Source organism: Hyla sarda, chromosome 5, assembly GCF_029499605.1.
Source record: "Hyla sarda isolate aHylSar1 chromosome 5, aHylSar1.hap1, whole genome shotgun sequence".
NCBI classification, from domain to species: domain Eukaryota; kingdom Metazoa; phylum Chordata; class Amphibia; order Anura; family Hylidae; genus Hyla; species Hyla sarda.
Window position 1 is genome coordinate 65,030,086 of NC_079193.1, and position 72,089 is coordinate 65,102,174.

Genomic DNA, 72,089 nt, shown 5'->3' on the forward strand with positions numbered 1-72,089 from the left:
ATAATTGCAAATCTTTACCCCTTTCAGCACTGTAGATGTGGTGGTCTCACTGACCATGGCATCTACAGTGTTAACTCTCAGGATCGGAGCTCGGCTTTGCTCCTGACAGTTGCAGTGGGTGCTCTCCTGTTTATGACTGCTGCCTCCTGCTGTGATCATGTGGACTCAGCTTCTGAGCCCTCAAATGCTCTGTGATGGGTATACAAAGTGTTCTGTACCTTTCCAACATGTTTATAGCGGGAAGGGGTTCAGCTGGCCATACACATTACATACAGTATGTGTCAGCCAAACCTGCCATTTTTAGTTGAACCTGCTGACAATTTGACGTGTATGTGTATCTTCCAACTCTCCCGTAAAGGAAGATGTTTAATCCTTCCAGTACTTATCAGTTGCTGTATGCTCCACAAGAAGTTGTGTAGTTCTTTCCAGTCTGACCCCAGTGCTCTCTGCTGCCACCTCTGTCTGTGTCAGGAACTGTTCAGAGTAGAAGAGGTTTGCTATGGGCATATGTTTCTGCTCAAGATAGTTCTAGAGAGCACTGTAGTCATAATGGACTGTACTACACAACTTCCTGTGGCGCATACAGCAGCTGATAAGTAGTAAAACAAATACAATTTTTTTTATAGACGTTACTTACAAAGCTGTCTAATGTTCTGTCACTAGCTGACTTGAAATATTTGTTTTCCACCAGAGTACCCCTTTAATGAAAAACCAGATATGTCATTTAACAAGTAAAATTGTAGAATGGAAATGTTTCAGTTCTACACTTCTAAAATTGTGATGTTTTTAACACCTTTCAGGATTCCAAATGAATAATGTCAAAACCCATGTCAGATAAATAAAATAATGTACGTATGTGTTTTTGTGCAAAACGGTTTTGTGATCACAGAATGAATGATGATTTTTCATTATTTTTGATGATCTCTCAGCCATGAGCTCCTGATTAGGGAGATTGTTAGTGTACCCTCTGGAATGAAATGCGTTGAGCCACAGTCCAGATAGACAAGCCTTGTTTTTGTGATAAATGATAAGCTTGCCAGCACGCTGCAGGCTTTCTGAATTTACAGTACAAGATTACTACAATGTTCTAGTGTTTGAATTAGATTATGCTTTTTTTTTCGAAGTAGGCATTAATGCCCTCTGTTCCTTTACACAGCTGCCTATACATGGTCGTAATGCCCAAAATAAACAATGTATTGATCCTCCTGGATGGCCTGTCTGGCTGATCGCATTATAATCTACGGAGGCATACTCTGGAATTTGAGGAGTGGATCAACAACATTCACATTATATCAGATAATAGACATTCGAGTTTCTTAGATTTGTTTTCTCTTAAGTTGGAAAAATACACAGACTTTACATTGGCTTACTTGAAATGAATAGAAACAAGCCAAAACATGTACAATACAAAAATATTCTTCTAAAATAGAGAAATGAGACTTTTGTTCTTTTTTATTTTTGATGTTAACAATTGTTATTGGACAGTGGAAGGATTAAAGGGGTACTTCAAGGAACTAAACCCATAGCCCATCCTTTCTCTTTGATCAAACTATTTAAATGTCTAAATATCATTCATTAGCTATATAGAGAAGGTGCCCCTCTTTCATTCAACATTATTTTTATTAAAGTTAAACATATATTGCCACTCCATATCTATGTAACAGGTTTTCAATTTTACATAACAATAAAGACAAATCAAAAAGAAGAAAAACAAAGGTAGAGAATTAATTGCAGATGTCAAGTTTAGATGTTGAGACAATCTTCAAATTGAAGCTCCAGTCAATAGGGTTAGTCCATCCGTGATGTTGTCAATTGGTGGACTGGTGGATATGTTGGATACATGTTTGAAATGGGAGGTGCAGTCCAAAGTTATCTCTATCAAACAAACATGTTACTCCTTGACTTGAAGGTAATAAGTGAAAAGTAGTCGTATTTCTTATTGTATAATAATAATAAAATAGTCATGTACATACCTCTTTTTTCCATTTCAGATCTCTAAATTTATAATTATTCGCGGGATCTTCCTTGCCTGTCTCCCCACTTGCATCGCTCCATTGACAGTAGACAATGTGTAATGTAAAGTAGATTGCCCCTCTTTCAGTTGTCACTTATATGCAGAAAGTGAGGAAAAGACATCATCAAGTCATCCATTTTGTCTCTGTCCAAGTCCCTCTCTGAAAGCAGCCCCCACCCTCCTGAGAGACAGAGACTACTGGTTTCTGTCCTGCACTGATGATTTATGATCACTTTAGTCCTGAGAGCTTTAATGTGTTGTGTGCAGTGTCAGCCAATCACACACTGAATCTCTCTGCTCACAGAGCAGATGGGTGGGGGCTCCTTTCAGAGAGGACACTGTTAGGAGCAGCAATGATGGTCGGTAGATTTTGTTGACAGTGGGAGGGATGATGGCAAAAAATATCATGCAGCCAGAGAAGATCAAAGGGGCCACAGAAAGATCTTTTACAGGTACAGTAGAATCTACCAATAGCGGACACTCACGGGGAATAAAAAAGTGTCCACTATTGAAAGATGTCCCCTATTATTAAAAAAGGCTCAAAAAACTTTCAAAATGACCAAATACTAAAATTACTTTAAAAAACACGATAAAAAGCAATATTACAGTAGAATCATCCCTTATCACCCCCTTGCGCCATTTCATCCCCCTTTATACCCTGTGCCACTTTATTCCCTCTATGCCTTGTGCCAAATCATACCCCCTTACCCCCTCTGCAACAACATTTACCCTTGATACCATCTGTGCCGGGGGGGGGGATGATTTGGCACAGGGGAATAAAGGGGGATAAAATGTCACAGGTGGGATGAAATGGCACAGGGGTGGTAAAGAGGGGGTGATTAGTTTGCATGACGTTTCTGTGACCTCTAGTTGCTATTTTCAAGCTCCTATGCATATCCTTCCCTGGGGTATCTCTTTAAAAGGGGTTTTTAGGCAGGAAGTATTTATTATTTTTTTTTTATATGTGGCTTGGACTGATGGACTGCAGTAAAAAAAAACTTACCAGGATTTGTATGTACAGTATAAAACTGTCTGCAGCTAGATCTTCATAGAAAGATCAGGCACATTTATCCATTCACCCAAAGGGAGCAGAGCGGTGACATCAAAGGTGGCTGAGCTGTCAATCATGTAGGAGAGGAGTGATTACAGACTAGAGCCCACATGACTACTTCAGGATTCTGGACGCCCTGAGGACTACCACTGACTACCATGCAGAATGAGACATTGTCAAGCTGCTTTTTTTCCCACTTTTTAGAGGACGATCAGGAGGACATCACAACCTGAAAAGATTTCCAGATCTTTTTAGTCGTAGGGAAAAAATCTGTTGCATGGTAATTTCTGTCACAGGGTTAATCTGTCACATGGTAAAATCTGTCGCGGGGTTAATACTGTTGCACATTAAAATCTGGCGTATGCATAAATCTGTTGCAATGAAAATTCTGTCGCAGTGTGACTGATTTTTAAAATAAAAACCGGGAAAAGAAAAAAAATTATAATTTGTGAAAAGAGAGGGGGAGCGGGAGGGGGAGGGAGAGGGGGAGCGGGAGAGGGGGAGGGGGAGAGGGAGAGGGAGAGAGAGATTTTTAATAAAAAAGTCTCTCTCTCTCTCTATATATATATATATATATATATATATATATATATATACGTGATGTTCACCACTCCTGGTGTGACAGAGCTTTCAAGGGCTACTAAGCACTCCGCAGGCATTCTGGGTAGGGAAAAAGGTGATTTGCATATTCCCCTATATATATTAAAAAAAAATTCTTATGATTCACAATTATTACTGAAACAATAGGGAAAAAAATGTGTTGGAAAAATTTGAAAATAAAGCTAAAGCGTTGTTTAAAAGATAAATGCCAAAAAGATAAATAAAATAAAAAATCTGAATGGCTTATAAAAGATGAGGCAGGCAAAGGAGCAAACAGCCAGAGAATTTACTCCACTTTCTGAAACTTTATACATGCTTTAAAGTGTAGGGTTTTCCTCCCAGAAAATTCACATGATTTTCGGAGTAGTTTTCAGAAAAGACGAGTGATTTTGGATGAAATGTAGGGAGCACGCCCCTGTTCAAGAAAACAAGCCCATTTTGTAGGGTTTTCTTTTCACTCAGAGTGATTCAAATGTTGTCGTTTTTTTTTTTCTGTCGCACATTCTGTCGCACGTTCCTTGCAAAAGAATTTAGGCGCAAAACCAGACAAAAAGAGTTGGAATCCTGTTAGTAAATGAGGGCCAATATGTTGCCAACAGTAATATAGGGTACAATCTGGTAACAGGTTCCCTTTAACCCTTTCTTTTCAAGGACTAATAACAATAACATAACAAATTATGACTTGAAATGCTTGCCACAATTAGACAATAAGGACTGGAGTTTACACTTTGGCATTATAAAACCCAGAATCCTAACTTTCAAAGCATACCATCAAATCTGTAGGGGCTCAGCACTTATTTGAAGTCTGCAAGCAAGATGGAACATTGTCATTTCTGGTTCTTTGTGTGTGCAAGAAAGGATAGGGAGGGGGAGAATAAGCAAGTGACATCAAGGAGAAAGATCACAGTCTGTTCCTGTCACCTCTCCCCCTGTACAGCCTCCAGTGATGCCATGGGGTATATGTGAACTTTTCTTTATGCTATAATCCCCTTATAACTAAGGGAGGTTACGTGCTCTCTGATTGTTCCAATTTATTTATCTTCTTCTACTAAAGGAGTGAAAAGATGATCAGGACAGGATGTGACTCCGATGTTTATCACCAATATCTGATCGCTGATACTTTGTTCTATCCAGTTCTGGAGATTATGTGATGATGTGTATATGCAGCATGAGTGACATATACATACATACATATATATATATATATATATATATATATATATATATATATATATATATATATATATATTATACACATACAGTACAGTATATATGCTGGGTATCATTTTTGCAATGTGCAAAGTTTTGTCTTAGAAAATTTATGGAAATAAGGGTACAGTGTTTTATTATTATTATTATTATTATTATTATCCTCTTAAGGACCAAGGACGTATGAGTACGTCCTTGGTCCCACTCCCGTGATATAACGCGGGGTCCCACGGTGACCCTGCATCATATCACGGCGGGCCCGGCGTCATAGTGAAGCTGGGACCCGCCGCTAATTGCGCGTGGCACTGATCGCGGTGCCGCGCGCTATTAACCCTTTAGCCGCGCGCTCAAAGCTGAGCCACGCGGCTGAAAGTGAAAGTAAAAAGTGCCGGTTAGCTCAGTGGGCTGTTTGGGATAGCCGCGGCATTCCGAACAGCTTGCAGGACAGCCGGAGGGTCCCTATCTGCCTCCTCGCTGTCCGATCGCCGAATGGCTGCTCAATGCCTGAGATCCAGGCATGAGCAGTCAAGCGGCAGAATCATTGATCACTGGTTTCCCATGAGAAACTAGTGATCAATGTAAAAGATCAGTGTGTGTAGTGTTATAGGTCCCTATGGGAGCTATAACACTGCAAATAAAAGTGAAAAAAAAAGTGAATAAAGATCATTTAACCCCTTCCCTATTAAAAGTTTGAATCACCCCCCTTTTCCCATAAAAAAAAAACCACAGTGTAAATAAACATAAAAATAAACATATATGGTATCGCAGCATGCGGAAATGTCCAAATTATAAAAATATATCGTTAATTAAACCTCACGGTCAATGGCGTACGCGCAAAAAAATTCCAAAGTCCAAAATAGTGCATTTTTGGTCACTTTTTATATCATGAAAAAATGAATATCAATATGATCAATAAGTCCTATCAATGCAAACATGATACAGTTAAAAACTTCAGATCATGGCGCAAAAAATTAGCCCTCATACCGCCCCATACGCAGAAAAATAAAAAAGTTATAGGGGTCAGAAGATGACAATTTTAAACATATTAATTTTCCTGCATAAAGTTATGATTTTTTTCTAGAAGTACGACAAAATCAAACCTATATAAGTAGGGTTTTATTTTAATCGTATGGACATACAGAATAAAGATAAGGTGTCATTTTTACCGAAAAATGTACTACGTAGAAACGGAAGCACCCAAATTTACAAAACGGCGTTTTTTTTTTTCAATTTTGTCTCACAATGATTTTTTTTCCGTTTCATTGTAGATTTTTGGGTAAAATGACTGACGTCATTACAAAGTAGAATTGGTGGAGCAAAAAATAAGCCATCATATGGATTTTTAGTTGCAAAATTGAAAGAGTTATGATTTTTTAAAGGCAAGGAGCAAAAAAAAAAAAATGCAAAAACGGAAAACCCCCCGATCCTTAAGGGGTTGATATTATTATTATTACTATAGTTATAGTTATTAATAGGTGGCCAAGCAACTAAGTTACACTGGAAACCTATTGTTTTTGCTCAGATTATTATTAACCCCTTAAGGACCGAGGGTTTTTCCGTTTTTGCATTTTCGTTTTTTCCTCCTTGCCTTTAAAAAATCATAACTCTTTCAATTTTGCACCTAAAAATCCATATAATGGCTTATTTTTTTTTACCACCAATTCTAATTTGTAATGACGTCAGTCATTTTGCCCAAAAATCTACAGTGAAACGGGAAAAAAAATCATTGTGAGACAAAATTTAAAAAAAAATGCTGTTTTGTAAATTTTGGGGGCTTCCGTTTCTACGTAGTAAATTTTTTGGTAAAAATTACACCTTATCTTTATTCTGTAGGTCCATACGATTAAAATGATAACCTACTTATATAGGTTTGATTTTGTCGTACTTCTGGAAAAAATCATAACTACATGCAGGAAAAATAATATGTTTAAAATTGTCATCTTCTGACCCCTATAACTTTTTTTATTTTTACGCGTATTGGGCGTTATGAGGGCTCATTTTTTGCACCGTGATCTGAAGTTTTTAACGGTACCATTTTTGCATTGATAGGACTTATTGATATAAAAAGTGACCAATGAAATGCACTATTTTGGACTTTGGAATTTTTTTGCGCATACGCCATTGACCGTGTGGTTTAATTAACGATATATATTTTAATAATCCGGACATTTCCGCATTATTATGTTTTCTCATAAACAAAAAAAAAACACAGTGTAAATAAAAATAAAAGTAAAGGGGGGTGATTCAAACTTTTATCAGGCACTGAGCAGTCATTCGGCAATCGAACAGCGAGGAGGCAGGTAGGGATCCTCCAGCTGTCCTGTAAGCTGTTCGGGATGCCGCGGCGATCCCGAACAGCTCCCTGAGCTAACCGGCATGCTTTCACTTTCACTTTAGATGCGGCATTCAACTTTGAATGCTGCGTCTAAAGGGTTAATAGCCCGCGGTACCGTGATCAATGCCCCGCGCCCCGCGTTATAGATCGGGAGTGGACTCATGACGTACCGATACGTCATGTGTCCTTAAGGAGTTAATATTATTATTATTCCATCCCAAATTTCAGATGCTTATATCTGCTGCACTGTAACTCCAAAACACATGTGCATAGCGGTAGACCCATGAGCTGTGCATAATCTTATGTAATATAAAGGTCATAGGTCACATGGTAGGGCCACCATCTTGGTTTTTGTGGCAATATTGCACAATATTAAAAAATCTTTTTCTCTGGAACCACTAAAGCTACAGATATATAAATGGCTGTATGTGGTGCCACTGTTGTGCAGAGTCTGATTTGTTAAAGGACAACTGTAGTGGAGCACTTTTATATATGCCCGTGCCTCAAAATTTAAACAAAATAAACTCATACATACCTTCCTACGAGCCCCCGTTGGTCCGGCACAGGCCTCACGGTCCGGCATTGCTGACCTCATTCCACTTCCTGGGGACGGGGACGCCACAGAGCCATCGGCATGTCACTGGTCGCAGCGATGTCCCGCCCCGGCCGGTGATAGGCTGAGCCCAGTTAGGCCAGCCAGAGCTCCTTACATGACAGTGGGCTCAGCCTATCACCGGCCGGGGCGGGACATCGCCGTGGCCGGTGATATGCCGATGGCTCTGTGGCGTCCCCGTCCCCAGGAAGTGGAATGAGGTCAGCAATGCTGGACCGTGAGGCCTGTGGCGGACAAACGGGGGCTCGTAGGAAGGTATGTATGAGTTTATTTCATTTATTTTTGAGGCCCAGGAACGGGCATATATAAAAGTGTTCCACTACAGTTGTCCTTTAATTATAAGACTTTTGGTCACATGGCGTGGCCGCCATATTGAATTGAACAATATTCTACAAACATCTTCTCTGAAATTGTTTGTTAGAATAACGTATTATTTGGCAGACATGTTCACGGTTACCTCCTTACCAAGTTTGTTAAAGCTGGTTCATTTGCATAGTCAATATGGCCACCGCTTGCCAATAACTTTTAGACAGCATTAATATTAATGCACAATTTTGTTTAAATGTGTGCAATATGTACACTGTTAACAAAAAGCAGCCATTTTGTTTTAGTTGACAATATTCAGTGCTATATGCAAAGCCATGTCTTTCTGAATCCAATAAAGATACAGATTTACAAGTAGCCGTATATGGTTACACTGTGACTTGGACTCCTACATGTTTGTTTGATGTCATTCAACCATATGGTTCAGCGGCCATATTGAATAATGTAAATATCGACAATTATTCCTATTATTTCTATGGGGCTTTTTGTAATATGCCTGTAATTGCTTCAATGTTACTTAAAAATTCATGAAATTTTACCCAAAGGTAGAGCCCAGTACCATGCACAATTTGTTGTAGTATAAAGGTCATAGGTCACATGGTAAGGCAGCCATATTGGTTTCTGTGGCACAATTTTGCACAATATTGAAACCTCTGCATTTCCGCAGTCACTAAATACAGATTTAAAAATTGTTATATTTGGTCACACTGTGATCACAATTAGGGCTTGTTAATTACAAGTCTGTTGATCACATGATTTAGCCGCCATGTTGAATTGTGCAATATTCTACAAACATCTTCTCTAAAACCGTTTGTTAGAATAATGTATAATTTGGTACACACGTTCATGGTTACCTCCTGTACCAAGATTGTTAAAGCTTGTTCATTTGCATAATCAATATGGCCACCACTTGACAATAACATTTAGATAGCATTAATAATGATAAGCTATTTTGTTAAGTGATAAGTGAAAAATGTAGACTGGTAATCTAAAAAGTTAGATTTCTTTGCACAATATTAGAGTACTCATTTTCTGTACCACAGTTGATCAACAGATTTGGCGGCCATATTGGATTGTGCAATATTCTGCAAACATAGTTTTCTCTAAAATTGCAGGTCAGAACAATATGAAAATTAGCACACATGTTCGTGATCACATTCTGTACCACTATTAATCCCCAGATTTGGCGGCCATACTGGGTTGCGCAATAGTCTGCAAACAAAGTTTACTCTAAAATTACTGTACACAAACCATGTGAAGAACAGCGTGACACTGCCGTGCCCTGCACACATGGCATGCTGGAGGGGCACTAAGACTTGGCCGTGTAGTGGAGGCTGAGGAAATGGGGGAGGATGAGGAGGCGGAGTTGTACACTGTCGCAGGAGAGCATGGAGGCGGAAGCGGCGTGACCTGTCCAAGTTGCTGTTGTGGCTGTGCAGGAACCACATTCACCCAGTGGGCAGTAAAGGACATGTATTGTCCCTGACCGTAGTTACAGCTCGCACTTTGGTACACACCGACAAGCTCAAGGACTGGCCCACCTTCTGTCCCACAGAATTGTGCAGGGCTGGTACTGCCTTCTTCGCAAAGAAATGATGGCTTGGAACTCTCCACCTCAGCTCGGCAAAAGCCATCCATTCTCTGAAAGGTGGAGAGTCCACCACTTGAAAAGCGAGGGACTGCCGCACCAGCAACTTGGACAGGAGGACATTCAGCTTCTGTGCCGTTGGATGAGTGGGCGCATACTGTTTTCTCTTGGACATGGCTTTGCTGATGGATTGCTGGTCGGAATGACTGACTTGAAGTAGGAGGAGCAGGAGCATCTGAAGTGACAAAACATGGGTATGACACACAGCTCCCTTTGGCTGAGGTGGTGGAGCGTTGGCTAGCTGAAACAGGGAGCGGCGTGCCACTGGGTGATGCAGCAGGCTGGACCACCACATCAGAGCCACGGTTCTCCCAGGCTGCTTTATGGTTATGCTGCATATGTTGACGCAGGGGCGTGGTGCCAACATTGGGACCCTGGCCACACTTCACCTTCTGCCGAAACATCTTGCATGTGGCCAGTTTAACATCCTCCGGATGCTTGATGAAAAACTGCCACACCGCAGAGTAGCTGATTTTCCCACCAACAGTCCGCACTGATTGACAACTACTGCCGTGGACTCCAGGAACCCCTGTTCCACTACCTCCCGGGAAGGTAGGCAGCATCGAAGCAGGTGGTGTATCCTGACAAGTTTGTCTCCTGACATTCCACCTCTGCCACCATGCTGACTGCCAACCATGCTACCATTTTGCTGGCTCAGCTGCTGCCTCATGGGCAACCTGCAACCCTCTTCTTTTGATGATGATGAAGCCCTTTCTCCAACTGGCTCCCAAGTACGATCGGCTTCATCATCATCATCATCATCATCGAATTGTATCTGCATGTCACTGATATCCTCCTCAGGTTCCTCAAAAGTGTCTGCTTGCAACACCACCTCTCATGCCACTCTCCTCATCACTACTTGCCCACCTAGCGGAGAAAGCAGCGGATGTCTCCTCCACTTCTTGGCTGGCCAGTAGCTGCTGACTGTCCTCTAGTAGATTGTCCTCACTAAATAGTGGAGCTGGACCTACAGCATAAGATACTTCTTTGGGGGAGGGAACAGCGTAGGACAACGGTAATGAAAGGACAGGGACTGCTCCCGGGCCATGCCAACTGAGAAAAAAAGGAGACGATGTAGTTCAGCTCACCACTCAGGACATCAATGGGCAGGACTGTGGCTATCATGCAGCATTGCAGGCGGGCTTGGAGCACAGACAGTGTGAGCAGTATCCCGAGTGATATAAAGCACACAAAGGAACCATACCATACCCATGTGATGTTGGCAGGATAGGGATATTTAGTGGATGTGTATATATACATGTCTCTTATGGCAGTTTTAGCCAATGTGGTGGTGTTATGGACTACATGTTTTTTTTACATGTCTTTGTTTTACGATCTATACTGATGTTGATATATATGCATTTAGATTTCTTTTCTTTACTTATACCTGTATGCTATCAGCTACTTGAGTGACGATGTACCCATTTAATTGAATGATCCTGAATATTAGCAATTGTTATGCCATTGACTACCCAGTGGGTGGCTATTGACTACCTAAGTCCTGGATGTTCACCAACTTGCAGGATATCATGACACACCTGCTATCATTTAATGCTCCTGCAATCGGCTCAATTGGAACTGACATCACACACCAACCCCACTGTGAGTTACTCCCATGCACTCAGGTATGCATGCATAAAAACCTTCATTCTTTTATCAATATTTGCCATGACTAAGAACTCGTAGCAAGTTTGAAACGCGCCAGTGTTTGTTTTTAATGTACCTATAGGTTTTTGTGTCTTTTCTTTGTGTCCATGTTTTTACACATGTGAAGTAAAAGTTATGTTTTAACCTATTTTTGTGAGCTGGACCCCCGACTTCCTTTTTGTGCTCCATGCCAACTGAGGGTTGTGTCTGAGGAACCCAGCGACTGTTGACTGGGGGTGACCGTGTTAACCAACTGATGACGGCAGTTGGGTTGCTGGTCGAGACATGACAGCTAGCTGATACCAAGATCTCAGGCCTCTCGCTGTGACTCCTGCTGCCACTTGACCCTAGTCTGCTGTGACTTCTGCCTGATGAATTTTGGCCTCTGACATGTCATGGCACTTTTCTGTCTTACATACTTAGTGCATATATGAGGGGAGTACAATACGCTCCACTACGCTTAAAACAGTATTTGTGTCCAACACCAGCAGGTGTGTACTTTTCACAGTATCTGGGCCCTTAAGACTTTAACAGGAACAAAACAGTACAGCACTTGTATGTATGTATGTGGTATGCACTTATGAGAGGAGTATAATGCACTTCAGTACACTTAAAACAGTATTTGTCTACAACACCAGCAGGTGTGTACTTTTGGCTGGCCTTTCACAGTATCTAGGCCCTTAAGACGTTAACAGGAACCAAATAGTACAGTACTTATATGTACATTTGTGGTATGCACTTATGAGGGGAGAACAATGCGCTCCAGTGCGCTAAAAAAAGTATTTTTCTACAACACCAGCAGGTGTGTACTTTTGCCTGACCTTTCACAGTATCTAGGCACTTAAGACTTTAACAGAAACAAAATGGTACACCACTTAGATGTAAGCACATGTTGCACTTAATAGAGGACAATATGCTTTTAGTGCTCTGCTCACCCTAACTTGCAGGCTACTATTAACTGTTCAGTTGTTGTACACACCAGTGCTGCAGCACACAGTTGCTGTGTACTACACCCAAAATCGTACTTTCTCTCTCAATCTCACTCCTTTCCCTATCAGTGCTTCTTGGCTGGATTTGTGCTTGAGGTGAATCACTGCTGTAAAAAAGCTGTTCTGTGCAGCACACTGCTCTCTATCCCTCTCTGCAATAGAAGGCTGTATTGACTGGGAGGTGAATCACTGCTGTAAAAATGCTTTTCTGTGCAACACACACTGCTGTCTGTGTCTCTCTCCCTCTCTTTGCAATAAAAGGCTGAAGTGACTGGCCGCAAGATGGCTGCCGGTTATATAGGGCTGTGTGACATCACAGGGGTGGCTGGCTGCTAATAGGCTGCATGCTGCATGTGATTAAAGGTCATCCGAGCTACCCGCCTTCCCAGGATTCCTTGTCCCATGTCCTCACATGTGTATCTGCTATTTTATGCCCTGGAGCCTGGACTGCACTAAATGGAGTTTAATGAAGCGATGCGTGAATCGGGCGATATTCGCATTCGTTCCGAATTTAATTTTTCCTTAAATTCGTAATGAATTCGGATTTGTCAGATTCGATACACTCATGCCTATTATTTTCAGACCATCTATTTTGTAGTCAGTAATTTTTCCTACAGAATTCTAGGAAACCTTAATAGAAATGTAGATTTCTTATGCAGATTAGTTTCCATGCCCAGTTTGTAGGGTTTATTTTATTTTGGTTAGTTTTGTGGATTTTTTCGGCACATTAGGTCACAGACATGTTGCAAACAGTATGCCTCATAAAAACCCAAGAATTTGGAAGAACATGAGGACTATTGCCTTGAAAGGGTTAATCGGAAATTCATGCATTATTTTGGGTACATACAATGCGTGTTCTTTTACTTCAGCTTTATAAGTTCAGCCTGTGTTTTTCTACATGTTTAGGTAACTCTGTACCTTATATATTAGAACTTATAAATCTAAATGAACCAAGAGACATGAAAAAGCTTGTTACAGTGAAAAAAGTATCCTTTTAACAAATTCTACTACATGACAACTTCCTACCCCCAACACAAACACCAGACTTTGTGACAGGTGCCTTTAGGCAATGCCTTAAAAATAGCCTTAGGGTCCATTCTGGACTGTGGTAATTAAATTGACAGCCACCAAAGAGCAGTATTAGGAATGCTAATGACATAGAAATGTTATTGTACTTCTATTATGTTGTCATCATATTGAGGGCCCAGACTGGAAATTCCAAGGAAACATACGGCCAGTAGAAAACACAGTTTTTCTAAAGGAAAACTATAATGTCCCTGTTTATATCTTCATAAAAAATTGTTCAGTAACTGTAAAAACAGAACAAAAAAATTCAGTATACTGGAGCGTGTAGATAGGACTTACACTTTGTTGATGAAGAAATATAACTTTATATATCCTGGTGTAGTATCTGTATAAATAGTGGTGAAACACTGGTACAGCAACGATGTAAAATGCAGTCCTGTTACATAGAAACATGTGTCGGCAGATAAGGACCATTTGGCCCATCTAGTCTGCCCAATAATCTGAATCCTATCAATAGTCCCTGGCCCAATCTTTTATGAACGATAGCCTTATGCATATCCCATGTAGGGGAGTAGCTAGAAACCACAGGGCCCCGATGCAAAAAAAATTCCTGGGCCCCCTTACTCCCTGACGACCCACTTCCCTAATCCCTGACTATCCCCTTACTCCCCGCACAATGAGATCAGTGACTACAGCACTGATAGGATACAGTCAGGAGGATACACAGTGCTATAAGTCACTTACGGACAGGTCAGGGCTGGGACAAAAAAAATATACCCAGACATTTTAGAATAAGCAGCTAATTTTCATAATGGAGGTCCGACTGATGGGACCCCCACCAATCACCTTGGTTCAAGTGGCTCTCCAGATGTTACAAAGCTACAACTCCCATCATGTCTAGAGAGCCTCAGGCATTATGAATATTGCTGTTTTATAACAGCTGGAGAGCCATAGATTGGGTCAGACAGAACACACAATGATATCAGTGACCCGAGTGACGTCTTCTCTGTTGTCTTTTCTTTTCTTCTCCATCTGGTGCAGACACCAGGACGTCTTCCAGCTCTGCAGAATATGATGCCAGAACATCATTGGTTCCTTAATTTGTCAGCAGATCCTCATTCTCTGTATCAAGACAATAATCATTGTAATACTGTACCCCCTGAATATAATACTGCCAACCACTGTCCCCTCTAAATATATTATTGCTACACACTGTACCCCCGAATATAATACTGCCACACACTGTACCCCTTGAATATAATACTGACATACACTGTTCCCCCTGGATATAATAATGCCAACCACTATACCCCTGAATATAATACTGCCACACACTGTACCCCTTGAATACAATACTGCCAACCACTGTACCATCTAAATATATTATTGCCACACACCGTACCCCCTGAATATAATACTGCCACACACAGTACCCCCTGAATATGATCCTGCCACACACAGTACCCCCTGAATATAATACTGGCAACAACTGTACCCCTGAATATAATACTACCACCCACTGTACCCCCTGAATATAATCCTGCCACACACACAGTACCCCTGAATATTATACTGCAACACACTTTACCCCCTGGATATAATAATGGCAACAACTGTACCCGTGAATATAATACTGCCACACACTTTACCTCCTGGATGTAATACTACCACACACTGTACCCTCTGACTATAATACTGCCACACACTGTACCATCTGAATATAATACTGCCACCCACTCTACCCCTTGAATATAATACTGCCACCCACTGTACCCCCTGAATATAATACTGCCACACAATGTACCCCCTGAATATAATGCTGCCAACCACTGTACCCCTGAATATAATACTGCCAACCACTGTACCTTCTGAATATAATACTGTCACACACTGTACCCTCTAAATATATAATACTGCCACACACTGTGCCCCCTTGAATATTATATTGCCACACACTGTACCCTCTGAATATATTACCGCCACACACTGAACCCTCTGAATATATTGCTCCCACACACTGTGCCTTCTGAATATAATACTGCCACACACTGCACCACCCCTTGAATATAATACTGCCATACCCTCACCCCCACCCATCCTTGGTCTCCTCGTCCCTGCACTCCATATCCTCCTCACCCCACCCTCAGTCTCCTCATTATCCTGTTACCCCCCCCCCCCGGGACTCCATCCTCGGTCTCCCACATCATTCCATCCTTCCCCCCGCACCCCATCCTCGTTCTGCTCATCATTGCAATTCTTCTCCCCGGACCCCGTTCCTCATTATTGCAATCATCCCCCTCTCCCGGACCCCATGCTCATTATTGCAATCACCCCCCGGACCTCATGCTCATTATTGGAATCACCCCCCTCCCCCCGGACCCCATGCTCATTATTGGAATCACCCCCCTCCCCCCGGACCCCATGCTCATTATTGGAATCACCCCTCCTCCCCTTGGACCCCATGCTCATTATTGGAATCCCCCCCCCCTTAGACACAATGCTCATTATTGGAATCACCCCTCCTCCCCTTGGACCCCATGCTCATTATTGGAATCACCCCCCCTCCCCCCGGACCCGTTGCTCATTATTGGAATCACCCCCGGACCCCATGCTCATTATTGGAATCAACCCCCGGACCCCATGCTCATTATTGGAATCACCCCCCCTCCCCTTGGACCCGATGCTCATTATTGGAATCACTTCCCTCCCCCCGGACCCCATGCTCATTATTGGAATCAAGACCCCTCCCCCCGGACCCCATGCTCATTATTGCAATTACCCCCCCTTTTACCCCATGCTCATTATTGGAATCACCCACCTCCCCTTGGACCCAATGCTCATTATTGGAATCACTGCCCCTCCCCTTGGACCCCATGCTCATTATTGGAATCACCCCCCCTCCCCTTGGACCCCATGCTAATTATTGGAATCACCCCTCCTCCCCCCAGACCCCATGCTCATTATTGGAATCACCCCTCCTCCCCATGGACCCAATGCTCATTATTGGAATCACCCCCCCTCTCCCCTTGGACCCCATGCTCATTATTGGAATCACCCCTCCTCCCCTTGGACCCCATGTTCATTATTGGAATCACCCCCTCCCCTTGGACCCCATGCTCATTATTGCAATCACAACAACCCCCCCCCCCCTCGGACCCCGTCCTCATTCCACTTTCATCACACCACTCATGCACCCGATCCCTGGTCTCCTCACCTTCTCGAAGATCTGCGGTGATCAGCGGTGCTGTGCTGTGAGGCCGGGGAGGCTGCAGATACTGTTCCACTGCCGGGCATAGCTATCGGGAGAGTCAGAGGCCGGTGACACATCAAGGGCTTGAAGTGACGTGCGTGCCTATGCAGGGCACGTCTACTCCCATCAGCCCCTGGCCTGTTCGTATACCGCTTGCCGTTTTATGGGTAATTAAAGAAAAAAGTACTGGCAGCGGTGGGCCCAGGCCGGTGGGCTGCGCCCAGGGCCCGACCGCTACTAAATATAAGTATTGTATAGTGCAATGACACGTTGGGCTGCGCCCACAGCCCTGCCGCTGCAGCATGTAAGTATAGTATAGGGCCCCCCAGGCTGTGGGGCCTGGTCGCGATTGCGACCTTTGCGACTTCTATAGCTAATCCACTGATCCCACGCATGTTTAAACTCCTTCACTGTATTAGCAGCGACCACTTCTGCAGGAAGGCTATTCCATGCATCCACTACTCTCTCAGTAAAGTAATACTTCCTGATATTACTTTTAATCCTCTGTTGTAGATATACTGTGAAGAAACTGGGGGGCAGGATTTAGCATATGTAAACGTGTGCAAAACAATGTTCCCTAAATAAGTTTGCCTACTTAAAGTGCTGATGTGCCGTATACTAATCTTGTATAGGGGATTTCACCCAGAGGTAATTTGTTAAAGTAGAAAAAGTCAATCTAAAAAGGCAATTATATTTTCCATAAAATATTAATACGAAAAAGACGGCATCCAATAAATAAATGTGCACTGTAACAAGAATTCCTGTCCTATTATTGTTAGATCCATGCTATTCACTGATGGTAGTAGATCTATTACCAACAGTGAATAGTATGGATCTAACAATAATAGGGTAGGAATTGTCATACCGGTACAGTTAGCAGGATACCAAACTATACCAGGCTGCACGTTCTTACTCACGTACCCATATAATCGCTTGTGTTTTTTCCGTTTTTAACTGTAAAAACAGGATGACTCAAAAAGGATGGTGCAATATGATATCCTTGATATTCATAACCAAGAGAACATAAAACAAGTCTATTAACATGAGAAGACACATGATCTATACAAGTTTTTTCCACACACTACAAATGTTCAAAGTGATTTCCATTGATGACACGGCAGATGTCTAGTTCAGTTCTGTCTGGACATGTGCCAGGATATCCTCGAATATGGACTCCACTCTTTCAGTGATGTTGTTCCACAGAAAGAAGTTGCAGGGTGTTAGATCTGGCGATGAAGGAGGCAAACGCAACATTGGTGAATTGTTTCCAGCAGGGCTAATCCAACATTCTGGTAGTTTCTTTCAGGTATCTGTGGACATCCAAATGGAAATGAAGGTGTACCACCCTGCTGATCAGACAGGATCATAGACTTTACACAGCAAAAAACAACACATTTACTTTGGGTCGACCATGTACTCACTAAGGGCACATGGTTTTCTAAGCTTTCTAACATTGTGGCAATTGACCTTCCCACTGAAGTGAATGGTCACCTCAGCAATGACCATCATTCTGCCAGCAAATTGTAGTTTTTACCAATTTTGTTTTGATGGTACTTTTTAATCACTTTTTATAAAAAATTTTTATCATATATGAAGTGACCAAAAATACACAATTTTGGACTTTGGTATTTTTTTTACGTGTACGCCATCGACTGTGTGGTTTAGCTAACTTTATATTTTAATATGAATTCAGGTAGAAGAAACAGACATGGTCGCACATCTACAAACTTGTATAATGATCTGATTGCTTCTCAGCATAATATCAAAAACTAACAGGTTATAAGTATACATTTTTGATCAAAAAGTACAAGCCCACTCGCCACGTCAGGGCCACCTATTTAGAGTGGGTCCCTAACGTCCCTAGCATAAAATGGCGAAGCACTGGGTGGCGACCACCACCGCCGCGACACCAGTGCCCACGGGGGGAACGATCCACTGGCAAAGCGGCCCCAATGCCACTCAGACCAGTCTATGGGTCGCACCTCCCCACAGACACGGCACGCAGCAACGGACGCCACACAGCACCACACCAGTGTGAAGAAGTTGTAACAGCACACTTACCAAGCTCTCCCAGTCAGACTGGGAGGCTGCTAGGAAAGAAATGGCCCTTGTGTAGCTAACTACTACTTATATAGGGTTGGGCTGAGGGGGTGGGGAAGAGTGCAGACACAGGCACAGGCGTCTGTTGCTGCCGTGGTGTCGTGTCTGTGGGGAGGTGCGACCCATAGACTGGTTTGAGTGGCATTGGGGCCGCTCTGCCAGTGGGTCGTTCCCCCCCCCCGTGGGCACTGGTGTCGCGGCGGTGGTGGTCGCCGCCCAGTGCTACGCCATTTCATGCTAGGGACATTAGGGACCCACTGTAAATAAGTGGCCTTGATGTGCCGAGTGGGCTTGTACTTTTTGATCAAAAATGTATACGTACAACCTGTTAGTTTTTGATATTATGCTGAGAAGCAATCAGATCATTATACAAGATTGTAGATGTGCGACCATGTCTGTTTCTTCTACCTGAATTTACATTATATTTTAATAGTTCGGACATTTCTCCATGCGGCGGTACCACATATAATTATTTTTATTTCATTATTTCATTATTTTATTTTAAAACTTTCATTAACAAGGGGTTAATTAACTTTTATTAACTTTTTTTAACACTTTTTTTTTGTCCCCATAGGAGGCTATAACATGCAATCATTTGATTGCATATACTGTACAATGCTATGCCATAGTGTTATCGGTGCTCTGCTGCTCCAGCCTACATAGCATCGGACAGTGAGGAGGCAGGTAAGGGCCCTCAAGCTGTCTTCTCAGCTGATCAGGACATTGGAGTTTCATCGCGATTGTCCCGATCAGTTCTGTTGAGCTGTCGTGACACTTATACTTTCGGTTTAGGCGGCGCAATCAACTTTGATCATGGCGTCTAAAGAGTTAATGGCAGGCATTGGCATGATCGGTGGTGCCCGGCATTAACCCTGGGTCCTGACGGCTGATAGCAGTAAGGACCCACAGGGTTTGAAGTGTGCTCAGCTCGTGACCACGCTTCAAACCTCCCTGACGGGAATAGGGCATAAGGTATGCCCTTGGCCTTAGGTAGCAGGACGTACCTGTACCCCCTTCGTCCCCAACAAATTAAGGTTCCATTGCAGGCTTTTGCCTATCACTAAATGTAGACAGTATAGGGCAGATTTATCAAAACATGTGTAGAGGAAGAGTAGTGCAGTTGCCCATAGCAACCAATCAAATTGCTTCTTTCACTTCTCAGATGCCTTTTCAAAAATTAAAGAAGAAATCTTAATGGTTGCACTTTTCCTCTGCACAGGTTTTGACAAATTTTCCCCAATAGGCCTTTTGAATGCTCAAGGAAATGGTCATAATAGGACAAACCAGGAGTAGACTTTGCTATTATGGTGGGGAAGTTCGATGCTGGTGACAATAATAAAAGTGTACTAGAAATTGTTATTTAAATGATACTTAATCTCCAGATTGGATTTAAGGTAGAGCTTTACTTTAAGACATCTAAAGTGTGGTTTAAGCAGAACTGATCAATTATACAGTGTCATTAATTCTTATTCTTTAAATCAATAAAAGCATCACAAGCTAAAATACAATGTTGTATATTGCCTCTGAAATATGTGCTTAATAACAGGTTATAATAAAGTTTCCAAGCACAGTGGCTGCAGCTATAATCAAATGCCTTCACGTAGTAACAGAGCAATATGAAAATTCTCATAATTATCAGAAACCTCACTAATTTAACACCACATGGGGGGGCTTTCAATCCCTTTAGTTAATGGTGAGGGAATTAAACCTTTTATCAAATGGAAAATTGTGGAAAACTTAAAATACATTGATTCAAGTGTTGAAAGTTGATTTATGTGTAACGTCAAGGCTGAATTAAGTACACTAAGGACAAGCAGGGATCTGTACACTGAGGACAAGCAGGGCTCTGTACACTGAGGACAAGCAGGGTTCTGTGCACTGAGGACAAGCAGGGCTCTGTACACCAGGGACAAGCAGGGATCTGTACTCTGAGGACAAGCAGGGCTCTGTACACTGAGGACAAGCAGGGCTCTGTACACTGAAGACAAGCAGGGCTCTGTACACTGAGGACAAGCAGGGCTCTTTACACTGAGGACAAGCAGGGCTCTGTACACTGAGGACAAGCCGGATTCTAAGCACTGAGGACAAGCAGGGCTCTGTACACTGAAGACAAGCAGGGCTCTGTGCACTGAAGACAAGCAGGGCTCTGTACACTGAGGACAAGCAGGGCTCTGTACACTGAGGACAAGCAGGGTTCTGTGCACTGAGGACAAGCAGGGCTCTGTACACTCGGGACAAGCAGGAATCTGTACACTGAGGACAAGCAGGGTTCTGTACACTGAGGACAAGCAGGGCTCTGTACACTGAAGACAAGCAGGGCTCTGTACGCTGAGGACAAGCAGGGCTCTGTACACTGAGGACAAGCCGGATTCTAAGCACTGAGGACAAGCAGGGCTCTGTACACTGAAGACAAGCAGGGCTCTGTACAATGAGGACAAGCAGGGCTCTGTACACTTAGGACAAGCAGGGCTTTGTACACTGAGGACAAGCAGGGTTCTGTGCACTGAGGACAAGCAGTGCTCTGTACACTGAGGACAAGCAGGAATGTGTACACTGAGGACAAGCAGGGCTCTGTACACTAAGGACAAGCAGGGCTCTGTACACTAAAGACAAGCAGGGCTCTGTACACCGAAGACAAGCAGGGCTCTGTACACCAAGGACAAGCAGGGCTCTGTACACCAAGAACAAGCCGGATTCTAAGCACTGAGGACAAGCAGGGCTCTGTACACTGAAAACAAGCAGGGCTCTGTGCACTGAAGAAAAGCAGGGCTCTGTACACTGAGGAAAAGCAGGGCTCTGTACAATGAGGACAAGCAGGGCTCTGTACACTGAGAACAAGCGGGGCTCTGTACACTGAGGACAAGCGGGGCTCTGTGCACTGAAGACAAGCAGGGCTCTGTACACTGAAGACAAGCAGGGCTCTGTACACTGAGGACAAGCAGGGCTCTGTACACCGAGGACAAGCAGGGATCTGTACACTGAGGACAAGCAGGGCTCTGTACACTGAGGACAAGCAGGACTCTAAGCATTGATGACAAGCAGGGCTCTGTACATTGAGGACAAGCAGGGTTTTGTGCACTGAGGACAAGCAGGGCTCTGTACACTGAGGATAAGCCGGGCTCTGTGCACTGAAGACAAGCAGGGCTCTATACACTGAGGACAAGCAGGATTCTTTGCACTGAGGACAAGCAGGGTTCTGTACACTGAGGACAAGCAGGGATCTGTACACTGAGGACAAGCAGGGCTCTGTACACTTAGGACAAGAAGGACTCTAAGCACTGAGGACAAGAAGGGCTCTGTACACTGAAGACAAGCAGGGCTCTGTGCACTGAAGACAAGCAGGGCTCTGTACACTGAAGACAAGCAGGGCTCTGTACAATGAGGACAAGCAGGGCTCTGTACACTGAGGACAAGCAGGGCTCTGTACACTGAGGACAAGCAGGGCTCTTTGCACTGAAGACAAGCAGGGCTCTGTACACTGAGGACAAGTAGGGCTCTGTACACTGAGGACAAGCAGGGCTCTGTACACTGAGGACAAGCAGGGCTCTGTACAGTGAGGACAAGCAGGGCTCTGTGCAGTGAGGATAAGCAGGGCTCTGTACACTGGGGACAAGCAGGGCTCTGTACACTGAGGACAAGCAGGGCTCTGTACACTGAGGACAAGCAGGGCTCTGTACACTGAGGACAAGCAGGGTTCTGTGCACAGAGGACGAGCAGGGCTCTGTACACTGAGGACAAGCGGGGCTCTGTACACTGAGGACAAGCAGGGCTCTGTGCACTGAGGACAAGCAGGGCTCTGTGCACTAAGGACAAGCAGGTGTAATGTCCCAGTACAGAGCATGGTTCTGTGCTACCCTTAGGCCCTGTCAGGTTGAGTCCCTCAGTGTCCTGGGGGCTCTCCTGCAGTGTCTCCCCTGCTGTTATTATAAGCGTCATTAATTATCATAGGATTATAGTCAGCGTTTTAATGTATAGCTAGTCTAAAGAACCTGTGAGATGTCTGAAGGACCTATGGAATGTCACATGTTATGTTATGTTGTCACATGATGTTACCCAGAGAGCCCCAGCTTAACCTATGACCCGCAGCTTGACCAATGGGCTTTATATAAGGGGGCGGCCATTACAATTCTCTCCCTTCTCTCTTTCTGCTGAGGAACAGCAAAGCACAGACATCACAGATCCTGTGTCCAGTACACATGGAGGCCATAAAGCCTGCACACCAGTTACATTGTCAGTAAGTCATCTCATCTTTGTCTACTGTCTCCACTAAAGTCAAGACGCTGGTCAAGTCTATTCTAGTTTGCATGGCTGAACTAAAGTTTATTACAATAACTACAAGTCCCAGCAAGCTGCAGGGCCCTCTCTGTGTTACTGGTCGACTCTCTGCGATTCTGGCCTAGCTGTGAAGATAATAACACCTGTCTTAACTCAGTAAAGCCTCCACTAAACCATAATTTGGTTGTGGACTCTCCTTTCACTGCCTAGCCATTGGAATAGCGGAGATACCCTTTGTTTGGTTCCGGTACCCAAAAACCACTCTGGCATCACGAAGATGAGGGGTTAACAACATCTTTCCCCAGGGGTTAATACCATCTGGCCCCACCACCTAGACCACTATACCCCATGGTCCCGCCATACACCGTGGGTCACCACAACTTCAGCATCACGAACAGGATACGGGCGTGTGCCTTAACCACTCAACCACCAGGCCACCCGCAACAGGATACGGGTGTGTACCTTAATCACTTAACCACCAAGTCAAGTAAGGCCACCCATTAACAGTATACGGGTGTGTGCCATAAGCAAAATGCCGCAAGTCTTCCCCCCCCCCCCCCCCCGCCAAGTCTAAACTGTGTCCAAGTCAAGTGCCGTTGCGAAAAAGTGTGCGCCAGCAAAGTGTACGGGACTGTGTAGCTAAAATCTGTTTTTACTGTGGCTTGGATAAAAATCATGGGGAAGGTGAAAGAAAGACTGTTAACCATTACTGCTAAGAGTGTAAAGTCCGTACCTGAAGGAGTTAAACAGAGTTGGGTGTTTCCCGCGCGTGGGAGCGGTCGCAGCTCCGCCCAGCCAGTTTCCAGCGGTGATGCCTCTTCAGTGTACAGGCCAGAACTAAGAATCCGCCCTCTGTTGCACAGTGAAAGAATTTGACACCCGGACCAAACCGGAAGTTCCCTGGGTGCAGCCACAGTGAAGGTCCCAGCGGCTTACCAACGACTTGATGCAATAAGTCTCCGGCACCAGTGGCAACTAACATTAACCCTTTGGTGCCCACTAACATTAACTTCCCTTGTGTGTTAAGTCACATATAGTAGTACTGTAGCACTCAAAATTACCCATTCTACTTTAATGTAATTTGTGCTCAGGGCTCCAGACATGTACTAGTGACTGAAAACGTTGCATACATACCTGTACGAAAACCTTAACTTAGTCAGAGGTGTGCCATAAACCGCGTAGGAGGGGATGCCTATAGAGGGCACACCCAATAGTAAAATAATAAAATAAGGGAGGGTTCCACAAATGTCACATACTCCCCACCTGGAGGAGAAGGGAGTTATATACACACGCCCCTCATGTGATCCCTGTAAGCCCCACCTAGAAGTGCAGGGGGTGTGAAATACTTATGCCCCCCTTACACAAATACTGCCCCATGGGCTTAAAAATGCTCTTCAGGGCTCCAGACATGTACTAGTGACTGAAAACGTTGCATACATACCTGTACAAAAACCTTAAAGGAGTAGTCCAGTGGTGACCCAGTAGTGAACAACTTATCCCCTATCCTAAGGGTAGGGGATAAGTTTGAGATCGCGGGGGGTCCGATCGCTGGGGCCCCCTGCGATCTCCTGTATGGAGCCCCGAGAGCCCACGGGAAGGGGGCGTGTCGACCTCTGCATGAGGCGGCGGCCGACACGCCCCCTCAATACAACTCTATGGCAGAGCCGAAGCGCTGCCTTCGGTAATCTCCGGCTCTGCCATAGAGATGTATTGAGGGGGCATGTCGGCCGCCGCTTCGTGCGGGGGTCGACACCCGCTATCTGGCCGGAGAGTCTGGCCCCCGTACAGAGAGATCGCAGGGGGCCCCAGCGGTCGGACCCCCCGCGATCTCAAACTTATCCCCTAGCCTTAGGATAGGGGATACGTTTTTCACCACTGGACTACCCCTTTAACTTAGCATAGTGGTCAGAGGTGTGCCATAAGCCACATAGGAGGGAACGCCGATAGAGGGCAAAAAGCAACAATAATAGGATGAATAACAATTCATGAAATAACACAGCCTACACCCAGCATCAAGTTACACATACCCTAAGTAGACTATACCTTACGTGCCGGAAAGAGTAGCATCCACCAACTAGGGAGAACTAGAGGCGGTAGTTGTACCTTAAAGGCTGTGGTAGTAATGTCCGTTTGTGAAAGAAACAACCTGAGAATGATAACAGGACCTGACAGACGTACTAACTGAACTATACCTATTAACATACTTCCTTGTGACATTACTTCAAAAGGACACTGAAGGGATGACTCTATGGCAGGTCTGACAAGCACCAATCCCTGCTATTAAGAGCCAAAATGAAACTGCCAGGTAAATGACAAGTAAGAACCTATCTACATTATAGACTGTGTGGGGTCATATCACCTGTCGACCAAAACAAGGCTCATGAAAGCAGGTTACCTAATGATTTAGACTGTATAGTCAGACATACCTAAACTGCCCAAATTCTGACCCGACTGGTCTCGGGAGTCATGCCCCTTTACGGATGACAGTACCCTGCGTAACCAACGTGCCTGTAGACGTGACAGGCCTTTGTGAAACCATCGTGCCTGTAGACGTGACAGGTCTTTGTGAAACCATTGTGCCTGTAGATGTGACAGGTCTTTGTGAAACCATCATTCCTGTAAACTTGACCGATCTTTGTGAACCATCATGCCTGTAGACATGACAAGTCTTTGTGAACAAATCATGCCAGTAGACGTCACCAGTCTTTGTGAAACCATCATGCCTGTAGACGTGACAGGTCATTGTGAATCCATTGTGCCTGTAGATGTGACAGGTCTTTGTGAACCATTGAGCTAACCCTATGCACTCAATAACATACTAAGCGCATGCACAGAATAACTGTATCCGTATGCACAGAATAAAACATACTAACCGTGACATGTGTTAAAACATGCTAAAACCCGCTAACCAAATACACAGAATAAAACATACTAACCGTAATACACGATAAACATGATAAAACCTGCTAAGCGTATACGCAGACTAAAAACCCCTAACCAAATACCCGGAATAAACCCACTAATCGTATACACAGAATAAAACTGCTAACAATACACACAGAATAAAACATGCTAACCATGTACACAGAATAAAATCATGCTCACTGAACGCACAGAACAAAAAATGCTAACCGTATACATATAACGAAACCCGCTAATGGTAAGCACAAGATAAAATACCCTAACCATATGGCTAATACCACATGCTAGTAAACATGCTAACCGTAATCACAGAACACGTCAACTGTATTCACAGCATGAAACATGCTAACCGTATGTACAGCATAAACCTGCTAACAGTATACACAAAATAAAACTTGCTAATCAAAATGTTATTGCTCTGAAGACATGTCCACAACAATAACCTATGTGGTGCATCCCCCTGCAAACATGGCAGGCACCAACGGATAAATAACCACCTATGAGTCAAGATGTTATTGCTCTGAAGGCATATTAGTAACCATAACCTGTGAAGTGCATCCCCCTGCAAACGCGGCAGGCATAACGGGTATACAACCACCTACCCTCGTGACATTATTGCTCTGAAAACATGTCAGTAACAATAACTTATGTGGTTCATCACCCTGCAGACGTGGCAGGCACAACGGGTAAACAACCACCTACAAATCGAGATTTTATTACTCTGAAAACGTGTTAGTAACAACAACCTATGTACTACATCCCCCTGCAGACGTGGCAGTCATAAGAAACATATGCTCGGTATGGTGCCTATGAACGCATGCACAGTATGAATGCTGTGAACGAATATTAAATGAATGTACACTCAAACGATTGCTACATAACCGAATAAACTGATAACTGATGCACGCCCTAACAGACTAACTGTATGCACAGAATAAAACATGCTAGCTGTAAACAGGATAAACATGCTAACCATATACACAGGACAAACATGCTACAGGATAAACATGCTAACCATATACACCGAACAAACATGCTAACCTTATGCACAAAATAAAAACACGCTAACAGTATGCACACATTGAAACGCGCTGACCATATGCACACAATGAAACATGCTAACCCTATGCACAGAATAAAACATGCTAAACCAAATAAAAACTTGCTAGACGTGTGTACTGTATAAACACGCTAACGGTATGCACGAAAACCTGCTAATCGGATGCACAGAATAAACATGCTCACTATACGCCCATAGTAAAGCACACTAATCGTATGCACAGAAATAACACCGTAACCATATGGACAAATAAACATGCTAAATGTATACCCAGCATAAAAGCCAACCTTATGCAAAGCATAAAATATGCTAACCGTATGTACCGAATAAACATGCTAATCATGCACAGAATAACCTTGCTAACAGTGTGAAAAATATAAAACATGCTAATCGAGATGTTATCGCTCTGAAGACATGTCAGTAACGATAACCTAGTTGGCGCATCCCCCTGCAGACATAGCAGGCACAAATGGGTAAACAACTACATATGAATCAAGGTATTATAGCTCTAAAGATGTGTCAGTAACAACAATGTACTGCATTCCCCTGCCGATGTGGGAGGTATAAGAAAGGTATGCTCGATATAGCTGCTATGAAATCTACACACAATATGAAATGCTGTAATCATGGATTATAATGTATGTATTGCAAGATGTGGAACGCACACCCAGCTAACTGTATATCCAGAGTAAAACACGTTAACCGTATGCCGACAATAAATGATAACCATATGCACTGAATAAAACATGCTAACCGTAAGCACAGAACACAGCCAACAGAATGCACAACATCCTAACTGTATGAATGTTAGGAAACATATGCACATTGTGAACATATACATACTGTACCTACGCACCTATGCACCGAGTAAAGCTATGAACGAATGCATAGAATAAAAATACTACGAACGTATGCATGATGAATGCTATGAACTAGTGCATGTGCAGTTTAAGTGCTGAGCATATGTACAATGTTAATGTAAAGAATGATGCATATAAGTTATGCATATGCGATATGCTGTGTGTATGTACAGCATAAAAGCTATGTACAGTGAAACGCTACATATAAACAGTATGAAACCTACATGTACAGTGAAATGCTATGTATGACCGATAAACTATGCTACAAGTGTATGTATTTTAAAAACTGCTACGAGCGTATATACTGTAAACGCTGCAAGTATGTAAACACTATAAATGCTAGAACGCCTGCCAGTAGACCAGGAGCATATGTATGATATGAATGCAATGAACGTATAAAACAATAATGCTACAAGCATATAAACAATATAATGCTACGAGCTATGTACAGCATAAAAGCAATGAGCGTATAAACAGCCCAAAGCTCCGCTCGTACGCGCAGCACCGCACAAACGCTATGCACGACACTACAATGACATACACCTGGTATACAACCAAAGGGAATTATGCATGGTCTGCACCCTTAAATGATGTATGACATAAAACCGTGTTCTATGGAGCATTTTTTTTTTTTTCGCTATGAGCGTTTGAAGCGAATAAAGGCTGCGAGTGTGAATACAGAATAAAAGCTATCAGTGTATGTACAGTATTAATGCAATGAGCATCTTGAACAGAATAAGGCTACGAGAGTATGAACAGCAAAAAAGCTACGAGCATGTTCCGCACAAACGCCATGAGCACATACACTGCCCAAAACACTACACAAATAATACAACAATACACTTTATATCAGAAACGTGTATAACCACCAGGGGACAGGCATATGGCTAAGTACTACTGGAAATCAACCTCTGCATTTATCACCATGTACGCTATAAAATGCTATGACCGTATGCACTGACTGTATACTGAGATGACTGCACTGTATAAAATAGTAATCGTATGTACCGTATACTATGACCATATGTCCTGATTATGACCATATATATACTGCACTGTACAGGATTACTGACCTTGTGCACTGTAAACGGATGCTAGGATTATATGCCCTGTAAGCAAATATTAACTGTTTACATTGTGTAGCTATGATTTTATTAGCTGTAGCATGTTATATCTCTACAGAGCATTGCACCCTACCTTATACAGTATATGCTATATTGTAACTAGACACTCTGCAGAGCATTGCACCAACACACACAGTATATGCTACACTGCAACAAGACCCTCTGCAGAGTGTTGCACTACACTGCATACAGTATATGCCACACTGTGTTGTAAGGAGACCCTCCGCAGAGCATTCCACCACAACACACACAGTACATGGTATATTGCAACAACACTCTGCAGAGCATTGCACTATACTTTATATAATATATGTTATATTGAAACCAGACCATCTGCAGAGCATTGCACCAAACTGTATAAAGTTTATGTTGTATTGTAACAAGACCATCTGCAGAGTATTGCACTATACTGTATATAGTATATGTTATATTATAACGAGACCATCTGCAGAGCGTTTCACCACAACTGTATGTCATGTATACTATATTGTGATGAGACCATCTGCAGAGCATTGCACTATACTGCTATACAGTATAAGTTATATTGTAACCAGCCCTCTGCAGAGCCTTACACTGCACCATATACAGTACACTGCATGACCCTCTGAACACCGCACCACACTGCACACAGTAAATGCTATATTGAAATGACCCTCTGCAGAAAATTGCACCCCATTGTACACAGAAAATGTTATCTTAAAGCAACCCTCCGCAGAGCATTGTGCTATACTGTAGATTAAACGACAAGCTGACAGGACCGCCCAAAGAGCAGCCATGCAGAGAACTGGGCAGTTGTGCAATCTGTCCCAAGGGCACAGAAAATTGTAGCTGTGCAGGTGGCCATGAGGCAGCTAGCGGGCTGTGCGAGATGCTTAGGCCGCGCCACCCCCAGCACCAATTTAACTTACTTGCTTACCGCTCCTGGACCCCACTACCACTGCGGGCAGAGCCAGCCCGCATCATTACCTTCTAAGCAGAGGGAGACACAGCATCCCACGAAAAGACAGCCAGCAGAGTTGCCGGGGATGCCGCGCCTGCACCTTCCAAGCCAGGATCATGATCAGCGAGGCCTCAGCACCGTGAGCAGCCGCTCTGAAGATTTTTGCAGGAGATTCAAACGCCAGACTGCCACTGGAAGCAGAGGCTTCCACAAACGTTACATACTCCCCACCTGGTGGAGAAGGGGGAGGTATATACACATGCCCCTCATGTGATCCCTGTAAGCTCCATCTAGAAGTGCAGGGGGCGTGAAATACTTACGCCCCCTCACACAAATACAGCCCTATGGGCTTAAAACACGTCAAATGTCTAATGTTATATGCTCTTGTGTTTGTGCACAGGATACTTTCCTGGCCAGAAGGTATTCCTGATACAAGTTAATGTACATAGTCAATATGAGGTAACAGAAATGTCCAAATGTTATCTCTATCAGTTGTCTAGTATAAAAGTGTTTAGAATAAACTTAAATAAGAGTTCTGGAGAGAAGTGTTTTAAATGCCAAGGGACCCCATTAGCCAAGGCATTGGGCAGAAATCCTCTGGAAACCCAATCCGCAAATGTCTAGTATAAAGTATTGTCTAGTCATGAGTATTATGTTACATGCATAGTCCAAATGTCATGTTGTGTTTAACCCCTTAAGGACCAAGGACGTACAGGTACGTCCTGAGTCCTCTCCCTTACTATAATGCAGGGGCCACGGCGTGGCCCCACATAATAGCGGGTTGGGCCTGGCCTCTAACAATGGCCGGGACCCATGGCTAATAGCGCGGCACTTATCGCGGTGCCACATGCTATTATGCGGACGGAGGTCCCCTCACCTGCCTCTGTCCGTCTCCAGGGGTCTTCTGCTCTGGTCTGAGATTCTTATGGTAACTACTAAAGTGTAAAAAAAAAATAAGCTCCAAGTATCTTCCTATGACACAGCATAAAACCAGAGAGGAAAGGGTTACAGAGTAGAGAGTACTGATTGGCTGACTGCACAGGCTTGCTCTTGTGAGGGAGACAGACTGACACGCCCCCTCCAGCCTGCACAATGAAAAAGTAACTCACCAGCAGATAAATGCTTATATCTCTGGATATATAGGTCCGAAACACATAAAAATGATATGCACATGATCAGGATTGGGTCCGGAGTAACATATAAAAATTTTCTTTTTTTATGACAGGTACGTTTTAAGGCCAAAATGGGCCTGGTCCTTAAAGGGGTACTCCGCCCCTAGACATCTTATCCCCTATCAAAAGTATAGGGAATAAGATGTCAGATGGCTGCTGGGAAGCCCCGGGATCGAGTTTGCTCTGCACATAATGACGGGCAATACAGGGGCCGGAGCATTGTTACATCACGGATCCGCCCCTCGTGACGTCACAGCCCGCCCCCTCAATACAAGTCCATGGGAAGAGGTGTGTGGCCGACACGCCCCCTGCCATAGACTTGCATTAAGGGGGCAGGCTGTGATGTCACGAGGGGCGGAGCCATGACATCACAGTGCTCCGTCCCCTGTATCGCCTTTCATTACGCACAGAGCGATTGGGGTTTTAATCTAGGAAGGTTGTACTATGTACTTTACAAGGAGTTGGGCAGGTTGCAAATTTTGGTTAACTCAGAGCTCAGCATTAAAGGGGTATTTCCATCTCAAAGATCATATTTTAAATTAGGCACAGCACATTCATTTACATTTTCAAACATTTGCAATCAGTTACATACATAGCAAATAATTAACACACTTATCTCCTTTTGCAGATATGCCCAATCCCCCCTTTGTTGACAGTTTATTGTCTAGGTTACCACCCACTGCTCTGTTCTAGATGCGGGTGGCTTTGCTGGTGACATTACTTCCTTTCTCTGCACATAGCAGGGGAGGGCTGAGTGGCCAGGATCATGAGAGAACTTTTGAGATAGCACAGGGGGGAGGGGAATAGGAAAGCAATCAACTTTCTGGGAAAAAAAACTTTGCTACAGAAAATGGTTACATGAAAGGGTTATATTAGGGGCACCAACTCGGAAGATACTACAGGAGTGGAATGGGGATTGCAACAACAACCCTTACTATTGTTGGTTTTTATGATCCCCTATGGAGCTGAAGCACAGGAAGAAACACACCGGCGCAATGTTACTATGGGTTTCTATAGCAGCATCAGGGTCATGCAAATTCAGACCAGCAGTAGTCATCTTAGCGCTCTGGGAGAACTGCTAATTAGAAATAAAGCCTGCAGAGCAGAAATCTGCAGAAAAAAAATGCCATATGCAAGATATATAATGGCAAGAAATAGTGCTACTCCTCATGTACACACACACAGGGCAGCTTATCCTGAAAGTCCCCTAAAATTAGAGGTATGCTTTAAGCAAACTGCTGTATAGCAAGATCAACTTTCTCCATGTGATATTCAACCCATAAACTACTAGCAGGCATTTCATAGGGCACTTGTTTTATTAGTTCATGCAGGATACCTTGTGAGTACGGTGTTAAATCCACAGGCAACACATGGCATACCTGTAGGCCCTGCTTGCCTGGTCCTAAATGAACCAGAGTGTACATGTAAGCCCTGTAGAATAGGTTCACACTACGGAATTTCCGCCTGCAATTCCGGTTTGAAATTGCAGGCAGAAATTCCACTTGCTAAAATGTCTAGTGTAGTGAATGGGTTTCCGTTCACAAATTCACACTTCGGAATTTGTGAAGTGGAATTTGTGAACGGAAAATCCGCTTGGAAATTTCCGCCTGAAGAATGGCGCTGCTCTTTCCTCAGAATAAAATACTGGCAGAACACATTGCAGTCTATTGGAGACTTTTCTGCCTAGAGATTCCGTAGTGTGAACCTAGCCTTAAATTCTATGAAGTGAGAGCAGTGAGAGCTGTCACGATGCCGGCTGGCAGGTAGTGGATCCTCTGTGCCGGAGAGGGATTGGCGTGGACCGTGCTAGTGGATCGGTTCTAAGTCACTACTGGTTTTCACCAGAGCCCGCCGCAAAGCGGGATGGTCTTGCTGCGGCGGTAGTGACCAGGTCGTATCCACTAGCAACGGCTCACCTCTCTGGCTGCTGAAGATAGGCGCGGTACAAAGGAGTAGACAGAAGCAAGGTCGGACGTAGCAGAAGGTCGGGGCAGGCAGCAAGGATCGTAGTCAGGGGCAACGGCAGGAGGTCTGGAACACAGGCTAGGAACACACAAGGAAACGCTTTCACTGGCACGATGGCAACAAGATCCGGCAAGGAAGTGCAAGGGAAGTGAGGTGATATAGGGAAGTGCACAGGTGATCAGACTAATTGGAACCACTGCGCCAATCAGCGGCGCAGTGGCCCTTTAAATCGCAAAGATCCGGCGCGCGCGCGCCCTAAGGAGCGGGGCCGCGCGCGCCGGGACAGGACCGACGGAGAGCGAGTCAGGTACGGGAGCCGGGGTGCGCATCGCGAGCGGGCGCTACCCGCATCGCGAATCGCATCCCGGCTGGAGGCAGTATCGCAGCGCCCCGGGTCAGTGGATCTGACCGGAGCGCTGCAGTGAGGAGAGTGTAGCGAGCGCTCCGGGGAGGAGCGGGGACCCGGAGCGCTCGGCGTAACAGTACCCCCCCCCTTGGGTCTCCCCCTCTTCTTAGAGCCTGAGAACCTGAGGAGCAGACTTTTGTCTAGGATATTGTCCTCAGGTTCCCAGGATCTCTCTTCTGGACCACAACCCTCCCAATCCACTAAAAAAAAGGTTTTCCCTCTGACCTTTTTTGATGCCAGAATCTCTTTGACGGAGAAGATGTCCGAGGAGCCGGAAACAGGAGTGGGAGGAACAGATTTGGGAGAGAAACGGTTGATGATGAGTGGTTTAAGAAGAGAAACGTGAAAGGCATTAGGAATACGAAGAGAAGGAGGAAGAAGAAGTTTGTAAGAGACAGGATTAATCTGGCACAAAATTTTGAAAGGACCAAGATAGCGTGGTCCCAACTTGTAGCTAGGGACACGGAAGCGGACATATTTAGCGGAGAGCCATACCTTGTCTCCAGGGGAAAAAATGGGAGGAGCTCTTCTTTTCTTATCCGCGAACTTCTTCATGCGTGATGAAGCCTGTAAGAGAGAATTTTGGGTCTCTCTCCATATGATGGAAAGGTCACGAGAAATTTCATCCACAGCGGGCAGACCAGAGGGCAAGGGGGTAGGGAGGGGGGGAAGAGGGTGACAGCCGTACACCACGAAAAATGGGGATTTGGAGGAAGATTCAGAGACTCTGAAGTTATACGAGAATTCGGCCCATGGAAGGAGATCTGCCCAGTCATCCTGGCGGGAGGAAACAAAATGTCGTAAATAATCACCCAGGACCTGGTTAATTCTTTCTACTTGTCCATTGGATTGGGGATGATATGCAGAAGAAAAATTTAATTTAATCTTGAGTTGTTTACAGAGAGCCCTCCAGAATTTAGACACGAATTGGACGCCTCTATCCGAGACGATCTGCGTAGGCAACCCGTGAAGACGAAAAATGTGTACAAAAAATTGTTTAGCCAACTGAGGCGCTGAAGGAAGACCAGGAAGAGGGATGAAATGTGCCATTTTGGAGAATCGATCAACGACCACCCAAATAACAGTGTTGCCACGGGAAGGGGGTAAATCAGTAATAAAATCCATACCAATCAGAGACCAAGGCTGTTCGGGGACAGGCAGGGGATGAAGAAAACCAGCGGGCTTCTGGCGAGGAGTCTTATCCCGGGCACAGATAGTGCAGGCTCGCACAAAGTCCACAACATCCGTCTCCAGAGTCGGCCACCAATAGAAGCGGGAGATGAGTTGCACAGATTTCTTGATGCCCACATGACCTGCGAGATGGGAGGAGTGACCCCATTTGAGGATTCCGAGGCGTTGGCGTGGAGAAACAAAGGTCTTTCCTGGAGGAGTTTGCCTGATGGAGGCTGGAGAAGTGGAAATCAGGCAGTCAGGAGGAATGATGTGTTGCGGAGAGAGTTCAACTTCCGAAGCATCCGAGGAACGAGAGAGAGCATCGGCCCTAATGTTCTTATCGGCAGGCCGAAAGTGAATTTCAAAATTAAATCGGGCAAAGAACAGAGACCACCGGGCCTGGCGAGGATTCAGCCGTTGGGCAGACTGGAGGTAGGAGAGGTTCTTGTGATCGGTGTAAATAATAACTGGAAATCTTGATCCCTCCAGCAGATGCCTCCATTCCTCAAGTGCTAATTTGATGGCTAGAAGCTCTCGATCCCCGATGGAGTAGTTCCTCTCCGCCGGAGAGAAGGTCCTAGAAAAAAAACCACAAGTGACAGCATGCCCGGAAGAATTTTTTTGTAGAAGAACAGCTCCAGCTCCCACTGAGGAGGCATCAACCTCCAATAGGAAGGGTTTGGAAGGGTCAGGTCTGGAGAGCACGGGAGCCGAAGAAAAGGCAGACTTGAGTCGTTTAAAGGCGTCTTCCGCTTGAGGAGGCCAAGACTTGGGATCGGCATTTTTTTTGGTTAAAGCCACGATAGGGGCCACAACGGTAGAAAAATGCGGAATAAATTGCCTGTAATAATTGGCGAACCCCAAAAAGCGTTGGATAGCACGGAGTCCGGAGGGGCGTGGCCAATCTAAGACGGCAGAGAGTTTGTCTGGATCCATTTGTAGTCCCTGGCCAGAGACCAAGTATCCTAGAAAAGGAAGAGATTGGCATTCAAACAGACATTTCTCAATTTTGGCATAGAGTTGATTGTCACGAAGTCTCTGAAGAACCATACAGACATGCTGGCGGTGTTCTTCTAGATTGGCAGAAAAAATGAGGATATCGTCCAGATATACAACAACACAGGAGTATAAAAGATCACGAAAAATTTCATTAACAAAGTCTTGGAAGACGGCAGGGGCGTTGCACAGGCCAAAGGGCATGACTAGATACTCAAAGTGTCCATCTCTGGTGTTAAATGCCGTTTTCCATTCATCCCCCTCTCTGATGCGGATGAGATTATAAGCACCTCTTAAGTCCAGTTTAGTAAAGATGTGGGCACCTTGGAGGCGATCAAAGAGTTCAGAGATGAGGGGTAGGGGGTAGCGGTTCTTAACCGTGATTTTATTAAGACCGCGATAGTCAATGCAAGGACGTAGGGAGCCATCTTTTTTGGACACAAAGAAAAATCCGGCTCCGGCAGGAGAGGAGGATTTACGGATAAAGCCCTTTTTCAAATTTTCCTGGACGTATTCAGACATGGCAAGAGTCTCTGGGGCGGACAGAGGATAAATTCTGCCCCGGGGTGGAGTAGTGCCCGGGAGGAGGTCGATAGGACAATCATAAGGCCTGTGAGGAGGTAGAGTCTCAGCTTGTTTTTTGCAAAAAACATCCGCAAAGTCCATATAGGCCTTAGGGAGACCGGTTACTGGAGGAACCACCGAGTCACGGCAAGGGTTACTGGGAACCGGTTTTAGACAGTCCTTGGAACAAGAGGGCCCCCAACTCTTGATCTCCCCAGTGGACCAATCCAGGGTTGGGGAATGAAGTTGAAGCCAGGGAAGTCCAAGGAGAATTTCAGAAGTGCAATTGGGGAGGACCAAAAGTTCAATCCTCTCGTGATGAGATCCGATGCTCATTAGAAGGGGCTCCGTGCGGAAACGTATGGTACAGTCCAATCTTTCATTGTTTACACAATTGATGTAAAGGGGTCTGGCGAGACTGGTCACTGGGATGTTGAACCTGTTGACGAGAGAGGCCAAAATAAAATTTCCTGCAGATCCAGAGTCCAAGAAGGCCATAGTAGAGAAGGAGAAGGCAGAGGCAGACATCCGCACAGGCACAGTAAGACGTGGAGAAGCAGAGTAGACATCAAGGACTGTCTCACTTTTGTGCGGAGTCAGCGTACGTCTTTCCAGGCGGGGAGGACGGATAGGACAATCCCTCAGGAAGTGTTCGGTACTAGCACAGTACAGGCAGAGATTCTCCATGCGGCGTCGTGTCCTCTCTTGAGGTGTCAGGCGAGACCGGTCGACCTGCATAGCCTCCACGGCGGGAGGCACAGGAACGGATTGCAGGGGACCAGAGGAGAGAGGAGCCGAGGAGAAGAAACGCCTCGTGCGAACAGAGTCCATATCTTGGCGGAGCTCCTGACGCCTTTCGGAAAAACGCATGTCAATGCGAGTGGCTAGGTGAATGAGTTCATGTAGATTAGCAGGGATTTCTCGTGCGGCCAGAACATCTTTAATGTTGCTGGATAGGCCTTTTTTAAAGGTCGCGCAGAGGGCCTCATTATTCCAGGATAATTCTGAAGCAAGAGTACGGAATTGTACGGCATACTCGCCAACGGAAGAATTACCCTGGACCAGGTTCAACAGGGCAGTCTCAGCAGAAGAGGCTCGGGCAGGTTCCTCAAAGACACTTCGGATTTCCGAGAAGAAGGAGTGTACAGAGGCAGTGACGGGGTCATTGCGGTCCCAGAGCGGTGTGGCCCAAGACAGGGCTTTTCCAGACAGAAGGCTGACTACGAAAGCCACCTTAGACCTTTCAGTGGGAAACTGGTCCGACATCATCTCCAGATGCAGGGAACATTGGGAAAGAAAGCCACGGCAAAACTTAGAGTCCCCATCAAATTTATCCGGCAAGGATAGGCGTAGACCAGGAGCGGCCACTCGCTGCGGAGGAGGTGCAGGAGCTGGCGGAGGAGATGATTGCTGAAGCTGTGGTAGTAACTGCTGTAGCATAACGGTCAGTTGAGACAGCTGTTGGCCTTGTTGCGCTATCTGTTGTGACTGCTGGGCGACCACCGTGGTGAGGTCAGCGACAACTGGCAGAGGAACTTCAGCGGGATCCATGGCCGGATCTACTGTCACGATGCCGGCTGGCAGGTAGTGGATCCTCTGTGCCGGAGAGGGATTGGCGTGGACCGTGCTAGTGGATCGGTTCTAAGTCACTACTGGTTTTCACCAGAGCCCGCCGCAAAGCGGGATGGTCTTGCTGCGGCGGTAGTGACCAGGTCGTATCCACTAGCAACGGCTCACCTCTCTGGCTGCTGAAGATAGGCGCGGTACAAAGGAGTAGACAGAAGCAAGGTCGGACGTAGCAGAAGGTCGGGGCAGGCAGCAAGGATCGTAGTCAGGGGCAACGGCAGGAGGTCTGGAACACAGGCTAGGAACACACAAGGAAACGCTTTCACTGGCACGATGGCAACAAGATCCGGCAAGGAAGTGCAAGGGAAGTGAGGTGATATAGGGAAGTGCACAGGTGATCAGACTAATTGGAACCACTGCGCCAATCAGCGGCGCAGTGGCCCTTTAAATCGCAAAGATCCGGCGCGCGCGCCCTAAGGAGCGGGGCCGCGCGCGCCGGGACAGGACCGACGGAGAGCGAGTCAGGTACGGGAGCCGGGGTGCGCATCGCGAGCGGGCGCTACCCGCATCGCGAATCGCATCCCGGCTGGAGGCAGTATCGCAGCGCCCCGGGTCAGTGGATCTGACCGGAGCGCTGCAGTGAGGAGAGTGTAGCGAGCGCTCCGGGGAGGAGCGGGGACCCGGAGCGCTCGGCGTAACAACAGCGTTACGCCCCCTCCCATAGAAATGAATGGAGGGGGCGTGGCGTGATGTCACTTCCCCGTCTCGGAAGCCCGGAGGTTTCTGAAACTTCAGACGCAGCTACGCATAGAATGCGGGCTGCTGTAGCGGCGGGCCCCCGAAGATCAGACATCTTATCCCCTACCCTTTCGATAAGGGATAAGATGTTTTTGCCCGGAATACACCTTTAAGGGGTTAATCCACATTGATACAAACACAGGTGATTGTCCTGGCAAAGAACAGAATTGTGGAGTATACAAATGACATTTCAGGGAAAGTATGAAACCTTCTAGTCCAGGAATTTGGCTGCTTTTCATTGATAAATCCAGATACAGAACACTACAAACAGTGTTATACATATAGATAAATGAAGTGCCACACTACTGACAGATAATGCCCATATATCGCCATAATTATAGTGTCTGTAGTAGATATTGACCCTACAGTAGGTCCGGATCATTTGTACTTCCCAGCAAAAAGACTAAATTATAAGGGGGGAAAAACCCCATAGGAAGTGCTCTAAAATAAGATATATCGCCATGCAGTACACATATCAGAAGTGCCACACTGTCCATATACATATAGAGCCCTGCGCAGGACTGGTTTTTCAATCCAGCTCCCGCTCTCTCCCAATGACTTTTTTGGCCAATCCAGCCCGCTCCCGATGACTTTTTTGACCAATCTCGCCTGCTCAAGATGACTTTTTTGACCAATCTCGCTAAAATGTTTGTCTAATGCTGCCTGCTCCCACTAACAGGAATGTACAGACACTAGGGTGCAATGCTCTGCACATGCTCCCCATGTATAAATGGAATTCACACACTGCTATACATGGGGGGTATGTGCAGAGCATTGCACCCTAGTGTATGTATGTGGTTAGTAGAAGACACTAGGGTGCAATTCTCTGTCTGCAGTCTACTCTGCACATACCCCTCATGTGTATAGCAGAGAAGACTGTAGACACAGATAGAGGCCCTGGGAGGATCACTGACCGCCAGGGTCGCAGCACAGCGCACAGTGAGTGTGTGCTTGTATAGATCGCATGTTTACATACCATAGGGGCGAGGGCGGCAAAAAATGAAAGTGGAGGACGGTGGAGGGTCACGTTCACTGAAAAATCCTCCAGGGCAGGCAGGCTGAGCGGGGGAAAGAATGGTGCCGGGACAGATGAAAGGGTGGCAACTACATCAGCAGCGGGGAAGGAGACAGTTATGAAGAGCTGCAGCCCCATCCTGGTGAGTGATTGCTGAATGTACTTGGAGGGTGGGGCCCACAGGTATAATGCCTGACCGCCCACACCCGCCTGCCCGTCCTGTCTGCCCCACCCGCAGGTTTTGGGTTGGGTTTCGCGGGTCCCACGGGATCCCATTCCCAATGCAGGGTTCTAATACATACTGCCATTACACGCAAAAATATATAGTGCTATATTCAAGATGTTTTCCTTAAAAAAAACAAAAAACATTTGGATGTTTCTTGAAGTTTACTTGTCACATCACAGAAAAAAATGATGCTACTATTTATGTTACTCACTAGGTCATGCAGATTCTTTACATCTTTCCCTATGTTCTGCTCTCACTCATTCTGACATCCACTGCTCAGGAAGGGATGTGTCCTAGGCAATCACTGAGCTCGCCCTAACTTACTATGCATTCACGTCCTCCCCGAGTCTGCTGTACTGTGCTGGGTCTCTTCATTCAATCCCTACAGGCTGCTTTGTAACCCCTTCCTTTCTGTTTTCATGCTGCTGCCTGATATGACAGGGGTGAGCACGGATGAATGATGCTGCAGCCGGACAGGATTGTGTTCTGAATGGTATGGGGTCCTCTAGTGGTCGTTTTTTATAAGCCATGATTTCTATCAAAAAGGAGATAAACATTTTTTATAAGGTATATTAGAACGGTTAATGTTTTGCCAAGATGTATAACAATGACAGTGCCCATTAAAAGATATTGTGAAGAAAATTACATAATGACCAGTTATATATATATATATATATATATATATATATGTATATATGAGGTACAATAGTAAAGTGCATCTACAATAAACACCATTGGATTATGGTTATAGTGCACAACTGTTGCAAAATCTCTTTTTTATAAGGTTGGGGAGTAAGAAAAGACTGGTTTCTATGGAACAACAAGCCAAGGAAAAGTAAAAAGGGGTGAAGGGATCTGTTTGAGGAGCACTAGAGTTAGCATACTACTTAAAAGGAGTACTCTGGTGGAAAACAAATGTTTTCAAATCATCTGGTGCCAGCAAATTATTCAGGTTTGTAAATTACTTCTATTTAAAAATCAAAATCCTTCCAGTACTTATCAGCTGCTGTATGTTCCAGAGAAAGTTGTATAGTTCTTTCCAGTCTGACCACAGTGCTCTCCCCTGACACCTCTGTCTGTGTCAGGAACTGTCTTAAGTAGAAGCAAATCCCCATAGCAAACCTATCCTGCTCTGGACAGTTCCTGACATGGACAGAGGTGGTAGCAGAGAGCACTGTGGTGAGACTGGATGTAACTACACAAGTTCATCTGGAGCATACAGCAGTTGATAAGTACTGGAAGGATTAAGATTTTTAAATAGAAGTCATTTACAAATCTGTATAACTTTCTGGCACCAGTTCATTTGAAAACATCCGTTTTCCTCCCGAGTACCCCTTTAACAAATACAAAGGTAGGAAGAGACCATTCCATTTATGACATGTAATGAAAGTGTCTCAGCACAGAACATTTGTATTTCACACTGCAGAAATTCTGACTTTTAATTAATAAAAAGTAATGCTAAACAAGACAAATGTGCACTTGTGGCGGCTGAAGAGCATCTCATTATACTGGGGAGACGGTTCATTCACTGGTCAATCACTCAGACTATACGATAGGTTGTTCGGCAGGTAATGTGCTGGAAAACATTACCAGTAATAGCTAAGCCAACAAATTAGCATTCTTGCATAGCAATCCTTTATTGCAAACCCTATTCTGCCACCCTATGCACATACCCTGTGGAGGAAAAGTAGATCTGCAAAAAATCAAGTGCAATTTGCACTATAAAGGGGTTCATATGCTTGTACCACATTTTCTTGGTGTTTGTACCAATGGTGTCAAGGATTTAGATTGCATTGTGGAATACAGGATGGTGTGTGGAAACATTTTTTAGGCAATGTTTGATGGGAAAAAATATGCAAATTCACTTTCCTCCAGGAAGGAAAAAAAAACAAAACAAAACAAACAATCTAGCATTTTGAACACTACAACACTAGCATTTAAATATATACACTTTAAGTATATCACTGTATTTAAATAACTTATCAGCTTTTTCTTCTGCCAAAGCTAATGGGTATAATTCAGTGTCAGGCAGTGGGTGCTCCCCAGAACAAACCATCCACAGTGTTCTTTTATACAGTGTCAGTCATAAAGGCTTTACACAATGTGTGAACCAGAAAACTAGCCAAAATGCTTTCCAGTTTTGGTTATATATCCCTTGTTATAAATAGGTTGCCCCTCCACTACCGGTCCAATGAGCTCTAGCTACAATTAGGGTATGTTTACACTACAGAATATAAGATCATAATGATAGGGCATAGACCGGTTAGCTCAGACTTGAAATAGTTACCTTATATGATCTGATATTCTGTAGTGTGAACATACCCTAATTGTAGTGGTGGGGCAACCCATTTGTAACGAGGGAAAGATAGCCAAAACTGGAAAGCATTTTGGCTTGCACCCCTATAATCATCTAAGTTGAGGGGGCCCTATGCCCAAAACGTTGTTGTGTCCAGGTTTCAGAGTACTGATGTGTATGAAAACAGCTTCCCTACATATGTGTGTGGTAAGCTGTAGGGGTGTAAGGTGAATAGGAGTGTTGCAGAGTAGTGATGCAGGGTGTAGCTTTAACCCTTGATTGGTGTGATTCCTCTGTGTATATGTCCTACTGCTACCTGTCCAAGGAACGATAGGGAGGAATAAAGGACTGTCCACAGCAGAAGTTGTAGTAAACTAGAAATAACTTTACTGCAGATTTTATGCAGATGCAGATAACAAACAGTCGTTTGCCAGAGGACCGGTATGCAGGCTCTTCACAGGTTGGCTGGGACTTTGTAGTGCAATAAGCTTTGATTTTGCTGTACGCTGTTCCACTGAATTTAGGGGTATGTTTAGGTTCAGTAATCAAGTAGGATTGGTAAGATAGGAGTTGGATTAACTCACGGTTTAGAAGGCTGCTGAAGTTGAAGGCTTCAGACCTAACTTGACTTGAAGAATTGTACGGAGTTGTGCTTGATTTCATATCCCGAGGGAAAGAGAAAAGAGACCGGATTATTGGATACAGCGCCCTTATATACTGATGGGGCAGGATCAAAGCTTATTGGTTCCCAGACCTGTCGGTCCTGACCCAACGCATTATGGTCACATCACATGACCCCATCACATGAACCCTGCATCACACAATTCATTAGTGATCACATGACCTAAGGTCCAGTACATTTATTACACTATGAGAAAACATATTAAATATATACATTTTTTGAATAGCATTATGAGGCGACTAGGGGTTAACCCACCAGGAGAGCCCTGAAAGCATGGAAGAACTCTGACTGTGGGGACTTACGACAAAGGCACGGGACCAAGTCCAGTACTGGGACACCACATGTGTTTTTACAGTTACTACTTTTGTACGAAAAAGGAAAAATTTTATGAAAATAAAAGAAACTAACAAAACAATGAATCTGCTAATTGTGAGGTAAATCCTGGAAGGGTAACTATGTCCAGTCTGAGCTAATGTAGTAGAAGAAACCCCTGTCTGTGGCCTATCATTGTGATCTACGATTAATGCAGTAGAGCTTGGTGGAGCTCCGAGATATGATGAAACAATTGCATTATTGTCTGAAAGGGCAAGTGGCTGGTGAACTAACTGGGTTCAAAAAACATATATATGGAATTGCAAGGTGGAATCTGCAAGGAATGCCTGAGAGGAATTCACCCATGGATCACACTCCCATTTACTACAAAGGGAATTTCTCTTCTTTCTTCACACAGCAGACATTTCGTCACACAACTTCCAATGAGGATTTAGATTCCAGTGGAAGATTGAACAATCCTGATCCTGATCATCAATGGAACAGTCCTGATCATCAATGGAACAGTGCTTATATCTGTGGCAAATATCTGCATACATAAGTATCAATTGCCAATAATTTCTTCTCCAGTTAGCATGAAGCAGGAAGATTGCAAGTCCACAGAGGAATTCAACAAGAACGTTTTCCTTGTTGACTTTCCTGAGTGTGAACATACCCTTATTCCTATTGTCACCGCAGTCAACACCTCCTCCGTGTTCTTTCTGCACTACAGAAGGCGCAACTTTTTTTTTTTTGCATGGGTGCAAACTGTGCACTTATATGCGGGGCTCAATTTGCGCAGGGACGCATGGGAACATAGTTCCTACACTTTTTCCACAGCAGGAACACTGTTCTCATTAGCAGGACTAGCCTTGAGTGAGTTCCCACACTTTTTCCCCAGGACTTGACCTACAGGGATCTTCCTTCTCTTGTTTTTATCTCTTGACATCATAACACTTCAAATATACATCTAGGATTTACATACCTATGAAATGTAAACCCACTGACATGTATCATTCATGTGTACACATTTAACCCCTTAAGGACTCAGATAATAAATTTTTTTACGTTTTTCGTTTTTCCCTCCTCGCCTTCTAAAAACCCTAACTCTTTTATATTTTCATCCACAGACTAGTATGAGGGCTTGTTTTTTGCGCAACAAGTTTTCCTTTGTAATGACGTCACTCATTTTACCATAAAATGTATGGTGCAACCAAAAAATACTATTTGTGTGGGGAAATTGATTAAAAGAAACGCAATTTTGCTAATTTTGGAAGGTTTCATTTCCATGCTGGACACTTTATGGTAAAATAGACATGTTTTCTTTATTCTGTGGATCAAAACAATTTAAAATGACAACCATGATTACATACTTTTTTTGGACTTTTTATTTTTTCCGTTCACACCGTTCACCATACGGGATAATTACAATTATATTTTCATAGTTCGGATATTTGCGCATGCAGAGAAACCAAATGTGTTTATTAAAAATTTTTTTGACACTTTTTGGGGGTAAAATGGGGAAAAAAGGACAAATTACATTTTAATTGGGGGAGAGTATTTTTCACATTTTTTATTTTATTTTTTACTTTTTTTACTTTTATTTTTACACTTTAATAGTCCCCATAGGGGACTATTTATAGCAATCATTTGATTGCTAATACTGTTCAGTGCCATGCATTGGGCATAGCACTGATCAGTGTTATCGGTAGAGATGAGCGAACTTTTAAAAAATGTAATCGGCCGATTCGCCAAATTTTTTGAAAAAATTTGGTTTCATCCGAATTTATTCGCTGCAAATCTATATTAAAAACAGCTATTTCTGGACTACAGAGAGGCTCAATAGGGGTGTAGAACACTTTGCTTTGTTCTAAAAGGCATATGCAGTGTGCTGGGGTAGTGAAATAATAGTGTAATTGTCACGATGCCGGCTGGCAGGTAGTGGATCCTCTGTGCCAGAGAGGGATTGGCGTGGACCGTGCTAGTGGATCGGTTCTAAGCCACTACTGGTTTTCACCAGAGCCCGCCGCAAAGCGGGATGGTCTTGCTGCGGCGGTAGTGACCAGGTCGTATCCACTAGCAACGGCTCAACCTCTCTGGCTGCTGAAGATAGGCGCGGTACAAGGGAGTAGACAGAAGCAAGGTCGGACGTAGCAGAAGGTCGGGGCAGGCAGCAAGGATCGTAGTCAGGGGCAACGGCAGGAGGTCTGGAACACAGGCTAGGAACACACAAGGAACGCTTTCACTGGCACAATGGCAACAAGATCCGGCAAGGAAGTGCAGGGGAAGTGAGGTGATATAGGGAAGTGCACAGGTGAAGACACTAATTGGAATCACTGCGCCAATCAGCGGCGCAGTGGCCCTTTAAATCGCAAAGACCCGGCGCGCGCGCGCCCTAGGGAGCGGGGCCGCGCGCGCCGGGACAGGACCGAGGGAGAGCGAGTCAGGTACGGGAGCCGGGGTGCGCATCGCGAGCGGGCGCTACCCGCATCGCGAATCGCATCCCGGCTGGCAGCGGAATCGCAGCGCCCCGGGTCAGTGGATCTGACCGGAGCGCTGCAGCGGGGAGAGTGAAGCGAGCGCTCCGGGGAGGAGCGGGGACCCGGAGCGCTCGGCGTAACAGTACCCCCCCCCCTTGGGTCTCCCCCTCTTCTTAGAGCCTGAGAACCTGAGGAGCAGACTTTTGTCTAGGATGTTGTCCTCAGGTTCCCAGGATCTCTCTTCAGGACCACAACCCTCCCAGTCCACTAAAAAAAAAGTTTTCCCTCTGACCTTTTTGGAAGCTAAGATCTCTTTGACAGAGAAGATGTCCGAGGAGCCGGAAACAGGAGTGGGAGGAACAGATTTGGGAGAAAAACGGTTGAGGATGAGTGGTTTGAGAAGAGAGACGTGAAAGGCATTAGGGATACGAAGAGAAGGAGGAAGAAGAAGTTTATAAGAGACAGGATTAATTTGACACAAAATTTTGAAAGGACCAAGATAGCGTGGTCCCAACTTGTAGCTAGGGACACGGAAGCGGACATATTTAGCGGAGAGCCATACCTTGTCTCCAGGGGAAAAAATGGGAGGAGCTCTTCTTTTCTTATCCGCGAACTTCTTCATGCGTGATGAAGCCTGTAAGAGAGAATTTTGGGTCTCTCTCCATATGATGGAAAGGTCACGAGAAATTTCATCCACAGCGGGCAGACCAGAGGGCAAGGGGGTAGGGAGGGGGGGAAGAGGGTGACGGCCGTACACCACGAAAAATGGGGATTTGGAGGAAGATTCAGAGACCCTGAAGTTATACGAGAATTCGGCCCATGGAAGGAGATCTGCCCAGTCATCCTGGCGGGAGGAAACAAAATGTCGCAAATAATCACCCAAGATCTGGTTAATTCTTTCTACTTGTCCATTGGACTGGGGATGATATGCAGAAGAAAAATTTAATTTAATCTTGAGTTGTTTACAGAGAGCCCTCCAGAATTTAGACACGAATTGGACGTCTCTATCCGAGACAATCTGCGTAGGCAACCCGTGAAGACGAAAAATGTGTACAAAAAATTGTTTAGCCAACTGAGGCGCAGAAGGAAGACCAGGAAGAGGGATGAAATGTGCCATTTTGGAGAATCGATCAACGACCACCCAAATAACAGTGTTGCCACGGGAAGGGGGTAAATCAGTAATAAAATCCATACCAATCAGAGACCAAGGCTGTTCGGGGACAGGCAGGGGATGAAGAAAACCAGCGGGCTTCTGGCGAGGAGTCTTATCCCGGGCACAGATAGTGCAGGCTCGCACAAAGTCCACAACATCCGTCTCCAGAGTCGGCCACCAATAGAAGCGGGAGATGAGTTGCACAGATTTCTTGATGCCCGCATGACCTGCGAGATGGGAGGAGTGACCCCATTTGAGGATTCCGAGGCGTCGGCGTGGAGAAACAAAGGTCTTTCCTGGAGGAGTTTGCCTGATGGAGGCAGGAGAAGTGGAGATCAGGCAGTCAGGTGGAATGATGTGTTGCGGAGAGAGTTCAACTTCTGAGGCATCCGAGGAACGAGAGAGAGCATCGGCCCTAATGTTCTTATCGGCAGGACGAAAGTGAATCTCAAAATTAAATCGGGCAAAGAACAGAGACCACCGGGCCTGGCGAGGATTCAGCCGTTGGGCAGACTGGAGGTAGGAGAGGTTCTTGTGGTCGGTGTAGATAATAACAGGAAAACTTGATCCCTCCAGCAGATGCCTCCATTCCTCAAGTGCTAATTTAATGGCTAGAAGCTCTCGATCCCCGATGGAGTAGTTCCTCTCCGCTGGAGAGAAGGTCCTAGAGAAAAAACCACAAGTGACAGCATGCCCGGAAGAATTTTTTTGTAGAAGAACAGCTCCAGCTCCCACTGAGGAGGCATCAACCTCCAATAGGAAGGGTTTGGAAGGGTCAGGTCTGGAGAGCACGGGAGCCGAAGAAAAGGCAGACTTGAGTCGTTTAAAGGCGTCTTCTGCTTGAGGAGGCCAAGACTTGGGATCAGCATTTTTTTTGGTTAAAGCCACGATAGGAGCCACAACGGTAGAAAAATGTGGAATAAATTGCCTGTAATAATTGGCGAACCCCAAAAAGCGTTGGATAGCACGGAGTCCGGAGGGGCGTGGCCAATCTAAGACGGCAGAGAGTTTGTCTGGATCCATCTGTAGTCCCTGGCCAGAGACCAAATATCCTAGAAAAGGAAGAGATTGGCATTCAAACAGACATTTCTCAATTTTGGCATAGAGTTGATTGTCACGAAGTCTCTGAAGAACCATACGGACATGCTGGCGGTGTTCTTCTAGATTGGCAGAAAAAATTAGGATATCGTCCAGATATACAACAACACAGGAGTATAACAGATCACGAAAAATTTCATTAACAAAGTCTTGGAAGACGGCAGGGGCGTTGCACAGGCCAAAGGGCATGACCAGATACTCAAAGTGTCCATCTCTGGTGTTAAATGCCGTTTTCCACTCATCCCCCTCTCTGATGCGGATGAGGTTATAGGCGCCTCTTAAGTCCAATTTAGTAAAGATGTGGGCACCTTGGAGGCGATCAAAGAGTTCAGAGATGAGGGGTAAGGGGTAGCGGTTCTTAACCGTGATTTTATTAAGACCGCGGTAGTCAATGCAAGGACGTAGGGAGCCATCTTTTTTGGACACAAAGAAAAATCCGGCTCCGGCAGGAGAGGAGGATTTACGGATAAAGCCCTTTTTAAGATTCTCCTGGACGTATTCAGACATGGCAAGAGTCTCTGGGGCAGAGAGAGGATAAATTCTGCCCCGGGGTGGAGTAGTGCCCGGGAGGAGGTCGATAGGACAATCATAAGGCCTGTGAGGAGGTAGAGTCTCAGCTTGTTTTTTGCAGAAAACATCCGCGAAGTCCATATAGGCCTTAGGGAGACCGGTTACTGGAGGAACCACAGAGTTACGGCAAGGGTTACTGGGAACCGGTTTTAGACAGTTCTTGGAACAAGAGGACCCCCAACTCTTGATCTCCCCAGTGGACCAATCCAGGGTTGGGGAATGAAGTTGAAGCCAGGGAAGTCCAAGGAGAATTTCCGAGGTGCAATTGGGGAGGACCAAAAGTTCAATCCTCTCGTGATGAGATCCGATGCTCATAAGAAGGGGCTCCGTGCGGAAACGTATGGTACAGTCCAATCTTTCATTGTTTACACAATTGATGTAAAGGGGTCTGGCGAGACTGGTCACTGGGATGTTGAACTTGTTGACGAGAGAGGCCAAAATAAAATTTCCTGCAGATCCAGAGTCCAAGAAGGCCACAGTAGAGAAGGAGAAGGCAGAGGCAGACATCCGCACAGGCACAGTAAGACGTGGAGAAGCAGAGTAGACATCAAGGACTGTCTCACCTTTGTGCGGAGTCAGCGTACGTCTTTCCAGGCGGGGAGGACGGATAGGACAATCCCTCAGGAAGTGTTCGGTACTAGCACAGTACAGGCAGAGGTTCTCCATACGGCGTCGTGTCCTCTCTTGAGGTGTCAGGCGAGACCGGTCGACCTGCATAGCCTCCACGGCGGGAGGCACAGGAACAGATTGCAGGGGACCAGAGGAGAGAGGAGCCGAGGAGAAGAAACGCCTCGTGCGAACAGAGTCCATATCTTGGCGGAGTTCCTGACGCCTTTCGGAAAAACGCATGTCAATGCGAGTGGCTAGGTGAATAAGTTCATGTAGATTAGCAGGAATTTCTCGTGCGGCCAGAACATCTTTAATGTTGCTGGATAGGCCTTTTTTAAAGGTCGCGCAGAGGGCCTCATTATTCCAGGATAATTCTGAAGCAAGAGTACGGAATTGTACGGCATACTCGCCAACGGAAGAATTACCCTGGACCAGGTTCAACAGGGCAGTCTCAGCAGAAGAGGCTCGGGCAGGTTCCTCAAAGACACTTCGGATTTCCGAGAAGAAGGAGTGTACAGAGGCAGTGACGGGGTCATTGCGGTCCCAGAGCGGTGTGGCCCAAGACAGGGCTTTTCCAGACAGAAGGCTGACTACGAAAGCCACCTTAGACCTTTCAGTGGGAAACAGGTCCGACATCATCTCCAGATGCAGGGAACATTGGGAAAGAAAGCCACGGCAAAACTTAGAGTCCCCATCAAATTTATCCGGCAAGGATAGGCGTAGACCAGGAGCGGCCACTCGCTGCGGAGGAGGTGCAGGAGCCGGTGGAGGAGATGACTGCTGAAGCTGTGGTAGTAACTGCTGTAGCATAACGGTCAGTTGAGACAGCTGTTGGCCTTGTTGCGCTATCTGTTGTGACTGCTGGGCGACCACCGTGGTAAGGTCAGCGACAACTGGCAGAGGAACTTCAGCGGGATCCATGGCCGGATCTACTGTCACGATGCCGGCTGGCAGGTAGTGGATCCTCTGTGCCAGAGAGGGATTGGCGTGGACCGTGCTAGTGGATCGGTTCTAAGTCACTACTGGTTTTCACCAGAGCCCGCCGCAAAGCGGGATGGTCTTGCTGCGGCGGTAGTGACCAGGTCGTATCCACTAGCAACGGCTCAACCTCTCTGGCTGCTGAAGATAGGCGCGGTACAAGGGAGTAGACAGAAGCAAGGTCGGACGTAGCAGAAGGTCGGGGCAGGCAGCAAGGATCGTAGTCAGGGGCAACGGCAGGAGGTCTGGAACACAGGCTAGGAACACACAAGGAACGCTTTCACTGGCACAATGGCAACAAGATCCGGCAAGGAAGTGCAGGGGAAGTGAGGTGATATAGGGAAGTGCACAGGTGAAGACACTAATTGGAATCACTGCGCCAATCAGCGGCGCAGTGGCCCTTTAAATCGCAAAGGCCCGGCGCGCGCGCGCCCTAGGGAGCGGGGCCGCGCGCGCCGGGACAGGACCGAGGGAGAGCGAGTCAGGTACGGGAGCCGGGGTGCGCATCGCGAGCGGGCGCTACCCGCATCGCGAATCGCATCCCGGCTGGCAGCGGAATCGCAGCGCCCCGGGTCAGTGGATCTGACCGGAGCGCTGCAGCGGGGAGAGTGAAGCGAGCGCTCCGGGGAGGAGCGGGGACCCGGAGCGCTCGGCGTAACAGTAATTCAGTATGACATGCAGATTACAGGCATCACTTTTAGAATCACTTCCGCAGAGCGGCACAATGACAGAGCCTGGAGGGGTTCGCAGTATGAGGAGACCATATAGTGGCTAAATGACGCAGCGTGGAGGTGTTGGCAGCATGAGGAGACCATGTAGTGGCTGAATGACACAGTGTGGAGGTGTTGGCAGCATGAGGTGACCATATAGTGGCTGAATGACACAGCGTGGAGGTGTTGGCAGCATGAGGAGACCATATAGTGGCTGAATGACACAGTGTGGAGGTGTTGGAAGCATGAGGAGACCATATAGTGGCTGATTGACACAATGTGGAGGTGTTGGCAGCATGAGGAGACTATATGGTGGCTGAATGACACAGCTTGGATGTGGCTGAAGCATGAGGAGACCATATAGTGGCTGAATGACACAGCATGGAGGTGTTGGCAGCATGAGGAGACCATATAGTGGCTGAATGACACAGTGTGGAGGTGATGGCAGCATGAAGAGGCCATACAGTTGCTGAATGAAACAGCTTGGAAATGGCAGCAGCAAGAGTAGACACTAGGGCTTCACAATCGCTAATATTAAAATATAATTTTGAAATTTAAATTGAAGATGTATAGTAGCCAGTGATACCATAATACATTTTAGGCCCATGCCCAGGCCCAGCTGCATCATTAAACCAAATATTGGCTGAATGACACAACCTGGAGGTGGCTGAAGCATGAGGAGACCATATAGGGGCTGAATGACAGAGCCTGGAGTTGACCGAATCATGAGGAGACCATACAGTGTCGGCAAAGCCTGGAGTTGGCAGAAGCATGAGGAGACCATTGAAATTTAAAATTTTTAAATAGAAATTTAAGATTTTGAAATTGAAATTGAGGATTGATTGAAAATTGAGAATGTATATTAAAAATGGCTATATCTGGACTACAGAGAGGCTCAATAGGGGTGTAGAACACTTTTCTTTGTTCTAACACGCATATGGAGTGTGCTGGGGTAGTGAAAAAATACTGTTATTCAGTATGACATGCAGATTACAGGCATTGGTTTTAGAATCACTGTCGCAGAGCGGCACAATGACAGAGCCTGGAGGTGGCATCAGTATGAGGAGACCATATAGTCACCCACTATGCGGGAGAAGAAAGCTACTCATACTGCTCCCACAGGGCTCATGTGGCCGTGAGATGTAGGCGCGACATCTCCAGTGCTATGATCAGCCATTGTTTCCAACATGTGTTGTAAGAAATTGTCACGATGCCGGCTGGCAGGTAGTGGATCCTCTGTGCCAGAGAGGGATTGGCGTGGACCGTGCTAGTGGATCGGTTCTAAGTCACTACTGGTTTTCACCAGAGCCCGCCGCAGTGCGGGATGGTCTTGCTGCGGCGGTAGTGACCAGGTCGTATCCACTAGCAACGGCTCAACCTCTCTGACTGCTGAAGATAGGCGCGGTACAAGGGAGTAGACAGAAGCAAGGTCGGACGTAGCAGAAGGTCGGGGCAGGCGGCAAGGATCGTAGTCAGGGGCAACGGCAGGAGGTCTGGAACACAGGCTAGGAACACACAAGGAAACGCTTTCACTGGCACAATGGCAACAAGATCCGGCGAGGGAGTGAAGGGGAAGTGAGGTATAAATAGGGAGTGCACAGGTGAACACACTAATTGGAACCACTGCGCCAATCAGCGGCGCAGTGGCCCTTTAAATCGCAGAGACCCGGCGCGCGCGCGCCCTAGGGAGCGGGGCCGCGCGCGCCGGGACAGGACAGACGGAGAGCGAGTCAGGTACGGGAGCCGGGATGCGCATCGCGAGCGGGCGCTACCCGCATCGCGAATCGCATCCCGGCTGGAGACGGTATCGCAGCGCACCGGGTCAGTGGAGCTGCCCGGAGCGCTGCGGTAGCGAGAGAGAAGCGAGCGCTCCGGGGAGGAGCGGGGACCCGGAGCGCTCGGCGTAACAGTACCCCCCCCCTTGGGTCTCCCCCTCTTCTTAGAGCCTGAGAACCTGAGGAGCAGACTTTTGTCTAGGATGTTGTCCTCAGGTTCCCAGGATCTCTCTTCAGGTCCACAGCCCTCCCAATCCACTAAAAAGAACCTTTTTCCTCTGACCGTCTTGGAGGCCAGTATCTCTTTCACTGAGAAGACGTCAGAAGAACCGGAGACAGGAGTGGGAGAAACTAATTTGGGAGAGAAACGGTTGATGATGAGTGGTTTAAGAAGAGAGACATGAAAGGCATTAGGAATACGGAGAGAAGGAGGAAGAAGAAGTTTGTAAGAGACAGGATTAATTTGGCACAAGACTTTGAAAGGACCAAGATAGCGTGGACCCAGTTTGTAACTGGGGACACGAAAGCGGACATATTTAGCGGAGAGCCATACCTTGTCTCCGGGAGCAAAAATGGGGGGAGCTCTTCTTTTCTTATCGGCAAACTTTTTCATGCGAGATGAAGCCTGTAAAAGAGAATCTTGGGTCTCTTTCCATATGGTGGAAAGATCACGAGTCACTTCATCTACAGCGGGCAAACCAGAGGGCAAGGGAGTAGGGAGGGGGGGAAGAGGGTGACGGCCGTACACCACGAAAAATGGGGATTTGGAGGAAGATTCAGAGACTCTAAAGTTATACGAGAATTCGGCCCATGGTAGAAGATCTGCCCAATCATCCTGGCGGGAGGAAACAAAATGTCGTAAATAATCACCCAAGACCTGGTTAATTCTTTCTACTTGTCCATTGGATTGAGGATGATATGCAGAAGAAAAGTTTAATTTAATCTTGAGTTGTTTACAGAGAGCCCTCCAGAATTTTGACACGAATTGGACGCCTCTATCCGAGACTATCTGTGTGGGCAACCCGTGAAGACGAAAAATGTGTACAAAAAATTGTTTAGCCAACTGAGGCGCTGAAGGAAGACCAGGAAGAGGGATGAAATGTGCCATCTTGGAGAATCGATCAACGACCACCCAAACAACAGTGTTGCCACGGGATGGGGGTAGGTCTGTAATAAAATCCATACCAATCAGAGACCAAGGCTGTTCGGGGACAGGCAGAGGATGAAGAAAACCAGCGGGCTTCTGGCGAGGAGTCTTATCCCGGGCACAGACAGTGCAGGCTCGCACAAAGTCCACGACATCCGTCTCCAGAGTCGGCCACCAATAGAAGCGAGAGATGAGTTGCACAGATTTCTTGATGCCCGCATGGCCTGCGAGATGGGAGGAGTGACCCCATTTGAGGATTCCGAGGCGTTGGCGTGGAGTGACGAAGGTCCTCCCTGGAGGAGTTTGCCTGATGGAGGCTGGAGAAGTGGAAATCAGGCAGTCAGGAGGAATGATGTGTTGCGGAGAGAGTTCAACTTCCGAGGCATCCGAGGAACGAGAGAGAGCATCGGCCCTAATGTTCTTATCGGCAGGCCGAAAGTGAATTTCAAAATTAAATCGGGCAAAGAACAGAGACCACCTGGCCTGGCGAGGATTCAGCCGTTGGGCAGACTGGAGATAGGAGAGGTTCTTGTGATCGGTGTAAATAATAACTGGAAATCTTGATCCCTCCAGCAGATGCCTCCATTCCTCAAGTGCTAATTTAATGGCTAGAAGCTCTCGATCCCCGATGGAGTAGTTCCTCTCCGCCGGAGAGAAGGTCCTAGAAAAAAAACCACAAGTAACAGCATGCCCGGAAGAATTTTTTTGTAGAAGGACCGCTCCAGCTCCTACAGAGGAGGCATCAACCTCCAATAGGAAGGGTTTAGATGGGTCAGGTCTGGAGAGCACAGGAGCCGAAGAAAAGGCAGACTTGAGCCGTTTAAAGGCGTCTTCCGCTTGAGGAGGCCAAGACTTGGGATTGGCATTTTTTTTGGTTAATGCCACGATAGGGGCCACAACGGTAGAAAAATGTGGAATAAATTGCCTGTAATAATTGGCGAACCCCAAAAAACGTTGGATAGCACGGAGTCCGGAGGGGCGTGGCCAATCTAAGACGGCAGAGAGTTTGTCTGGATCCATTTGTAGTCCTTGGCCAGAGACCAAGTATCCTAGGAAAGGAAGAGATTGGCATTCAAACAGACATTTCTCTATCTTGGCATAAAGTTGATTGTCACGAAGTCTCTGAAGAACCATACGGACATGCTGGCGGTGTTCTTCTAGATTGGCAGAAAAAATCAGGATATCGTCCAGATATACAACAACACAGGAGTATAAGAGATCACGAAAAATTTCATTAACAAAGTCTTGGAAGACGGCAGGGGCGTTGCACAGGCCAAAGGGCATGACCAGATACTCAAAGTGTCCATCTCTAGTGTTAAATGCCGTTTTCCATTCATCCCCCTCTCTGATGCGGATGAGATTATAAGCACCTCTTAAGTCCAGTTTGGTAAAGATGTGGGCACCTTGGAGGCGATCAAAGAGTTCAGAGATGAGGGGTAGGGGGTAGCGGTTCTTTACCGTGATTTTATTAAGACCGCGGTAGTCAATGCAAGGACGTAGAGAGCCATCTTTTTTGGACACAAAGAAAAATCCGGCTCCGGCAGGAGAGGAGGATTTACGGATAAAGCCTTTTTTTAAATTTTCCTGGATGTACTCCGACATAGCAAGAGTCTCTGGGGCGGACAGAGGATAGATTCTGCCCCGGGGTGGAGTAGTGCCCGGGAGGAGGTCAATAGGACAATCATAAGGCCTGTGAGGAGGTAGAGTCTCAGCTTGTTTTTTGCAAAAAACATCCGCAAAGTCCATATAGGCCTTAGGGAGACCGGTTACAGGGGGAACCACAGAGTCACGGCAAGGGGTACTGGGAATCGGTTTTAGGCAGTCCTTGAAACAAGAGGGCCCCCAACTCTTGATCTCCCCAGTGGACCAATCCAGGGTTGGGGAATGGAGTTGAAGCCAGGGTAGTCCAAGGAGGATTTCGGAAGTGCAATTGGGGAGGACCAAAAATTCAATCTTCTCGTGATGAGGTCCGATGCACATTAGAAGGGGCTCCGTGCGGAGACGTATGGTACAGTCCAATCTTTCATTGTTTACACAATTGATGTAGAGGGGTCTGGCGAGACTGGTCACTGGGATGTTGAACCTGTTGACGAGAGAGGCCAAAATAAAATTTCCTGCAGATCCGGAATCCAAGAAGGCCATAGTAGAGAAGGAGAAGGCAGAGGCAGATATCCGCACAGGCACAGTAAGACGTGGAGAAGCAGAGTAGACATCAAGGACTGTCTCACCTTTGTGCGGAGTCAGCGTACGTCTTTCCAGGCGGGGAGGACGGATAGGACAATCCTTCAGGAAGTGTTCGGTACTGGCACAGTACAGGCAGAGATTCTCCATGCGGCGTCGTGTCCTCTCTTGAGGTGTCAGGCGAGACCGGTCGACCTGCATAGCCTCCACGGCGGGAGGCACAGGAACGGATTGCAGGGGACCAGAGGAGAGAGGAGCCGGGGAGAAAAAACGCCTTGTGCGAACAAAGTCCATATCCTGGCGGAGCTCCTGACGCCTTTCGGAAAAACGCATGTCAATGCGAGTGGCAAGATGGATGAGTTCATGTAGGTTAGCAGGGATTTCTCGTGCGGCCAGAACATCTTTAATGTTGCTGGATAGGCCTTTTTTAAAGGTCGCGCAGAGGGCCTCATTATTCCAGGATAATTCTGAAGCAAGAGTACGGAATTGTACGGCGTACTCGCCAACGGAAGAATTACCCTGGACCAGGTTCAACAGGGCAGTCTCAGCAGAAGAGGCTCGGGCAGGTTCCTCAAAGACACTTCGAATTTCCGAGAAGAAGGAGTGTATAGAGGCAGTGACGGGGTCATTGCGGTCCCAGAGCGGTGTGGCCCATGACAGAGCTTTTCCAGACAAAAGGCTGACTACGAAAGCCACCTTAGACCTTTCAGTAGGAAACTGGTCCGACATCATCTCCAAGTGCAGGGAACATTGGGAAAGAAAGCCACGGCAGAATTTAGAGTCCCCATCAAATTTATCCGGCAAGGATAGTCGTAGACCAGAAGCGGCCACTCGCTGCGGAGGAGGTGCAGGAGCTGGCGGAGGAGATGATTGCTGAAGCTGTGGTAGTAGCTGCTGTAGCATCACGGTCAGTTGAGACAGCTGTTGGCCTTGTTGCGCTATCTGTTGTGACTGCTGGGCGACCACCGTGGTGAGGTCGGCGACAACTGGCAGAGGAACTTCAGCGGGATCCATGGCCGGATCTACTGTCACGATGCCGGCTGGCAGGTAGTGGATCCTCTGTGCCAGAGAGGGATTGGCGTGGACCGTGCTAGTGGATCGGTTCTAAGTCACTACTGGTTTTCACCAGAGCCCGCCGCAAAGCGGGATGGTCTTGCTGCGGCGGTAGTGACCAGGTCGTATCCACTAGCAACGGCTCAACCTCTCTGACTGCTGAAGATAGGCGCGGTACAAGGGAGTAGACAGAAGCAAGGTCGGACGTAGCAGAAGGTCGGGGAAGGCGGCAAGGATCGTAGTCAGGGGCAACGGCAGGAGGTCTGGAACACAGGCTAGGAACACACAAGGAAACGCTTTCACTGGCACAATGGCAACAAGATCCGGCGAGGGAGTGAAGGGGAAGTGAGGTATAAATAGGGAGTGCACAGGTGAACACACTAATTGGAACCACTGCGCCAATCAGCGGCGCAGTGGCCCTTTAAATCGCAGAGACCCGGCGCGCGCGCGCCCTAGGGAGCGGGGCCGCGCGCGCCGGGACAGGACAGACGGAGAGCGAGTCAGGTACGGGAGCCGGGATGCGCATCGCGAGCGGGCGCTACCCGCATCGCGAATCGCATCCCGGCTGGAGACGGTATCGCAGCGCACCGGGTCAGTGGAGCTGCCCGGAGCGCTGCGGTAGCGAGAGAGAAGCGAGCGCTCCGGGGAGGAGCGGGGACCCGGAGCGCTCGGCGTAACAGAAATGAAGCAGTGGAATTACTTTGTTCATCCCGTAATCTTGTCAACTTACTAATAATGTGGCTTCCTCAAAGGGCCTGAGCAAACGGCAGGTGTCATGTATGAGCTGCCACTGGTTCACATTGAAGTTACAGAGGGGAGTACCCCTATCCGCTTGGATAATCAAGAAATCGGTGATGGCTTTTCTCTGTTCGTACAGTCGGTCCAGAATTTGGAGGGTGGAATGCCAACATGTGGCATCATCACAAATCAGACTATGTTGGGAGATACCATCCTGACGCTGCAGCTCAAGGAGGGTGTGCTTTGCAGTGTACAAGTGGCTGAAGTGCATGCAACGTTTCCTTCCTATTGTTAGGATATCTTGAAAATGGGGGGAACTGCTTCACAACCAAATTAAACACGTGTGCCATGCAGGACGCATGAATCAGCCTTCCCAGTCCCAGCGCATGCAAGATCTTTTTCCCGTTGTCAGAAACCATGGTTCCCTTTTCCTGTTTTTGTGGAGTAAGCCATGCTCCGATTTCTTTACAAATTACTTTAAGCAGTTCCTCCCCTGTGTGATTCTTTTTCGCCAAGGCAAACCAACACTGCTGTGCCCTGAACACGTGGTATGCTGAAGGGGCACTGAGATTTGTCTGTGCAGGGGAGGCTGAGGACACGGTGGAGGATGAGGAGGCGGAATTGCACACTGTCACAGGACCAATGGCCTGAGAGCGTGGAGGAGGAAGCGGCGTGACCTGTCCAAGTTGGTGTTGTGGCTGTGCAAGAACCATATTCACCCAGTGAGCCATAAAGGACATGTAATGTCCCTGACCATAGTTACAGCTCCAGACGTCGGCACTGCCGTGCACTTTAGTACACACGGATAGGCTCAAGGACTGGCCCACCTTCTCTTCCACAAAATTGTGCAGGGCTGGTACTGCCTTCTTCGCAAAGATATTACAGCTTGGCACTCTCTACCTCGGTTCGGCATAAAAAATCAGTTCTCTGAAAGGTGCAGCATCCATCACTTGAAAAGGGAGGGACTACAGCACCAGCAACTTGGACAGGAGCACATTCAGCTTCTGCGCCATTGGATGAGCGGGTGCATACTGTTGTCTCTTTGACATGGCTTCGCCAATGGAATGTTGGCGGAATGGCTGACTAAAAGTAGGAGGAGCAGGAGCATCTGGAGTGACAGAAGGAGGTAATGACACACAGCTCCCTTCGGCTGAGGTGGTGGAGCCTTGGCTGGCTGAAAGAGGGAGCGGCGTGCCACTAGTTGATGCAGCAGGCTGGAACACCACATCGGATCCACGGTTCTCCAAGACTGCTTTATGGTGGCAAAGCATTTGTTGACGCAGGGCCGTGGTGCCAACAGTGGGACCCTGGCCACGTTTCACCTTCTGTCGACATATCTTGCATGTGGCTATGTGAACCTCCTCCGGATGCTCGACGAAAAACTGCTCCACTGCCGAGAAGCTTATTTTCCCAACAACAGTCCGCACTAATTGACTGCTACTGACACAGTCTCTAGGGACCCCTGTTCCACTACCTTCCGGAACGGTAGGCTTCCGTGAAGCAGGTGGTCTCTCCCGGGAACATTTGACTTCAGAATTTCCACTTCAGCCACCATGCTGACTGACAACCATGCTACCACCTTGCTGTCTCAGCTGTTGCCTCACAGGCAACCTGCAACTCTCTTCTGCTGCTGATGATGAAGCCCCTTTTGCTCCCAATTGCGATCAGCTTCATCATCATCAACAAGTGTCTGCACATCATTGATGTCCTCCTCAGGTTCATCAACAGTGTCTGCTTCAGGACCCTAAACTCTGGCAACACCGCCTCCCACGTCACTCTCCTCACTATATGCCCGCCTATTATCACTATATGCCCGCCTAGCGGCAGATGACTCCTCCGCTTCTTGGCTGAGCAGTAGCTGCTGACTGTCCTCTATCGTCTTCACTGAATAGTGGAGCTGAACCCACAGCATAAGATACTTATTTAGGGGAGGGAAGAACATAGGACAGTGGCAATGGGAGGACAGGGACTGCTCCTGGGCCATGCCAATTGAGGGTTTTGTCTGAGGAACCCCACGAATGTTGACTGGGGGTATCAGATGTCACTTGTGATGAAGTGGATGACCGTGTTAACCAATCGACGATGGCAGATGGGTTGCTGGTCGAGACATGACCGCTAGCTGATACCAGGAGCTCAGGCCTCTCACTGTGACTCCTGCTGCCACTCACCCCTAGTCTGCTGTGACCTCTGCCTGATAAATTTAGGCCTCTGCCACTCCTTTGTGCTAGTCCTGGCACTTCTCTGCCTGACATACTTAGTGTGTATATGAGGGGGAGTAAGATACGCTTCACTACGCTTAAAATAGTATTTGTGTAGAACAGCAGCAGGTTGGTACAATAGACTGTCCTTTCACAGTATCTAGGCCCTTGGCAGATTAACAGGTATAAATTAGTACACTACTTAGATGTATGTATGTGGTATGTACTTATGAGGGCAGAAAAGTGCACTACGGTACACTTAAAAAAGTATCTGAGTAAAAACACAAGCTTGTGAGTACTTTTGCCTGGGCTTTCACAGTATCTAGGCCCTTGACAGATTAACAGGTTTCAAATAGTACACTACTTAGATATAGGTATGTGGTATGTACTTATGAGGGCAGATAAATGCACTACAGTAAGTAATAAACGTATTGGAGTAAAACACCAGCCGGTGATTACTTCTGACTGTCCTTTCACAGTATGTAGGCCCTTGACAGATTGACAGGTACAAAATAGTACACTACTTATATTAAGGTATGTGGTATGCACTTATGAGGGCAGAAAAATGCACTACTGTATGCTTCAAAAATTATTTGAGTAAATCACCAGCCGGTGATTACTTTTGTCTGTCCTTTCACAGTATGTAGGCCCTTGACAGATTAACAGGCACAAAATAGTAGGTATGTGGTATGCACTTATGAGGGCAGAAAAATGCGCTACTGTATGCTTAAAAAACGTATTTTAGTAAAACACCAGCGGGTGAATACTTTTGCCTGGACTTTCAAAGTATCTAGGCCCCTGACAGATTAACAAGTACAAAATAGTACACTACTTAGTTGTATGTATGTGGTATGCACTTATGATGGCAGAAAAATGCGCTACAGTACGCTTACAAACTCTATATTTTGTAAAACACCAGCTGGTGATTACTTTTGCCTGGACTTTCACAGTATCTAGGCCCTTGACAAATTTACAGTTACAATATAGTACACTATTTAGATATAAGTTTGTGGTATGCACTTATGAGTGCAGAAAAATGTGCTACAGTACACTTAAAAAAGTTTGTGGGTACAACACCAATCGAGGAGTACTTTTGCCTGGACTTTCACAATATCTAGGCCCTTGACAGATTAACAGGTACAAAATAGTACACTACTTAGATGTATGTATGTGGTTTGCACTTATGAGGTCAGGAAAATGCGATACAGTACGCTTAAAAAAACGCATGTTTTGCACAACACCAGCAGTTCAAAACAGTGCTGCAGCACAAAAAAAGCTGCATACTAAACACAAAATTGCACTCTGTGAAAGACTATTAGGAATGGACTGCTGAGTATTATACCATCTACAGACTAGTATAACCAGCAGATGATTTGTGTTACGCCGAGTGCTCCGGGTCCCCGCTCCTCCCCGGAGCGCTCGCAGCGTTCTCCTGTTCGCAGCGCCCCGGTCAGACCCGCTGACCGGGTGTGCTGCAATAATGTCCCTAGTCGGGATGCGATTCGCGATGCGGGACGTGCCCGCTCGCGGTGCGCATCCCGACCCGCTTACCAGACTCGCTCCCCGTCTGTGCTGTCCCGGCGTGCGCGGCCCCGCTCCCTCGGGCGCGCGCGTGCCGGTTCTTTGCGATTTAAAGGGCCGGGGCGCCACTGATTGGCGCATGGGTTTTAATTAGTGTGTTCACCTGTGCACTTCCTTATATTACCTCACTTCCCCTGCACTTCCTTGCCGGATCTTGTTGCCATTGTGCCAGTGAAAGCGTTCCTTGTGTATCCCTAGCCAGTGTTCCAGACCTCTTGCCGTTGCCCCTGACTACGATCCTTGCTGCCTGCCCTGACCTTCTGCTACGTCCGACCTTGCTCTTGTCTAATCCCTTGTACATTGCCTATCTCAGCAGTCAGAGAGGTTGAGCCGTTGCCGGTGGATACGACCTGGTTGCTACCGCTGCTATCCGGCCATGGATCCCGTTGAGGTCCCACTGCCAGTTGTCGCTGACCTTACCACGGTGGTCGCCCAGCAGTCGCAACAGATAGTGCAACAAGGCCACCAGCTGTCTCAACTGACTGTGATGCTACAGCAGCTTCTACCACAGCTTCAGCAACCATCTCCTCCGCCAGCTCCTGCACCTCCTCCGCAGCAAGTGGCCACATCCAGCCTCCGTTTATCTTTGCTGGATAAGTTTGATGGGGACTCTAAACTTTGCCGTGGTTTTCTCTCGCAATGTTCCCTGCATTTGGAGATGATGTCGGACCAATTTCCAACTGAAAGGTCAAAGATGGCTTTCGTGGTCAGTCTTCTGTCTGGGAAAGCCCTGTCATGGGCCACACCGCTCTGGGACCGAAATGATCCTGTCACTGCCTCTGTACACTCTTTCTTCGCGGAGATTCGAAGTGTCTTCGAGGAACCAGACTGAGCCTCTTCTGCCAAGACTGACCTGCTGAACCTGGTCCAGGGTGATTCTTCTGTAGGCGAGTACGCCATCCAATTCCGTACTCTCGCCTCCGAATTGTCCTGGAATAACGAGGCGCGACCTTCAAAAAAGGCCTATCCAGTAACATCAAAGATGTGCTGGCCGCACGAGAAATCCCTGCTAACCTGCATGAACTTATTCATCTGGCCACCCGCATTGACATGCGTTTTTCCGAAAGACGTCAGGAGCTCCGCCAGGATATGGACTTTGTTCGCACGAGGCGGTTTCTCTCCCCAGTTCCTCTCTTCTCTGGTCCGCTGCAATCCGTTCCTGTGCCTTCCGTCGTGGAGGCTATGCAAGTAGACCGGTCTCGCCTTACACCTCAAGAGAGGACACGCCGCCGCAATGAGAACCTATGCCTGTACTGTGCCAATACCGAACACTTCTTGAAGGATTGTCCTATCCGACCTCCACGTCAGGAAAGACGCACTCCGACTCCTCACAAGGGTGAGACAGCTCTAGATGTGAACTCTGCTTCTCCACGTCTTACTGTGCCTGTGCGGATTTCTTCTTCTAACTTCTCCTTCTCAGCTGTGGCCTTCTTGGATTCCGGATCTGCGGGAAATTTTATTTTGGCCTCTTTCGTTAACAGGTTCAACATCCCAGTGACCAGTCTCGCCAGACCCCTCTACATCGCCTCTGTTAATGGTGAAAGATTGGACTGTACTGTGCGTTACCGCACAGAACCCCTCTTAATGTGCATTGGACCCCATCACGAAAAGATTGAATTTCTGGTACTTTCTAACTGCACCTCTGAAATTCTTCTTGGACTACCTTGGCTGCAACGCCATTCCCCTACCCTTGACTTGACCACCGGGGAAATCAAGAACTGGGGTACTTCTTGCCACACAAAATGCCTTATGTCTGCTCCCAGTCCTGCCAGTCAAAACCCTATGGCTGCTCCGATAACAGGTCTCCCCAAGGCCTATCTGGACTATGCTGATGTTTTTTGCAAAAAACAAGCTGAGACTTTGCCCCCTCACAGGCCATATGACTGTCCTATTGATCTCCTCCCTGGTACTACTCCACCCTGGGGCAGAATCTATCCTCTGTCTGCTCCGGAAACACAAGCCATGACGGAGTACATCCAAGAAAATTTAAAAAGGGGATTTATCCGCAAGTCTTCTTCCCCTGCCGGAGCAGGGTTCTTCTTTGTCTCTAAAAAAGATGGTTCCTTATGACCATGCATTGATTACCGCGGTCTTAATAAAATCACTATAAAAAACCGCTACCCCCTGCCTCTTATCTCGGAACTCTTTGATCGCCTACGTGGCGCCAACATCTTTACCAAATTGGATTTAAGAGGTGCATATAATCTCATCCGCATCAGGGAAGGGGACGAGTGGAAGACCGCGTTTAACACCAGAGATGGACACTTTGAATATCTGGTTATGCCCTTTGGGCTTTGCAACGCCCCTGCTGTCTTCCAGGACTGTAAATGACATTTTTCGTGATTTATTATATACCTGTGTTGTGGTCTACCTGGACGATATTTAGATTTTTTCTTCTAACCTAGAAGAACACTGCCGTCATGTCCGCCTGGTTCTTCAGAGACTTCGGGACAATCAGTTATATACCAAGGTGGAAACATGTCTCTTTGAATGTCAATCTCTTCCCTTCCTAGGATATCTACTCTCTGGCCAGGGACTCCAAATGGACCTCGACAAACTATCAGCCGTGTTGGATTGGCCACGCCCCTCCGGACTCCGAGCTATCCAATGTTTCTTGGGGTTTGCCAATGACTACAGACAATTTATTCCACATTTTTCCACCATTGTGGCCCCAATTGTGGACCTGACCAAGAAAAACGCCAACCCTAAGTCCTGGCCTCCTCAAGCAGAAGAGGCGTTCATCCGTCTCAAAACTGCCTTTTCTTCTGCTCCCGTACTCTCCAGACCTGATCCATCTAAACCCTTCTCACTGAAGGTAGACGCCTCCTCGGTGGGAGCTGGAGCTGTACTCCTACAGAAAAATTCTTCCGGACATGGTGTTACTTGTGGTTTCTTTTCTAGGACCTTCTCTCCGGCGGAGAAAAACTACTCCATTGGTGATCGAGAACTACTGGCCATAAAACTGGCCCTCGAGGAATGGAGGCACCTGCTGGAGGGGTCCAAATACCCAGTTATTATATACACTGATCACAAGAATCTCTCTTATCTTCAATCTGCTCTACGGCTGAACCCTCGCCAGGCTAGGTGGTCGTTGTTCTTTGCCCGTTTTAACTTTGAAATTCATTTTCGCCCCGCTGACAAGAACATTAGGGCTGACGCCCTCTCTCGTTGTTCGGATGCCTCTGAAATGGAAGCCTCCCTGCAACACATTATTCCCCCCCGACTGTCTGATCGCCGCTTCCCCAGCTTCCATCAGACAAACTCCTCCTGGAAAGACCTTCGTCTTTCCACGCCAGCGCCTCAGGATTCTCAGGTGGGGACACTCCTCATACCTCGCCGGCCATGCTGGCGTCAAAAAATCCGTCCAGCCCATCTCTCGTTTTTATTGGTGGCCTACCCTGGAAGCAGATGTTGCTGATTTTGTTCGGGCTTGTACAGTCTGTGCCCGGGACAAGACTTCTCGCCAGAAACCTGCCGGTCTCCTTCATCCTCTGCCTGTTCCTGAGCTACCATGGTCTCAGATTGCTATGGACTTTATTACAGACTTACCTTTATCCCATGGCAACACAGTTATTTGGGTGGTCGTTGATCGATTCTCCAAGATGGCACATTTTATTCCTCTTCCAGGTCTTCCTTCTGCGCCACAGTTGGCGAAACAATTTTTTGTGCACATTTTTTGCCTTCACGGGCTTCCTACGCATATCGTCTCGGATAGAGGCGTTCAATTTGTGTCGAAATTCTGGAGGGCCCTCTGTAATCAACTTAAAATCAAATTAAACTTCTCGTCTTCCTATCATCCCCAATCCAATGGGCAAGTGGAGAGAGTTAATAAGGTTCTTGGTGACTATTTGCGACATTTTGTTTCCTCCCGCCAGGATGATTGGGCCGATCTCCTACCATGGGCCGAATTCTCGTACAATTTCAAAGTCTCTGAGTCCTCCGCTAAATCCCCATTCTTTGTGGTGTACGGCCGTCACCCTCTCCCCCCCCCTCCCCACTCCCACGCCTTCTGGCTTGCCCGCTGTTGATGAGGTGACTCGGGACTTCTCCACCATCTGGAAAGAGACTGAAAAATCTCTCATACAGGCCTCATCCCGGATGAAGAAACATGCTGACAAAAAAGAAGAACTCCTCCTGTCTTTTCTCCGGGAGACAAAGTGTGGCTCTCCGCCAAGTATATCCGCTTCCGTGTCCCCAGTTATAAACTGGGACCACGTTATCTCGGACCTTTTAAAATCAAATGCCAAATTAACCCTGTCTCCTACAAACTCCTTCTTCCTCCTTCTCTCCGTATTCCCAATGCTTTTCATGTCTCTCTCCTTAAACCACTTATCCTTAACCGCTTCTCTCCTAAGGTTGTTGCTCCTACTCCTGTCTCCGGGTCCTCAGACATCTTCTCGGTTAAAGAAATTCTTGCATCCAAGATGGTCAGAGGTAAAAAAAAAAATTCTTGTGGACTGGGAGAATTGCGGCCCAGAGGAGAGGTCATGGGAACCCGAGGATAACATCCTTGACAAGGACCTTATCTACAGGTTTTCGGGTTCTAAAAAGAGGGGGAGACCCAAGGGGGGGGGGTTCTGTTAAGCCGAGCGCTCCGGGTCCCCGCTCCTCCCCGGAGCGCTCGCAGCGTTCTCCTGTTCGCAGCGCCCCGGTCAGACCCGCTGACCGGGTGCGCTGCAATAATGTCCCTAGTCGGGATGCGATTCACGATGCGGGACGCGCCCGCTTGCGGTGCGCATCCTGACCCGCTTACCAGAATCGCTCCCCGTCTGTGCTGTCCCAGCGCGCGCGGCCCCACTCCCTAGGGCGCGCGCGCGCCTGTTCTTTGCGATTTAAAGGGCCGGTGCGCCACTGATTGGCGCATGGGTTTTAATTAGTGTGTTCACCTGTGCACTTCCCTATATTACCTTACTTCCCCTGCACTTCCTTGCCGGATCTTGTTGCCATTGTGCCAGTGAAAGCGTTCCTTGTGTATCCCTAGCCAGTGTTCCAGACCTCTTACCGTTGCCCCTGACTACGATCCTTGCTGCCTGCCCCGACCTTCTGCTACGTCCGACCTTGCTCTTGTCTAATCCCTTGTACCGCGCCTATCTCAGCAGTCAGAGAGGTTGAGCCGTTGCCGGTGGATACGACCTGGTTGCTACCGCCGCTGCAAGACCATCCTGCTTTGCGGCGGGCTCTGGTAAATACCAGTATCAACTTAGAACCGGTCCACCGACACGGTCCACGCCAATCCCTCTCTGACACAGAGGATCCACCTCCAGCCTGCCGATCCTGACAATTTGTTGTAGAACAAAGACACAGAATTGCGCTGAAAAATTATTCCTGCCTCCTCAGCTAAGGTTTATGAAGTTGAGGCAGCTTGTTGAAATGTATGAGGCAACACACAGCTATCTGCCCCTCTCTGTAATACAATGCTGAGCTCTGTAATATAACGGCTGCAGTAAAAATCGTTTTCAGTGAAAAAAAAAACATTGCTCTCTGTCCACCAAAACACTGATGTGACTAGGATGCAAAATCCTGCTGGAATGATCTTTTCTGTGTAACACACCCACACACAGCTATGTCAGTCCTATCTCTATGCAGTTTAGTGAATGATATGACGAGCCGCAAAATGGTTGCCGAATATATAGGGGTAACTGGCTGCTGATAGACTGCATCCTGCATGTGATTCAGGGTCATACAGCCTTCTTCCCTTCCCGCCTTCCCAGCATTCCTTGCCCCATTTACTGACATGTGGATCTGCCATTTTAGATGCCCTGGAGCCTAATCCACAGAAAATGGAGTTTAATTAAGCGATTTGCGCAATAGAATCATGGTAATATTAGCATTCGTTGCGAATCAAATATTTTATGAAATTCGTAACAAATTCTGGTTTGTCAGCTTTGATTCGTTCATCGATCTCAGACCACAGCAGAAGATGCCGGAAGATGGACGGAGGCAGGTGAAGGGACCTCCGTCTGCCAATACAGATAATCGGATCGCCGCGGCAGCACTCCCGCAGATGCTGTGATCTGTACTGATGACAGCATCTGAGGGGTTAATGGCAGAAATCCGCGCAATTGCGGATGTCGGCCATTACCGGCGGGTCCCTGGCTGCTATCAGCAGTTGGGCACTGCCACGCATGACCAGATCATCGCTCAGATGCCCACGGTCATGTACAGGATGTAAATGTACGTCCTAATGCGTGTTAAACCTTGCGCTCTGGCCACTCCCCTTGGCCATGAGCGCACTGTCCCCCTCTCCCCTGCTGCCGGCGGGGCTGGGATTCGCATCACGGGATTCGCCCGCATGCAAATCCCAGCCCGTCACTTACCACGCTCCTCTGCTGCTTCTTCCTCTGCCTCTCAGCTCAGGCGCACGTCCCCGTCTCCTAGGGTGTGCGTGTGCCGAAGCTCTGAAATTTAAAGGCCCAGTATGCCCATAATTATGTGAAACACCTTACACTATTCTATAAGTCCCTGCACCTCCCACTCATCCCTGCCGGATCTTCAGTGCCATTTGCCTGAGATTAAGCATTCCATACTGTCTGTTTGCCTTGCCCGTGTTCCGACCCTTCCACTACGTTTTTTGACTACGCACCTTGTCCGCCTGCCTTGACCTTCTGCTAAGTCCAACTATGCCTCTGCCTCATCCTACTGTACTTCGCCTCGCCCAGCTACCTGTGTAGTTGAGTTGTATCGGGGGTAGCGACCTGGTGTCGCCTGCCGCAGCAAATCCATCCTGCCTTGTGGCGTTCTCTGATGAAGACTTTAGACTCCGCTACCCGATATGGCTTGTGTCATCAGCCACTCAGGTTAGTGGATCCCCATCCAGCAACGTTACAGCAAGATCTGGCCATGGATCCCACTGGGGCACCTCTGCCCGACAATTCGGATCTCTCCACCATAGTGGCTCTTCACTCGCAGCAGTTGGTCCAGCAGGTCCAGCAGTTAAACCAGTTGTCTGCCATGATGCAGCAGCTGCTTACTGCCCAGCAACATCTGCAGCAGCCATATCCTCCTCCTGCTCTGGTAATGCCTCCCACTCCAGCAAACACCACAGGATCCAAGCTCCATTTGTCTCTTCCCGAGAAGTATGAAGGGGATTCCAAGTCCTGCAGTGGATTTGTGACTAAGTTCTCACATAGAGCTTATGGCTGAACAGTTCCCTATGGAACAAGCGAAGGTGGCCTTTGTTGTCAGTCTGTTAACTGGAAGGGCTCTGGCCTGGGCAACTCCATTATGGGATCACAGTGACGCACTCACAGCCAGTCTTCAGGCTTTCCTGATGGAATTCCGAAGTGTTTTCGAAGAACCTGTACGAGCTTCTTCCGCTGAAACAGCCTTGCTGAGCCTTTCTCAGTGTAACTCCTCTGTGGACAAATATGCCATCCGATTCCGCACCCTGGCTTCAGAGTTATCCTGGAATAATAAAGCTCTTTGCACCACTTTCAAGAGAGGATTCTCTAGCCATATTAAATATGTCCTTTCTGCCCGGGAATTGCCGTCTACCTTAAATGATCTTATACAGCTGGCCTCCCGGATTGATATCCATTTTGCTGAGCGACGTGAGGAGGAACGTCAAGAAAGGGAGTCTGCATAACCTTGGCGCTTTCCTTGCCTGGCACCAGTCTTCCAGCAACCACCGCAACCTTCTACATTGCCTCCCGCAGTGGAGGTTATGCAGGTGGATCGGTTTCGCCTGACTCTGCAGGAAAGAACTCGACGACTAGCTGAGAATCTTTGTCTCTACTGCACCAGTGCAGATCATGTCCTCAAAGATTGTCCTTTACGCCCACAGTCACAGGGAAATGCTTGCACCTAGGGTTTATGGGAGAGAATTTGTCAGTTCAGCTTTCTCTACCCCCAAAGAGATTATTTCCGTTCTTGCCTTCCTGGATTCTGGTTTCACGGGAAATGTTATTAATGCCTATGTAGTACATCGGTATCATCTGCCGCAGTCCCGCTTTTTGAAGCCCTTGTAGATCTCTATGGTTAAGGGACAAAATCTGGACTGTACTGTGTTATACCACACAGAACCGATATCATTGCAGGTCAGAGTCTTGCATAAGGAGAACTTGTCCTTCTATGTACTTCCTCACTGTACCTCTCCTCTCCTGCTTGGCCTTTCTTGGTTGCAACTCCATGCCCCACAGCTTGATTGGAAAACTGGAGAAGTTCTTCATTGGGGACATTATTGCAACAGTCGTCCGTCTAAGTGGGTGCCTCCTTCTACTCCTCTGCCCAGTTTGCCTTCATTTTTTCAGGACTATGTTGACGTCTTCAGTGAGAAACAAGATGAGAAACACCTCATCGTCCCTATGATTGTCCTATAGATTTATTGCCCGGGACCACTTCTCCTCGGGGAAGAATTTACCCTCTGTCTATTCCTGAAACTCAGGCCATGTCTAAATATATTCAAGAAAATCTTCAATAAGGCTTTATCAGGAAGTCGTCTTCCCCTGCCGGAGCAGGACTCTTCTTTGTAGAGAAAAAAGACAGTTCTCTGTGACCCTGCATTGACTATCGTGGACTGAATAAAATCATCGTCAAGAACCGTTACCCTCTTCCCTTGATCCCTTGATCCGTGGGGCGAGTATCTTCTCAAACTAGAACTTGGAGTTGCATATAACCTGATTCGCATAAGAGAAGGTGACGAATGGAAGACTGCATTTAATACTCGGGATGGACATTTTGAGTATCTGGTCATGTCGTTCAAGCTATGTAATGCTCCAGCAGTCTTCCAGGAGTTCGTTAATGATATCTTTCGTGACATCTTATACACCTGTGTCGGGGTCTATTTGGACGATATACTCATCTACTTGCCCAATCTTCAGGCTCATCGTTCCCACATCCGCCAGGTCTTAGAACGTCTTCATGACAACCATCTTTATGCTTAACTTGAGAAGTGTGTTTTTGAAAAGTCCAGTCTTCTTTTTCTGGGTTACATTGTTACTAGTCAAGGTCTACAGATGGATCCTAACAAGTTGTCAGCTGTACTGGACTGGCCCCCACCTACTGGCTTAAAAGCTATTCAGCATTTTCTTGGTTTTGCCAATTACTATCAGCAATTTATTCCGCATTACTCCATCTTTGTAGCGCCCATTCTCTCTCTCACCAAGAATACTTCTAATCCCAAGGTCTGGACTCCAGAGGCTGAAGATGCATTTAAACAGTTAAAGTCCGCCTTTACTGTCTAGACCCGACTCTAGCAAGCCTTTTCTTTTGGAGGTGGATGCATCTTCGGTTGGAGCAGGAGCTGTCTTAACACAAAAGTCCTCTAAGGGAAGAATTGTAACCTGTGGCTTTTTCTCTAAAAACTTCTCTCCCGCAGAGAAAAACTGTTCTATACGAGACTGGGAAGAATGGCGTCATCTCTTCAGAAGATTCAGTACATCCTGTTGCTATATATTCTGACCACAAGAACTTGCTTTATCTTCAGGCAGCCCATCGTCTTAACCTCCGGCAGGCCCGATGGTCTCTGTTCTTCTCTAGATTTGACTTTTACATCCACTTCCTTCCTGCAGAGAAGAATCTTTGAGCTGACGCTCTTTCCAGGTCTTCTGATGTGCAAGACCGAGAAGCTCCTCCTCAGCATATTATTCCTCCTGAGCATCTCATCCCTGCAGCGCCAGCAACTTTTCTGCACCTGCCTACTAGAAAGACTTACGTGTCTCCCCGTTTAAGACTCCTTAATGGGGCCATTCCTCTCTTCTGGCTGGTCATTCTGGAACTTGTAAGTCCTTACAGCTCATCTCCAGACAATATTGGTGGCCTAATTTAAGACAGGATGTCGTTGATTTTGTCCATTCCTGTTCGGGCTGTGCCAGGGATAAGACCCCTCGTTCTAAACCTGCAGGTCTTCTACAGCCTTTGCCTGTCCCAGAGCTTCCCTGGACCGATATTGCTATGGACTTAATTTCTGACCTTCCGTCTTCCGGAGGCAATACTGTCATTTGGGTGGTAGTGGACCGGTTTTCTAAAATGGCTTATTTTGTGCCGCTGCCTGGACTTCTATCTGCACAGTAGCTTGCTAAACTGTTCCTTTGCCACATTTTCAGTTTGCATGGCTTACCCTCACATTTTGTATCCGACCATGGAGTCCAGTTCGTCTCCAAGTTCTGGCGGGTCCTCTGCTCACGTCTCCAAGTCAAGCTTGACTTTTCCTCAGCCTCCACCCTCAATCCAATGGACAGGTTGAGAGGGTGAATGAGGTTTTAGGAGACTATCTTCACCATTTCGTAGTGCTACAGGGGCATATGTATATAGATGCACTGGGGTGGGCAGACATATAGCATCATCTACCCCCCCCAGCGCTTCTATATACATATGCCCCTGCAGCACTATGTGTTGAAAGTATTCAATCAGCATCATCCCGCCGGCCAGCTGCTGGCCTGATGCGCTGCTGATAGAATACTTTTCACATATAGCGCTGCGGTGGCATACTATGACAAATGCACTGTGTGGGGCACAATATAAATACGCCGCAGGGGATATATATTTATAAATGCACCAGCGGGGGTCATATCTTTAGAAATATGCTGGGGGGGGCTAGATATATAGCGCTATATGTCTGCCCCCCTGCAGCGCTATATATCTTGCCCCCACAGTGCTTTTAATATACATATGGCCCCCGCTGCCACTCACAATGTTAATTTTAAAAACCCCACCGGGAGCCCTG